This window comes from Malania oleifera, chromosome 5 (genome assembly GCF_029873635.1).
Source record: "Malania oleifera isolate guangnan ecotype guangnan chromosome 5, ASM2987363v1, whole genome shotgun sequence".
In the NCBI taxonomy this organism is placed as follows: Eukaryota; Viridiplantae; Streptophyta; class Magnoliopsida; order Santalales; family Ximeniaceae; genus Malania; species Malania oleifera.
Genome location: NC_080421.1, coordinates 85,879,440 through 85,947,230, shown reverse-complemented (window position 1 = coordinate 85,947,230; position 67,791 = coordinate 85,879,440). Strand labels below are relative to the sequence as shown.

The window sequence follows — 67,791 nt, the reverse complement described above, 5'->3', positions numbered from 1 at the left end:
AGAAGACCAAGAGAAGATCATCTATACGTTCACTAGAGGCAAGGACAACTTTAATAAGTTGTTAGGATCACAAAAGATGACCTTAGATAGAGAAGGTATAGGTTATAATGGGACTGAAAATAAGAAAAGAAAGAACCTATACATGGGGTACTTTGTAAGAGCATCAAAATACTATGCTAGTACCTCCTCCAACCCTTATACCCACACCTTTTGTGCATTGTGTAAAAAGAAGGGGCTCATAAAATTGATTGCCCGTTTAAAAGGAAAGGTGTAAAATGCAAACAAGTATGGAGAGTCAAAGTACCACCTAGTCCTAACCCATCAAGAATCAAAGACAGAAAAATGGTATGGGTTGTTAAGAAAACAAACCCCTTGAAATTTAAGGAAGAATTTACTAAAACAGGAATTACATAATCACATAATTCTTCCTTAGCATTTAGGATTAGGTATAGGGGGTAGTGTCGTCTAAAGGCTTAGGAAGTGGTTTGGGCTGAAACCGTAAAAACTTAGTATTTAAATTTCACATACTAAGGATCTTGAAAAATTAAGCCAATACAGAAATTCAAGCAAAATAACCAATTTGAATATATTCATTGGTTGAAATATGAAATTATTGGCCGATTGAATAAAAATCCATTTCCAAATGGACATGACATGTTTGCCTTGTATTTAAATTTCAAATTGCTTAAATCATACTTAAATATGAATATCTAAAGCTAAGCATACCTTTTGTCCATTGCACTAGCTTGTGGTTTAGGAAATCCATCTCACTATATATCACTTAATCCTAAACCCATCATTGAACTTAAAAGCCTAAATCAAAATCAAGTCATCACTCTAGGACATATTAACTAGCACGAATACTTTTTGAACAATGTCTGAATACTTTTCTAAACTTAAATAAAAATTTTAATCTTTAAGAATATTCATTCTGTACTTCTCACACAAAGCTCTCAAACTTTAAGTCAAACCCATTATAACTTTATATACTTGGAGATGAGTTGAATGGCTAATAAAATTGCCTAGGTCTTAATCTAGATGAATGTATAAAATTCAAGTAGACCTATGCACATGCGATTTAAATCGAAAGTCATTCCAACTTAAGGCCTCTTGCATATTGAAATTCATAAGAGAAGAGGCATTGTAGGCTTATGACTTTGAAAGAAATATTCATTGTGACCTTTTGGTCCTCTAAGCCTAATCATGTAAAGCCGAGTCTGAATCATTGAAAATCTTAAAACATTTGGCTAAAGAACTCCTGGCCTTCGCATCTTTGGTGGTTTTGGGGAAAAATCGTTCAAAGAATACTTCCTTAAAATGCTCCCACATAAGGATGGTTGGATTCGGTCCTTCCTCTAGGAGTAACTTTTTCGAGTTCCACCAGCGTTTGGCCTCACCATTCATTTTATAGGCAGCATATAGCACCTTCTATTCGTCCGTACAATGAAGGACTCGTAGTATTTCTTCCATTGCTTGCATCCAATCTTCTGCAGCAATTGGATAAACTTTTCCCTCAAAAGTCGGAGGGCGCATTCGATTGAACTGTTCAACCGTACAACCTTCATGGGTTGGTGGATCATTCCGATCCTTGGAGTTTTGTAGAAAATTCCTTCATGACTTGTGTCACATCACGCAATACTGTAGTAGCATTGATGTCTTGTCTATTGCAAGTACTTGTATTATTCTCGTTTCCTTCAACACTCACGTTGTTGTTCTTTGAGTCCATTTTGAGGGAAAGGACAAGAGTTATTTTAAAATCATAACCTTATCTTTAAAATTTAATCAAAGTTATAGGCAAAAAAAAACATCCTAATTTACCCGTTCTTACCCACATCATGGTTATGCCTATGCTCTAGTAAAATTATTTCTTAAATTCTACAGAACTTATAATCTATTGCTCTGATACCAAATGTAATACTCTAACCCCAAAGGGTCTGAGATATTTACTTTTTACTATTGATTTACAGTGGAAGTAAATAAACTCAATTATTATTAAACTAGAGCGCTAATTATCCATATTACAATCATTTATTTTCAAAAGTAGAAAAATTACACAAGCATAAATATCTGGCATCATACTAATATTTCTAATCAATCTTTATTTTTCTATCCCCACCCGCATGCTTTCTAAGCCTGATTTCCGACATGCCTTTCAGAGTTATCTGAAATAAATATATGATTGGAGTGAGACGACGTTTAGTAAGTAAATAAGATTATTATTAGTGTGTGACCAAAATGAACTTTTTAAAAATTTCGTAAAACAATATTCAATACTATAACTTCAAAACTACTTTTAAAATAAATATAAATTTAAAAATTTCTACATCAAACTTTTGTTGTCAATTACAATAGTAAAATTTTATAATCATATACTATAACTATTAAATTAAACTTTTAACTTTAAAATTTTAAAAATATTTAATGATAAACATATATATACTTTTCCTTATACGTTTTGTTTAGATCGTCATTCAAGCACAAGAATGATCCTTTTCATGTAAACTTACATTTTTCTTTCAAATTATCAATAATTTTGTACACGTAATTAAATATATTTAAATATATATTGTAAAAATCACCCTTAGGCCTGTTTGCCGTAAGTCATGTTTACCCCCATAACTGGGTTGTGCGGTCCGAAAACTGGACTTAGTTGGCTGTCCGACCAAACTAAATCAACGTACGTAAACATTAAATGAGATTTTCCTTATTAAGTCCTGGTCCGGAACTAGGTGTGCACTCAGGAGAAATCCACTAATATAAATAAACACTCTGTAAGCAGTGTGAGTGCACTCTGATCTGTTTAAACTTTAAGCTGCGGTACCGAGCATCTGTAACTTTGAACTTTCGTTGCCATAAGGGGTTTTAATATCATCTTATTATAATTTATGCGATTTAAAATAATATCGTGAAAATCTCATCTTTACTCATATTTTCATGAAAAATGTAACGTAAAAATAAACTCGTGCCATACAATTTTTGTGTTAAAAATATATATAATTTTTTTTAATAGAAAGAAATGTTAAAAATTTACCCGAGAAGATTAGAACATTTCTTAACCCAAAAATAGATGCAAGTATATTAAAGATAGAACTGGTATAATTAAATATGAGTAAAAATAAACTCATGAAAATTTTGTGGAACTAACTAACATAATTGAAATTTACTTATAAAATAAAATCGGGTATGAATTTTAAATAAAAAAAACGAACATAATCAAATTTACTTACAAATAAACCTGGGTATAAATTTTAATGAAAAAAACTAACATAATCAAATTTACTTACAAATAAACTTAGGTATAAATTTTAATAAAAAAAACTAACATAATCAAATTTACTTACAAATAAATTTGGGTATAAATTTTAATAAAAAAAATTAACATAATCAAATTTACTTACAAATAAATTCGGGTATGAATTTTAAATAAAAATAAACTAACATAATTAAATTTACTTACCTCTTTTTTTATCTTGTGCTACGAACACAGTAACTATCTTTAAGAAATATGATCGAAAAGAGTTGGTGAGTGAGAACTTACTCAAAAATTCTCTCTCCATCATAAATTTTTTCATTCACTAATCATTCTGTTCCTTTGAAAATTTTTGTAAAAAATGAAGGTTGAGAGCTTCCTATTTATAGGAAAATTTTGGGGAAGAAGTGAAATTTGTAAAAGTGTGAGGAGAGGGATGAAATTATAATTTTTTTAAAATTAAAGAATGGGCAAGGGATGGGCAAGGTATGAGTTGAGTATGGGATGAGGATGGAAGTCATGTGGGAGTGCTTGCCACCATTCCCATTAAATAAATTTTTAATTAATTACTTACCTAATTAATTAATTAATTAGTCAATTAATTATTTAATTATTATTTTTAATCATTATTATCATTGTTATTACTTTTAAACTATTTTTAATATTTATTTATTTTTAAAAAAGAATTAAATTTAAATTTTGAAAACTCAGGTGGGCCCCACACAACTTCGAGACCCAAATGGCTACGTAACTCCAATAATCCTTATATGATTTTATAAGCACTACACAGTTTTGAGACTCGTGTAAACTTCCACACGGCTTCGGGACTCATGTGGGTCCCACACAGTCTTGTGGGCCTCCCATATGATACCTATATTATTATTTTATCATATATTTTTACAAATTATGTTAGTTAAAATATTATTTTATGTACTTATTTAAGTATATAAACAGTGTCTACCCTATTTTATCTTATGAAATTCCATTTTGATCACGCCAACCTTTAGGGAGCGACTGAGCCGCAATGGTCTCTGAGCACTCGCTTAGACAAGGTCTTTCTTAGACATCAAACATGAAATCAAGGATCCTAACAGAGAAACACTTTCATTTTGATACTAACTAAATGACCATTATTATTATTATTATTATTATTATTATTATTATTATTATTATTATTATTATTATTATTATTTTTGGTTATTACACTTATGATATGATTTTAATTGCAATGATTTGAGGATATATCAGGTTTAACTATGTTTTTCATGTCATTTAAATTTTTTAATAACCAATTATATTGTTTATGTGCTTAATTGCAATATTTCATGTTTTGTCATTCATTGTGCATTGTTTGTTTATATTATCTTTTTGGATGCTGAAAGTAATAATTATTGATCATATTGGACTGTTTGAGTTGATTGTTATAGGTAATTACAAATTTTTACTTAAACAGGTCACTTAGGTACAAATTTATCTTGGGAAATGATCTATTTTCAAATTGCATGCTACGAAATTTTTCAGAAATCTTCCCAATCTATCTTTTGTATCTAAATGATTGTTGCCTTTATGCTATATTTCTTAACCCTTTTTGCTGTTGCCAAAATGGGGAGAAGAGGTGAAATTGGGTACATTAATAAATATTATTGAGCTTTAATTCTCCTTGAAAGTGGAATAGTGTTCCCAAGAGAGGGGGGGGGGGGAGGTAAATTGGGTTATTTAAAATTTTAAGTTCTTTTTAAATCCTTTACTTATTTGTTTAGTTCTTTATAACCAAACCTTAAGTAACTCAATTAATTAACAATCAAAAACCAAAACACACCACAATTTGCTTGAAAATTTAAACAATCAAACCAACCACACAATGATCAATGCTAATAACCAAAATAACCAAGAAGTTTTTTGAATTGTTTTCAGCTTTTTGGTAACAACCCTATAATATGAATGCAAGCCCTATTTTGATTTGGTTTGTATTGCATTCTCTTAATCAAGATTTCCGCAAATTAACCAACATACTCCTTTGTGGGTTTTCGCAAACGGTTAATTGAAACGTACTTTCTAAAATTAAGAGTTTTCTTTGAATTTCAATGTTTAAGCCTTGCAACCTGCACTTAGCATCCACAAATATAAATATAGTGCAGAAATTAAAGAGTAGGGTAGAGAAGAACACCAAGTTTTTACGAGGTTCGTCTTATCCCCAGCCTACAAGCTCGCCTTTGGCAAACACCAAAGGATTCCACTATATCAGTTCCTTTTCGGGCGGAACAACACTGTTACAACCACTCCTTCAATTAGGCTAGAGTGTGCCTCTCCAAACAATATCCTCTCATTCGGTCCAATGATTCAAGCACCTGAACCGTCAATCAATCTACAAGACAAAATAATATAGATGTCTGCTCCAAAAACAAAATAAAGAAGAGAAAGTTGATGAAAATAGAATGGCCAAGCTAGGGACACAACACACCACATTCCTGCAAGTATCAAACTTCTTCGGGTGTTCCAATGCATATGAATGGATTTACGCGTGGTTTATGAATTATCGATCTAAGATGGTCTTGGTAGGACGTGGCAATTAGGTGAGAAGGCGTTAGGGTGAAGGAACCAACACCTTGATATTAGGCTGGATTCCATTCTCCTAAGACTAGTTCACTCCATTTTCTTCGTCGATTTTTTGATGTATGTGAGATGTTTGATCATGCAAGTTTTTCCTCACATATGGGAGTGGCCCCATTTTCATAAGTGTTTTTTAGAGTATACCGACAAGGCTGAGTCAAGACAATCGTTCTGTAGGTGTATGAGGATTATCCAAGTGAAATGATTCATTCACCTTACATGTGCCTTGTGATCATGCTTGTTTATACTAATATTTATATGATGATATTAACTCTGAATATGAATTGCTGATTGATTCTCTGAGGGTTATGATATCTTAATGGTTATATCTTGTTGAAGCATGTATGGGTGATTTCCTTTCAAGTTGTCTTTATAATGGAGTTATTTGTAGAGAGACATGTTTGTAATGATGTTATATGTCTGTATGTGAAGTAATATGGTTGTGTTACTTGTTTGAGCTTAATTGATGTTCACCAGGATAGGTGTTTATGGGTATCGCCCTAGAAACCCTCACAAGACTATAACTCGTTCACTAGGGCCACCTAGGGGTTTAAAGTCTTATTGCATACGATAAATGCAATTGTATTTCCCACGAAAGAGGAGGTAGTTAGGCATTTGTTTCTTTTTGGTAGGATTTGTTAGTTTTCTTTGCTCGAGGGCTAGCAAACTGTAAGTTGGGGGTTGTGATGTGTTCCTAAAACATGCTTATTTAGGCCTCCATTTACCTATTGGATGTCTTTATTTACTCCATAATTATCACTTCTTATCATTGTTCAGAGTTAAACGTGGTATGTTTGATGTTTCAGGAAATTAGAGCTTAAATCAAGAAGTTAAGCAGTGTAAAGAGTCAATGCAACAACTTGGAAGCACAAGACTCGACCAAGTGCTTGACTAGGTCTCCAAGGCCTTGATTCAACTACAACAGCATGACCTTGATCAACCATGTGGTGTGACTAAGCAGTCATAAGGGGCGACCAAGTCTAGCTAGAAGACTCCAGAGTGCTAGCCAATTGAAGATTTTCCAGAATGCCTCGACCAGGGTGCGACCAGGAGACCTTGGACGTGTAACCTGGTCGACGATGCCATCAACTGAACACAAAACTAATTGAAGATATTCTAGAATGTTTCGACCAAGGTGTAACGAAGAGATCTTGGCAGTGCGACCAGGTTGACTTCAATCGAGTTCAGAAATTTGCTGTGCGAGATTTTTGGCGATTGTTTCCTGATTTGAATTTCTGTGCGTGTAAACCCTAGGGGGTATAAAATCAAACTTCAAATAGATGATTAGGGGTTCCCTTTTTGTTCCTGGAGGTTCTGTTTGGTTTCCTCTTGTTCCTTTGGGTTCCATTTAGAATATTTTTAGCCATGGGATTTACATTGCTTTGTTTAATTTCGAATTACAATTTCATTTGTATTTTCATTCTTGCTTTGTTTCAATTCTGAATTTCAATAAAAGTTATGCTTTCAATTGCGTTTTTCATTACCTTGTCTTTGTGTTTGATTTCATGCACAATGAGTAGCTAATCCATTCGATTCTCTGGTTGTGAAGAAACCCTAGGCTAGAACAGCATAGTTAGGATTCAATCAATTGTGCATAATAGGGTACGGTTGTTAGAAAGGAATTCGTGTTCGCTAGATAGAGTATGCCCCGTTCTCCCAATCGTGCTCTAGACGATTGGTGCGAACCCGGCTACGCTATGCTACTCGAGCGGATTACCTGACTGTTGAAACCCTAGTATGGATAATCGACCGAACCTAGTTATTGCGAACTAACAGCTTAATGTGGATTCATAACCGGGGAATTGCTTTTCCATAAGTAGTTCAATTCAATTTTTATTGCTTTCGTAGTTTACATAGAAAACCCAAATTCAATCTTTTCTTATTGTCCAGTGTAGTAAATTAGATTAATTCGATAAACCGCTGCACTGAGTCCCCGAGATCGACACCCGACTTACTCATTGTTCTACTGAACTTGGGAATAGTTAGGTTTATAAATTTTATCTTTGGTAGTTAAGGACCCAAACGTTGACTAACCTACCATTTATTTCTATATATATTAGACCACCTACCTTACAATTGCATTTATTGTATTTTAAATTAAATATTTTTCGTAAAAAGCTCCTCTAAAGAGAGTATTGGGCTTGGTTTTGGTCTTGCCAACTTGGGCCAGCATAAAAGTACAAGAGTTTGGCCGTATTGGGCTTCAGTTTGGTCTTGATCCTTAAGCTAGCAGTGAAGTATATCACTATGTCTATATGTCTATAACTTCAAATATTTTTCATTTAACAACCCTATAATAGGGCTCATTGCCAAGCTTATTACTAAACTACTCATAAGCCAAAATAAACTGAGCTCATTTGTATTCAAGCTCGACTCTTTTACAAACCGAGCCTAGGAATTGAGCTTGAGAATCACTCATTTAAATAATGAACAAACCTGAATAAGTTCTTATCGTGTCGAGCTTCCGAGTTAATTATGAACAGATTGATTCATTTGCAACGCTACCCAGCAGGATCAGGAAAACTTGAGAAGACAATGTTGTTCTACACATTGTTGGCCAAGATCCATGGGGGAGTCGTAGAATGGAGAAGTACTTGTAGCATAGCCCCCGCTTGGGGGCATATAAAAAAAATAATTTATATTACTTATCACTTAAAATAAGAGGTACTATCCGATTTAAATACGCTAGATGAGCACAAGGGTTCCTCTAAAAAAAACAAAGAAATTAGGAATTCTTATTTATAAATCACCTTTCAAAGTCATCTATAATAATTGATTGATGTCTTTAATTTAGCTAACTCCCTCCGCTAAATTTTCTTCTTGACACCAGTGTGCATCCTCAGTCTGATCTCCCAATGATTGGGGATAACTAACTTCAACTTGATCTCACTAATATCTAGTAGATCTTGAGCACATTCATCTCCTGCAAAATTCCCTAATGACATCTGTTTAATTCATGTGTTTGGAAGCAATCCCCTTTAGAAAGATGCTTCTCTCTTTTAGCCTACTGTATTAGAGTACTAATAATCTAAAACAACCACATCCTTACCTCTCTCTTGGCCTACAACTCTCCTCTCATCTTCATAAAAAATTAGGACTCCTATAGTAGTCTTTGATACATGTAAAGCCTCATAATAACTCTATAATCCATCTAAAATAAGGCTTTCATTGCTAAAAAACGCTATAACCATCCTACGTGTCACGAGCTAAGCTTGTTTAGGGCATTATGCTTGCCTGTGACCACTTATCTCGTGTGCTTGGGATGGGTTTTTATCATGTAAATACTAGTGTAGGGTTATTTTCTGCTAGTAGAGTCTTTGTATGTCAAATAAGGCAATATGACTCCTCGGTCACTTTGATGTTTCCTAGTGCCAGGATGATAATTACATAAAAACCTCTTTAGGGGAGGGTGAGTGTTCATCAGTCATTGTAAAACTTATTAGCTATTGTCAACGTGTTTAGCCTACTTGCCTCCCTCGCTAAGCACAGAATGTCAACGGAGGTGTTGTTAATGAATTACGTTTGCTTCAATGTTTACTGCTTGCTTGCCATGACTTTCATGAATGCTTACTGTTTCCGCTGCCATTTGATTGAATGCTAATGAAAGTGTTTCGTGGATGAATGTTGGTAAACGATAGGCTGGCTAGTTAAACAAGAGTGCTTCATCTAGCGCCGCACGACCCTTCACAAGGGTGTGAAAATAGTCGAACTGTGACACTACGCAATGTATTCATCTCCCCAAGTCATGGCCCTCCATTCCTCAATAAATCCATCAAGCCATCAACTCATTGAATATATAGAGTAGCATACTATATAATATAACAACAATAACAAAATGAATAAAGTAATAGTGAAACCTTATTCAGAACTTGAGTTACTGTTGCCAACAGGGGCACGGGATCCGACAACAATTTTTGCTTAATGTGTGGTACAATAGACTTGTAGATTTGACAATAACTCAACAATGCCATTAGTAATGCCCTTACGGTAAACACTCGACTTCTAAGTCCTTGCTATAATTCAGAAGTTCGGGACAAAGAAGAGTCATCTAAAGACCTTATCCAACTCAAACCCTGTGGTTTTGTTGCAAATCGGTCAAGCTCCTTACAAAAAAACCCTAATGTAGCATCCCTGCAACATTCATCAATTCTATAGTGGCAGAAAATAATCTAGAAATCTAACTAAATAAAGTAAGAATCAAAGATTTGCTCCAAGAACGGACAAATTGGTAAATAAATGTTTGCCCTCGTGTCTTTCAAATTCATAGTCAAACTTAATTTCTCGCTAAACTTGAACACCCCCTGGTGTGAAAGAGAGAGAGAGCAACAGCGGGTGAAACAAAAAAAGAAAGAAAATAAAAATGTTTGCACATGAGGAAACATTTCCTTCCCAAAGCTAACCGAATATAGGATAAATTTCACCGAGTAAAGTAACAAATGACAGCAAAAAAAAAATTTAATGCAAGAAACACGAATTTCTTCGTAATCAGGAGTTGAAGAGAGAGAAGAGAAGAGAATAGATGGACCTTTCGCTCAGTTAGACAAAGGAGAGATTGGAAGCGAACTTGAAGGGGCATTCACTGGAACACCGATAGATTTTTGGCGGTCTCTCTTTTCGATGATAAGATCGTCCATGTATCCTCAAGTGAAATTTGTATTCACCTGAAAGCACATCATCATAAATTATTTGAAGTGTATAAGCATGAAAATATTTGTTTAGAAGATTGCAAATGAGTTGAGCTACTAATGAGCTACTTAGTGCTCAGGTCAATAATTGCTTGTTTGAACTAGTTTATTAATTAAAGGAGTCATGCTTGAGCTTAAATTTCGAGTTTGTTAACTAAACGAGTTGAGTTCGAGCTGAGTTATACTCGACTTGTTAGACTCGCGATTTGGTTTGTTTAGCAGCTCATTGAGCCAACTTACGAATTCACTCAATGTATCCCATTGGATCAGCTCGTTTACTAGTTTGGTAGTAAATTATGAACTAGCTTAATATTAGATTCGTAAACTAATTCTATATTAACCTTATTGAATATTTGATTTTAACTTTAAAATATATTTTCTCTAATTATTTTTATTAATTGTCTATTAATTTAATTGATTTAGTTGTTTGGTTCGTTTATTAGTCTAAAAGAAACTTTAGTTGAGTCGAGCTTGATCTTGAGTTTCAGCTTTGAAGCTACACTTGAGTTTGACTCATTTATTAATATGAAACGAGTTTTAGTTGAGTTGAACTCGAATTATATATATGTTAAATGATTTGACCTTGCATAAAAAGATTTAAACTCAAGTCAGGCTCGTTCGTAGCCCTATTTGGAAGGTGATGCGGCAACTAATGAGTAATTTGAGAGAGGAGATTGTTGATCAAAATTTTCTTCAATGTAGTCATGTGTAATCTCTATTCAACTTTAATATAGTTCATACAAACGTTGTAGTGAAATGAACTTTCAAGAGTTGGGCAATGCATGCATGATTTCAAAAACTATACTTTGTACTAGACATGCTTATGAATGTATAAGAAAAAGAAATATAATGAAAGAGAAAATACAATAACTTCTTTTAAAAAAGTGAATACTAATTTTATACAAATAGACAACCAAACACAACTTATTTTATAAGTACTTATTGTTTATATTTATTTTTAGTACAATACTTACGACTTTCAACAACACTTATTAAATTTAGCTCTTTATCAAAAATATACTTTTGCATGTTCCAAACACACTTTTATATAACTTATTCCCAAATAATTTAAAGGGCAAGTACTTATAATTATTATATAAGAGATCAAAACTAAGTGCGAATTATTTCATTGTATGAACTAGTTATAATAATGTATTATTAATTTGATTGAAAATATGTGAATTATCATGAAAATTTTTAATATATATATATATATATATATATATTAAATTTTTTGTTTTATTTAAAAATGAACTATGTAAGACATATATTTTGAGCATTATAGAAAAAAAAAATCTCATATGAAACAATATAGTTATGTTGTGGATGAAAATATATTAATTTTTTAAAAATAAAACAAATATTTTTTTAAAAAATATGAAGATTAATCAAAATTAGATAAAATTATATCTTGAGCATTTATTTTAGATGCCAAAAAAGCTTTCATTTACTTCTTATATCATTTGAATAGAATTTGTTTCTAATGGCAACATTAAATAATTTTCACAATTTAAATATTTTAATTTATTGTTAATTTTATAATTTGAACAAATATCTAACTGCTATAGCCTATATTTAGACTCATGAATTGGTTTATTACTATTTTATAAATTTAATTGATATTAGAATTAAATTAACAATTATACAATGATAAAAACAATTATTGGATTTATGACACATGATTTTCTTAATTATTATTAGCTCCCAAATATACTATGCCTGAGAGCATATAAATTTCTTGGATAAAGTTTTATTTTTTGGTCAACTTGAGATTCATGTTGGGCATGAGCTATATGATGAAAAGTAACAAATTTCTCATTCTATATTCCTATTCTTCCTTTGAACTATAGCTTACAAAGGCGCATTCTAATGCTATTTGAGTGAGTGAAAGAAGTATTTTTAATCAAATATAAACTCAAACCAATGTTTTTAATATGGATCATTGACACGATTTGGAGTGAAAATGAAAACATTGCAATTCAAGCGTTCAGTCAAAAACTTCATCTTCACTTGACAAGTTGATGTCATTTTGCTTATTATACGAAAACAACGATAATAAAAATAACAAGAAGGCTTAAGTTCCACTGCATGGAGCCGACTATATGAATCCCTTTTTGCAATTCACGTGATCTAGGATATCTTCAATTAAGTAAAGAGTTTTAAATTCTTCCTCACTATCTCATTGCAAGTTATTTAGGTCTACTATTTCCTCTTCTAATATCATTTACAATGACTTAGCTCACTCTTGATTGGTGTACTAATTAGCCTACATTTCAAATGCTCAAACAATCTAAATCTCCCTTTCCTTATCTTCTATGTAACCATGCCAAACTTATTTCAAATATGATTATTCTTTAATTTTATCCTTTAATTTCTATATTGATGTCATGTATTTATTAATTTTACCACTATATATATAACATGCATTAATTTCAATCAAGAAAATATGAGATACATGGAGGGATGTAAATGACACAAGGGCATGCATGCTTTTGCTTTTGTTTCCATTTTATTTTTTATTTTTTTGACATTGCAAAACCAAGCAAAAGAATGTACTATTCACTTGCAGCCCAATAAATAGTTGCTTTTGATTGGCAATGGTAAGATTTTTTAAAAGTGAGTTTTCTTTTCCTAGCACACATAGATGGGTGGCTTAGGGCTTCATTCCAAGGAACATTTGGAATGAGTTATTAAAATTGACATTTGATTCATGATTCAATTATTTTAAAATTTTCAATGCAAAAAAAAAAAATATAATAATAATTCCATTACTTTAAAATCGCATAAACCACTTTTCCCAAGTCATCTCAATTACTCCCCAATTTCTATCCACAGTTAGTCATCTCCCCAAAGGAAAACTCCCTACCCCAACATTTTGATACAGCAGTATTACCAATATCAAATATTTGATATGCTATTTGCCATCCTCAATATATGCAAGTAATTTTCTACCATAATTGACACAAATAAATAAAAATAAATAACAACTACCCTGAAGAAACTGAAAAATTGATTCAAAGTGTTCTCAAAGTTTGAACCCTTTTCAGGAAGAGTCACATATTTGGACCAACAAACTTCATAAAATGCCCATTGAGGTGTGAAAATGTAGACCAATGGGTCATGGCTAAGGATAAAATACCAAAAACTAAAAAACAACCACAATAATCACAATGAGCAGCAGCACGGTGACCACCACCAATGAAAACGATTGAAGAGAAGGCCTATGGCACCATGAATCTAGTCAAACTTAGGCAATTTAAGATAAAGATGCACAATTCACAAATGTCTCAAGTCAACGCATGGATCGAAATTCCCAAAATTCCAATACTAGAACAATTCATACATACTGAAACAAGAGGTTAAAAGCTCACAATCTATCACTCAGAAAAATAAAAATGTGTACAGATTGACGCTTTCAATATCATTATATTTTTGTGAGTCTGGGGATCAGGGACTCTCTGAATCCCCCAATTCTGGACCTAAAACACTACACTGGAGTAGCGTAGTATAAACAAATTTGACAATCTCTGCTATTTCTCAACTAATTTCGCAACTAACACTTGCCACAGCCATACAATCAGACAATGGTCTGTGGGAGATAATCAGTTATGTGATGAAAAAGATCATTAATATTAGCAATTTTTACCTTCCATGACTTGAAGAAATTGAGTTCTGCTCCTGGGTCTTTGATAACTTTGCTTGCATAAGTTTCTCCAATATAGGGGCCTCCAGAGGAATTGGGTCAAGACAACGTTCGGCAGCAGCAACAATCACCTGCTCAACCAAAAAAAAAAAAAAACTTACCTTGTCATAAAAGCCATGCAAACACAGTTCCAAGGCCGACAACCAACACCCCCCATAGGAACCATCTCACTATCTAGGCTTGCAAGCAATCAGTCAGAGATTGAAGAAATAATGAATAAAATGGCTTATCACAAATAATATAGAACTCTTAACTAAAAAGCCCAGAAATTCAGACAATCCAAGTAATCTTTGCTCCTATTACCTCATCAAGCAGGAAGTCAACAGCAGCTTCATCTTCGACAGTTTCCTTTAAAGCAGTCCTCAGGAAGTGAACATCCAACTGAATCTGCTGGAATCCACTCCTGTTAAATGTCTGAAGTCGGACAAATTCTTGTAAGCTCTTGAGGCAAAGTTTAACTACAGTAGTTGTAACTGATTCCTGTGTTTAACAAGAAAACTCAGTCCACTTTTCACAGCAATACCAAATCACCAACACCTAAAATAGTTATTTTTCCACCACTATACAAATAACCATTACCTGTGTGGCTTCAATTTTTGTAAAAATTTCCATTTTTTGTTTAAACAATTTTGCTAAATGGGTTTCCAGAAGCTGGCTTCTGGCCCTTTGGCTATTTAACCGGGCACTTTTATCATCGCGCAATGGGTTGCTGCGTGAAGAGGTTGTGCTTCCATTGCTATCAGACCGACGATGTTTACGGTGTATTCCTTGAGGTAAAATCTGCTTAACTTCAGTTCCAATGATCTCCAACTAGAAAAATTACAAAGATGAAAAATAAAATCAGTCTCTTCTTATCTATATGCAAGCAAGCATAACAGGACTTATTGACATCCAAATATTATTCTTGCAATACGAAAAAATAAAGCCTCAGATAAATGGAAAAAATGTATTTACCTCTTGGAAAAATAAATCAACAAACATATGAACTTCTCTTGGCTCTTTGTGCTGTTAAAATATTCAGCAGAACAATCAGAAAAGCAAGATAAAAACTTTTTTATGCTAGGTATTTCCTTTCATGTATAATGCAACACCATCATACTCTGCACTGACCTTGACCCAATTTGGTGCCGTAAACCTCTTTCTTAGAAGAATTGATATTTTTTGAGTTTTCATCTTTATATACTGGAAAATAGACAAAAATTAAAATCAAGCTTGCAGAAAACAATGAGAAAAAAGACAATACTGCACCAGAATTAAGTCACAGAAGTCAAATAAAGACATAAGATCATTCACAGTGATAACCAACTTGCTAGTCCCTAGAGCAGAGCTCATCCATGTTTCGCACTATGAATGCGATAAACTTACAAATGTCAGACTTCAATAATTAACATAATCTATTCAATGGGAACATTAATCTTTTCAACACTAGGAAACTTTTCTAGCCATATGCAATCATGGCCTATTTAACAATTTATCATAATTTCCATCATTGCCAGTCCACCACAACCATTTGGGGGAGACAAGAATTGAACACATAACCACATACATCAGAAACATAAAACTTAAATTGTTAAAAATAAAATGAAAGAATATTATAAAATCCAGGACATGGCCTTTTTGGAAGTGCTCAGCTACAAAGCCAAAAGGCATTGACTAGTATGACAACTAATACTAAAAACTAATAAATCTAGAACCATAAATAGCATATAGCGGAAACCATAAGACTGAGAAACATCTGTTATGACTTATAATCTGCCTATGGTCTAGTAGAGAGAATAATAAAAAGCAAATTCAGTTGTTTGTATGGATGCACATGGTTGAGGATGGGTCTGACATAGAGGGACCAAGAGAAAATAGTCTCGTAGCAACAGATGGTTTTGGCCTTGAACTAATACCATGTAAGTTGCTTAGCCACCCTAACCCATATTTCCAATTTGAAAACCATATCAATTGAGAGTTAAGAGAAGCCTTTGACCATACTAGGTGCAGAAATTTTTCACCGGCTGACCGAAATATTCGACAGATTTCCCCAGGAACAAAGGCAGGCCCATATTCATAGCCTCGAACACCACCCCCAGAAAAAGAAGCGGCCACTTCCTGAGAAATAGAAGATAAAAGCTCAAGGCCCCTGACAACATGGAGAGAACTGTAATTATGCAGACAAAAAAACAATGTAAATAATTATCTAATTGCTCCTTGCCTCTGTAATTCTTGGAATGGCGCTTTGTTCAATGAAAACAGAAAGTTGAGCCAAAACAAGAACAATCCCTGCAGCAACTTTGTCTCCTTGTGTTAGGTCTGTCGGGAGATGATCTTGATTGTTTGAATTATTTTTCCCCGATAGCAAGAGGAAATGATCATAAAGGGATCTGAAGAAGTCTTGAAATCCTTCTTGAACCCAATCAATAATTAAGTCCCTCATTTTCACAAGTAGCTCTAAATTGTCATCAAGAAGCTGTCGAAAGTCCTGGGATGAACAAACAGAATAAAAGATGATATAGGAAAAGCAAGAAGCAAACATGTAACTTAACTAAAAAATTTAAAATGTCAGTTGTCGTCAACACTGATGAATGCCAAAAATGATAATCATGCCTCTAGCAGAAGAAAACAATAAAATATTTGCTGAAAAATAAAAGAATATATAACACAGCAGCCAAGTTAGGGATAATTCTAGTTTAGAACTTGAGGAAAAGTATGGATAATTTAATGTTTCAAACTGTAAGGATAATCACTATCATATCAAATATAGCTCCAGTAAATTGAAGTAAGAAGAGAGGATATGTGAAAATCAAGGGTCAAGTATAACAAAAAGAGATCATTTTTGCTATCACAAATTGATAAACACAATCTGATAATTTATAAGGAACCATAGAGTAGTGAAAATATTCTCTGAAACTAAAGTAGCATGGATGGGGCAGAGAGCTACTTTTGGAGTGATCAAACACCAGTTAAGTTAGGGATTGCTTTGTAAGACAACTATATTTTACAGTTCAGAGTGCTAAGAAGTTGAGAAAAAAGAGGTTTAAAATTTTATTGAAATGGGGGAGGCATACTAATAAGAAGTTGAGTAATAGTTGCAAATACATGCTTCAAATACTGATTTATTGAGGACATCTGTAATTAAAGGGGAGCAGTACCCGTGGATTGAGTGGGTCTAGCAAAACTACTACCTAAGAAAGCATCAATGTGTATGAGGAAAGTCATGTTCTAATGTCTTCCTGTAGATAAGAGAGTGCGGAAACTGAGAGTTGATATGGTCTCATGTTGCAACTGTTGCATGGATAAAAAAGAGGAATCTCTCAATCATGTTCTGAGTACGGGATCCATCGCAAGTATGGTTTGGAAGAGAGCAGCGTCTGTATTGGGAATTCTAAATTTTGATGATGAACCTTGGAGGGTAAAAATTAGTAGATGGTTCAAATGTGCCAAAAAAATCAACTCAAAAAGGTACGATCATCGGTTTTTTACCTACTATAATTTCTTGGAGACTATGGCTCAGATGTTGTAAAACCCGCATGAAAGATAAGTATGAGTCAAAGACTGCAGTTTGGTTATCGGTGAGGTTTTGGCTCGTAAAAATTGCGGAAGGCGTGAAGGGTTCTCTGCCTTCTATTGATAAGAATTTATTGGAAGAGTTCCAAGTGAAAACGATAACACAGAAGGTTAGAACTCCTCGAAAAGTAGTCTGGGAAAAGCCTCCTGTAGGTTGGTTGAAGCTAAATATAGATGGCTCTTGTAGAGGAACTCCGGGCTCTTGTGGTGGTGGTGGTATCATCCGCGACTCATCAGGTAATATTAAAGCCACTTTCTTTGAAAAATTTGAGTAAGGTACTAATAATGGAACGAAGTTGTAGGCTCTTACTAGTGGTGCTCGGCTCTGTAAAGAGTCGGGATATCAAATTGTATTGAAAGCGTCTCAGAATTGGTGGTGGGATGGATCACATCTGAAATTTGCTCTTCCTGGTACTTATGGGACTTTTGGGAATTGTTAGAGGAGGAGCTACTGGGCCTTCAGTTCTCTACAAAGCACCAATTTAGAGAAGGTAATTAGGTAGCGGATTACTTGGCTCGTTAAGGTGAGGGAGGCAATACGAGGAAACATTTTGTAGGTGATGTGATGCCGAGTAAAATGAGAGGCCTAATTCGTATGGATAAGATGAGTATTCCAAGCCTTCGTCTTTAATTGTCATCATTTGGTTCTCCTATGTTTTCCTCGGGTTTTTGTTTTGCAGATAATTGACATCAGTTTGCAGGTTTTTTGTTTTTGTTTGTGTTTGTTTGTTTTGATTACATATGGGCATGTTTAGTTTGGTTAGTTGGTTAATGGTACGGATTTTGATAGGCTTGTTTTGGTTTTGCTACCTGGGCTAGTTTTGATAGTTTATTTGTAATCCCTTGTGGCATGTTTGTAACCTAGGTATTCCTCTGCCGTAAGTGAAGGCTATCAATAAATTTGGGGTTTTTACAAATAAATAAATAAATAAAATAAAAAATAGAAGAAAAGATGAGGAACGCCCTGTTTGAACAACTACAAGACATGGAAGACCAAGGCCATGAATAAATTTAACAGTGTTAGCCCAACTCTGATGGCATATTGTCTGCCGCCCCTTAAAAGGTGCCTCACAAGGTTAAAACCTACCCCATAATTAAATGAGTCTCCCTAGTACACAGTGGGATTGTGATAGGCTCCTTGTTTGATCTCTGACACCCTTGTAAGATTGGCTTATGCATCTTTGCAAGACCCACCCACATGGCAGTAGCCCTAGGGTGGCTCTGAGACCAAATATATTGGTATTGGGTCAACACTAGGACAAATTGTCTGCTTTGGCCCATTGAGCCTCACAGTTTTGCCCCATAAAAGGTCCTCACAAGGTTGAAACCTACTCCATCCTTGTATGGCCAACATCTCCCTAGTACATGCCTAATGTTTGATTGTGACATAAAGGCATGACATCTTATGATTCAATATAGCCCTTATATGACAAAAATGAATAAAAATAATTAAAAAAAAAAAAAAGATTTTTACCCTACCCAATTTGATTTTAGGGCTATCTTGAGTTGAATTAAGTTAGATCAACACAACAATGATAAGTGATATAATTCCAACAGAGGCTCAGTATCCAATATTTTACCAATAACACATCCATGCTGCCTTGAATAACAGCTTTTTTACTAGCTTCCAAGGCAACTTGCAACTCCTCTTTTATGCTATCCTTCTGTCTAGTTTGGACTTTATTAATTGAACCTGCAAAGTTCATGAAATTTAAGTCAGAACTTTAAACCTGTCCAAGGATATAATGCATTGCATGGATACATGCTTTTATCATTACGATTTTATGTGCAATGAAAGCTGACTGTTAAAATTTAAGATTATAAATACAATCTAAAAAATGTCTCAAACTCTCACAAACCGTATAACATAATTTAATCAAAAAATACTAACTAGCGCTTACTACAACTCCTGCCATCTCTCCTAATGCATGCAAGCATTGACAAAAATATTTGAAACTTTTCTCTCTTTATGAAACTACATAATAAGAACCTGAGATGTGAAGCAGAAGATGAGAGAACGTGCTAGCTACATATTGTTTGACAGCAACACGGGCAACCTGAAACATGATTAGTTAATATACAGAACGTCATTTCAGAATAAACTTATTACAGACTCTAATTCAATCAAACTGAGAGGAGGGATGGAGGGAGATAGTTGCATCAGTTATGAATTCAGTAGTACTGAAGTCCACCTCTAAAGTAAAATCAAGGAGCGCAGCCTCAGGTAATACTTCATCAATGTGAATCAAATCTGTCCAAATATTTCCTGCACAAATACATGGCATTTGATCAAGACCCTGGGATATTATTTTGGACAAGTGCAAATATGGTACAACACAATAAAATCCAAGATTCCAAACATCCTAAAGCAAAGCTAGAACAAAAAATTAATTTGAAGATGAAACACGTTGTGACAAGAGAATATTGGATATGTTTTATAATATTAAAATCCATATGAGACCAAGCTGGACAGTCAGATTAGATGCAATTCAACCGGGAAATGGATAAGTTTAATTATAAAAACTTATGGAGAAAATATTATTGTCAATTTTCTTTTATATTTATGAAGGATATTGTTAAAGCTTGATATACATTGTTAGCCCACAATCAAACAACTTAAGCTTTTAGGTAAAGTGGTAATCTAACATAGTATCAGAGACAGTTACTAGGAGGTCTTGGGTTGTATCTTGTTGCCCAAGTTTATTGTGTGGTGGTTAAAAATTATTGTGTTCCCTGTAATGGGTGTTTGTCATTTGTTTATCTCTCCACGTGCTATTGGGCTGCTGTGGGGGAGTGTTAAAGCTTGATATACATTGTTGGCCCACAACCTAACAGCTTAAGCTTTTAGATAAAGTGGTAATCTAGCAGAGATGGCAGTATTCGGTAGTTGTTTTAGTCACTGCATGCCTGCATGTGTGTGTGCTGGTTTGACCACCGGGTTCACCCTTTCGTTCTACCAGTCCAACCAACCTTTTGGCTTTCCCAGATTGGTCAATAGTCAAGGTTTTAAAATCATGGATGAGAACAACATGGATAAATCTATTGAGACTAACATGGACGAGTTTAATCGACTTCACAGGGCTTTTCTCAGGTCAGAAGCTGGAGAATGTCCAGAAGAAAAATACTTCAGCATCAAAATCCTATTATATGCATTGCATCATTGCAAGAGGAAAGGTGTGGGCCCAAATGCTTCTCCATACAAGGATAAACTATTGTTACACCGTGTGAATCGGAAAATATTTTCATGATTCTGACCAAGCGAGTCCTCAGTTGGTCATTATCATGGTTGCTTTGACTATAAACACAAGGCATAAAATTCTAGCAGCTCATGATTGTGGCCAAGCAAGGCCTCAGTTCAAATGTGAAAGAATCACAAAACTTGGTGAGTGGAAAATCTAATTTCCATTACCCATGCCTAGCAAGGATTTCTAAACATGTTAGAACATTTTTCTAATGCAAATTTCAATGTGTAACATCTAGTAATGATTTTCTCCAAGGTAATATGGTGAACTCCTTAGCAAAAGGTAATGCTCCCATCCCCAAGCTGGAAGGCTTCATTCCGGTGGTTCTCTCTTTGCAGCCATCTCCCAGGCATCATTGACCCCAAATGCTACCAGAGATATAGCAACAATCATTCAAAACCATCTAGGCTTTCAAGTGGCCACCTCGGCAATGTAGCAATACATGGCACAACATGTATCCAGATCATCACCTAAATTTTGAAAAAAAAACTCAAAATGTTTATTTGCACAACAAAAACATTAAAAAAAAAGAGAGAGAGAAAACCATGTGGCCATAATATGCCAATGTAAATCATTTAGGGTGGGTTTGGTTAGGGATAAGGGGAGAGAAGAGAAGAGAAGAGAAGAGAAACAGTTTCTCACCATTTATTCTATTTAGTTCACATAAATAGAGGAGAAAAGAAATGTGGAGAGAAAACGGGAGAAACAGAGACCCACTTTTTCCCCTTTCTAAATTGGAGAGATATGGAGAGAAAAGAAGAGAACCAAACTCATAACATTATAAAAAATAAAAAAAATTACGCCCCTAACAAAATAAAAAATTCCCAAAATTACAAATTTTATCTAAGCTATTTAATTTTTTATATGGTTTGATTATTTCTAAAAAAATATGGTCAACGAATATATTGTGATCATGGAATTTAATGTACATATATAGGTTTCTCCTATATTTAATAGAATCTTGTGCAATTGGATTAAACAAAAATATTTTTTATATTTTGTTTAATGTAAAAAAAAAAAAAAAGGCAGTCCAATGCACAAAGTGTAGTAACCCGACCCAAGGAAATAAGAAATAAAAAAAAATAAAAGTGAAAGGGAAAAAAAAGAGGGAAATTGGTTTGGCACAGGACCAAACCGTCGACAGTTTCAGGGAGTCTCAGAAAAACCATTGACGATTTTCCTGCAAGGCAAACTACCGAGAGCATTACACAGGCAAACAGGTTTGGTAAGTGGCCAAAACGTCGACAGTTTCAGGAAAACCATCGACAGTTTTCCTGCGGGCTGAGTTACTTAAGGGCTAAGCAATATTTTTTTTTTCATAACTCTCATTTGCTCTCTCTCTCTAACTTAGGGTTTCGGAAGCTCTCTCATTCTCTCATCACTCTCTCCCTCCTAAGCCTCCCGAATCACCTTCGGGTACTCCTCGATCCTCTATCCCTCCTCCCGGTACGTAGGCCGTCGATCTTCCGCGGATTCGAGTGGCTAGGTTTCGTGGTTTTGACGGTTTTAGGCAGTTTCTTCAGGAACATTTAAGGGGATTAGATTATGTCAGTTATTTTTAAAATATGAACCGATTAAATTGCAGTATATGTTTACAAAAACAGTATATGATTTTTTAAACGAATCAAGCATATGAAAATGGTTGTTTTAACTTTTATACATTTTTTGGGAAAACTAAAGTAAATGGTTTGAACATATCCTATTTTCAGTAAAATATATAGTTTGAGTTAAGTTAAACCCTGGAGATGCTCATACCCCTGTTTTCAGCAACTAGAATGTTTTCCAGACAGTTTAATATATTTATGATTTATTAGATAAAAATTGTGTGGCATGAGAATGGTTTAAAATGGCATAAACAAACAGAACGTTTATACAGTTATGAGACAATATCATATAACGGCTATATGCCGAGATGTGATATGACAGCTGTAATCCGATATGTTATATGACGGCTAGATGTCGAGTTTTGATAAACCAGTTTTATATCGAGACAGTATATGATAGATATTTTACAAAATTATGAACAACTTATGTTTTATACAGTTTTATGAAAGTGAATTCATGATTACAGTTTTTATTACGTAAATTGCCATATATGATTTAAGAACCCTGAGGATCAGATGTGATATTATGAGCATGGTACCGTAGCTATGTTTTGGCCATTGAGTGCAATCACACGGGGATGGAAGTGTGATGCAGGATAGTTAATTTGTGGCCTAGGTACAGTACTACTCCCGATGTAGTTCCGGGGGACCCCTCCCAATGTAGTTCCGGATGACCCTCCCGATGCAGTTTCGGGTATAGGGTAGGCACAATCGTACTTACTACCTTTTTTCTGACTTAACTTTGGTCGACCGGCCATATGCTTTATCCAGCCTTTAGGCCACACAACCCGTCATAGGGAGAAGCATGTCGATGGGAAAGCATGACAATGCTACTTCAGTAGTACATGGTGTTTTTTTTTATGCATATATGGGCAAATTTACGATAAAGGGGCTATATTGAGCCAATAGTACATTATTCAGAAATTATATATTTTCAGTATTATAGATCAGTATAGTTTTAAAATGTCATTTGAGATACAGTTAAATAATGGAAGTTTTATATTCACAGGAAAACTCATGTTAGCCACACACTGATGATAGTCTAATCTGTCTTATTGAGAAGTGTCTCACCCCATTATCCATCTCATCTTTTAGGTCCTACACGAAACCGTGCCTAGCTTACCCTGGGGCTGGGATTAGACATTTGATAGTAGTAGTCAGAGCTGGTGAGACACCAGTTATCATATTTTGTTATTTTGGGTTGTATTATGTTGACAAAAAGTTAATATGTGTTTTGGGGACAGATAGAACTCTGGTAATGTAATTGAAGTATTTTCTTCTGTTGTATGGTTTTAATTTCAGTTATGACAAGACCACCCGATTTTCCCTTGTTAGGGCGGGTGGAGGTATTATGGTATCAGAGAATTTATTCTAGTACTTTTATTTCAACTAGCACTCCGGGCCCCACTCTCGGGTTCAGGGTGCTACAAGTGGTATCAGAGCTTAGGTTGGTAGCTTCTGTAAACTATGTCAAATAATATTACCTGAGTATAGGTTTAAATTAGGACGAGGATAGGAATGGGTAGAATAGAAATTTTGAGTATTACTTTGTAAGCCTAGAGGCAGAAATCCTTTGATGAACTTTGGTGTTCTTCTGAATCAGTCAACGGGTTCAAAAAACCACAGCAATCCATCGATAGTTTTGTTTCCGAGCGAAGTAGTAGGAGCTTGAAAACTAGAATGGGAATATGAAATTGGCAGAGTATGTCGTGATTTAGGGGACATGATTTAGGCCGGTACTTGAAATTTACTAAAGTGAGTCTTTTAGTATTATGAGTCTTTTAGTATTATAATAGCACCAGACATGTAGGATATTAAAATTCTAAAATCATCTTAGTTATCTCTTCAGGATGGATCCCAAGGATAATAACACGAACGCTGGAGGAAGCAGTAACGAGGGGATGTCGAATGAGGACAGTAATGGCTCTAGATTGGCGATTCGGGATTTCGCCCGGCAGCTCATGACCGAGGTCATGCGGAGTTCCAAAGGGCAGGACCGTCCCGCCTAACTATTCAGCAGTATGCTGCTCGGTTTGTGGAGCTGTCACGTTTTGCTCCCTATATGGTACCTGATGAGTCCAAAAAGGTTTGGAGGTTCAAGAGAGGTCTGAGGCAGGAGATCTTGAAGCAAGTGGCTGTGTTGCAGGTGCAAGATTTCTCTACACTGGTGGATAAGGCCACTGTGGCAAAGACGAGCCTACAAGGAGATACAGGGGTTCAGAACCTGAAGAAAAGGCCTATGTCTTCTAGTTCTCACACGGGTGCGAGGCAAGGCCTTTTGAGGAGGTATGGTAACAGCGGAGGCCAGCGACGGGAGATGGGCAGTGAAGCATTCCAGGGTAACTCATCCTACCCTGCTTGCCCTACATGTGGCAAGAGGTATCTGGGGGAGTGTAGGAGAGGATCAGTTGGCTGCTTCCGGTGTGGTAGGCCTGGACATATGGCGCGAGATTGTCGCGCAACATTGCACAACGCACCCCCACAGCAGCAATATCGGGGAGGTAACTAGGCACCGCGCGGGAACTACTAGAGGGGCACAGCCCAAGCGCGGGTGTATTCCTTGACTCTTGGAGACGCCGAGAATGCAGGAGATGTGGCAACATATAACATTTATGTGCTTTCAAATAGAACTATTGTATTGTTTGACTCAGGAGCGACGCACCCTTTCGTATCTCGAGGGTTCATTAAATTATGCGAGGTAGAGACACAGTTGTTAGATGCCGAGTTAGATATGGTCAGGATCAGTGCTAGTGTGTAGCAAAGTGATTAGAGACTACCCAGTGGAGATTCAAGGGAGAATGTTGCCTGCTAGCATAATTGTTTTTGACATGCATGGTTTTGATGTCATTGTGGGGATGGAATAGTTAGCGTCCAGTTACGCAAGTATTGATTGCCACAGGAAGGAGGTAGTGTTCAAACCTCCTAGGGAGCAGGAGTTTAAATTAGTCGGCTCGTGTGTGCGCTCTGCACCACGAATTCTTTCAGCCCTTCAAGCAAGGAGGCTACTTTTGGAGGGATGCTAGGGGTACCTAGCGGTCGTGAAAGAAGTATCGAGGGAAGAACTTAAGCTAGAGGATATCCCCGTGGTAAGGGAGTTCTCAGATGTCTTTCCTGAGGACTTACCGGGATTGCCTCCTGATCGCGAGATGGAGTTTGTCATTTATTTGCTTCCAGGGACAGCGCCCATTTCTAAAGCTTCATACTGAATGGCTCCAGTTGAACTAAAGGAGTTAAAAGCGCAATACAGGAATTACTTGACAAGGGGTTTATCAGATCGAGCGTATCACCCTGGGAAGCACCGATGTTGTTCGTAAAGAAGAAAAATGGGTCGATGAGATTGTGCATCGACTACAGGGAAATCAACAAAGTGACAATAAAGAATAAGTACCCATTACCCCGTATTGACAATCTGTTCGACCAATTATAGGGCACACAGGTCTTCTCCAAGATCAATTGGCGATCTGAGTATCATCAGGTGAGGGTTAAATCAGAGGATGTACCAAAGATGGCTTTCTGCACTAGGTATGGTCATTACGAATTTCTGGTTATTCCTTTCGGGTTGACCAATTCTCCAACGACATTCATGGACTTGATGAACAAGGTGTTCCACGAGTACTTAGATCAGTTCGTGGTTGTTTTCATCGATGATATCCTGATTTATTCGAGGAGCCATGAGGAGCATGCGGCTCATTTAAGATCGGTACTTCAGGTACTTAGAGGAAAGAAGTTGTCTGCAAAATTCAAGAAATGTGAATTCTAGTTGGAACAAGTTGCATTTCTAGGACATGTAGTGTCTAGGGAAAGTGTTTCAGTAGACTCGAGCAAAATAGAGGCAGTAGTTGATTGGGCAAGACCGAGGAATGTGCATGAAGTTAAAAGTTTCTTGTGTCTGGCAAGATATTACCACAGGTTTGTATAGAAATTTTCTAGACTATCAAGTCCTCTGACATGGCTTATGAGGAAAAACATGAAGTTTGAGTGGATTGATGAGTGCGAGCAAAGTTTTCAAGAATTGAAGCAGCGACTAGTCACTGCCCCAATGTTGACCATTCCATCAGGAGATGGTGGATTCGTGATCTACAGTGACGCATCTCATAATGTAGTAGGGAAAAGTCATCGCATATGCTTCTCGCCAACTCAAGGAGTACGAGAAGATCTGGAGGCACTACCTATACGGTGAAAGGTGCGAGATCTTTACTGATCATAAGAATCTTAAGTATTTTTTCACCCAAAAGGAGTTAAACATGAGACAGCGGAGATGGCTTGAGTTGATAAAGGACTACAACTGTACCATTAGTTACCACCTAAGAAAGGCTAATGTGGTAGCTGATGTGTTGAGTCGAAAATCAGTGGGTGCATCAGTTTCAGCAGTTGTAGCTCAGCATCAGATCAAGATGGACCTGGAAAGGTTGGGTGTGGAGTTAGTGGAAAGAAATCACCAGGCGTTCATTGCTAGCTTGGTAGTTCAACCGACCTAACGAGAAAGGATCAGGGTAGCTTAGACAAAAGATGCAGAGCTGGTAGAGATTGTGAATTGCGTACATAGTGGTTTGAGGTCAGATTTTAATGTCTCAGACAATGGGGTGTTGAGGTTGCACGCCAGGATATGTGTACTGAATGACTCGGAAATTAAACGAACCATTATGGAAGAGGCACATCGCTCTCTTTATACTGTGCATCCGAGAAGCACTAAAATGTACAAGGATCTACGAGAATCATTCTGGTGGAATAACATGAAAAGAGAGATCATCTGTTTTGTACAGCAATGTCTAACATGTCAGCAGGTAAAGACCGAGCATCAAAGGCCAGTAGGACCGTTGCAACCACTTCTCATTCCCGAGTGAAAATGGGAGCACATTTCCATGGACTTTATCACGAGTCTTCCATCGGCACTTCATGGATAGAATGCTATCTGGGTAGTGGTTGACCAAATGACGAAGACTACCCATTTCGTTCCGATTAAAGTCAGTTACTCCATGAATAGGCTGGCAAAACTCTATGTTCAGGAGATAGTCAAGTGCATGTGGTGCCGGTGTCCATCATTTCAGATAGAGATCTGCGTTTCACTTCCAGGTTTTGGAAAAGTCTATAAGAAGCATTGGGATCTCAACTCACTTTCAATACTGCAATTCACCCACAGACCGATGGACAATCTGAGAGGACCATTTAGATTCTAGAAGATATGCTACGGGCGTGTGTACTAGATTTTGGGGGTAGTTGGATTCAATATCTACCGTTAGTTGAGTTCGCATACAATAACAGTCACCAGCCCAGTATTAGAATGGCGCCGTATGAGGCATTGTATGGTCGAAGGTGCTGATCTCCGTTGTATTGGGATGAGATTAGCGAGTGGCAGATTTTGAGGCCAGAACTTGTTCAGCAGACCTCTGAGAAGGTCAAGCTCATCAGGGAAAGGATTAAAGTAGCACAGAGTCAACAGAAGAGCTATGTGGATACACGCCAACAAGCACTGGAGTTTTGAGATAAGAGATGTGATATTTCTAATGATTGCTCCGATGAAAGGAGTGATGAGATTTGGAAAGAGGGGAAAGCTAAGCCCTAAATACATTGGCCCATTCGAGATTCCAGAGAGAGTTGGTCTGATGGCGTACAGGATAGCATTACTCCCAGCACTGTCTAGGATCCACGACGTGTTCCACGTGTCCATGCTGAGGAAGTACGTCTCAGATCCTTTGCATGTGATCAGTTATGAGTCCTTGGAGATCCGGGACACCTTGGCATATAATGAAATACCAATTCAGGTTCTAGACCATAAGGAACAGGAGTTACGCACTAAGAGAATTCCGCTTGTGAAGGTACTTTGGCGTAATCATGTAGTCAAGAAAGCTTCATGGGAATTAGAGACAAAAATACGTCAAAAGTATCCACAACTTTTCTGAGAGGCTCAGCGCTAGACAGGTCAGTATGGTAGCACATGTAAGTGTTTGGTTTTGTATATAGGTTGTTTATAGTAGGTTTGTTTAGTTTTATCGGTTTGTTTGCTGTTTTAGTATATGGGTGGTCTTTGGGAGAATTTTGTATGGGTACTGTAATCTCCCGAGACATTATGTGTAACCACAGTATTCCTCCGCCATAAGTGAGGGTAATTAATAAACTTGGGACGGGGATACTATATGGGTGGCCACCGGGCACTTCCTAGAATCGGATCAGCAAATCAATGATAATCCAGTGGATGTGATGAAAATCAGTCAACAAATTTCGAGGACGAAATTTTTGTAAGGAGAGGAGAATGTAGTAACCCGAACCAAGAAAATAAGAAATAAATAAAATAAAAGGGAAAGGGGAAGAAAAGAGGGAAATTGGTTTGGCACAGGACCAAACCGTCGACGGTTTTAGGGAGTCTCAGAAAAACCGTCGATGGTTTTCCTATAGGGCAAACTACCGAGAGCATTACACGGGCAAACGGGTTTGTAAGTGGCCAAACTGTCGACGATTTTAGGAAAACCGTTGATGACAGTTTTCCCGCGGGCTGAGTTACTTAAGGGCTAAGTAATATATTTTTTTTCATAACCCTCATTTGCTCTCTCTCTCTAACTTAGGGTTTCGGAAGCTCTCTCTTTCTCTCATCACTCTCTCCCTCCTAAGCCTCCCGGATCACCTTCGGGTACTCCTTGATCCTCTCTCCCTCCTCCCAATACGTAGGCCGTCAATCTTCAACGGATTCGAGCGGCTAGGTTTCGTGGTTTTGAAGGTTTTAGGCAATTTCTTCAAGAACAAGTAAGGGGATTAGATTATGTCAGTTATTTTTAAAATATGAACCGATTAAATTGCAGTATATGTTTACAAAAACGGTATATGATTTTTTAAACGAATCAAGCATATGAAAATGGTTGTTTTAACTTTTATACATTTTTGGGGAAAACTAAAGTAAATGGTTTGAACATCTCCTATTTTCAGTAAAATATATAGTTTGAGTTAAGTTAAACCCTGGAGATGCTCATACCCCTGTTTTCAGCAACTAGAATGTTTTCCAGACAGTTTAATATATTTATGATTTATTAGATAAAAATTGTGTGGCATGAGAATGGTTTAAAATGGCATAAACAAACAGAACGTTTATACAGTTATGAGACAATATGATATGACGGCTATATGCCGAGATGTGATATGACAGCTGTAATCCGATATGTTATATGACGACTGTAAACCGATATGTGATATGACGAATGTAAGCCGATATGTGATATGACGACTAGATGCCGAGTTTTAATATGCTGATTTTAAACCAAGACAATATATGACAGATATTTTACAAAATTATGAACAGCTTATGTTTTATACAGTTTTATGAAAGTGAATTCATAACTACAATTTTTATTACGTAAATTGTCATATATGATTTAAGAACCCTGAGGATCAAATGTGATATTACGAGCATGGTACCGTAGCTATGTTTTGGCCTGTGAGTGCAATCACATGGGGATGGAAGTATGATGCGGGATAGTCGATTTGTGGCCTGGGTACAGTACTACTCCTGATGTAGTTCCAAGGGACCCCTCCTGATGTAGTTCCGGGTGACCCTCCCGATGCAGTTCCAGGTATGGGGTAGACACAATTGTACTTACTACCTTTTTCTGACTTAGCTATGGTCGATCGGCCGTATGCTTCATCCAGCCTTTAGACCGCACAATCCGTCATAGGGGGAAGCATGTAAATGGGAAAGCATGACGATGCTACTTCAGCAATATAGGGTGTTTTCTTTTATGCATATATGGGCAAATTTACTATAAAGGAGCTATATTGAGCCAATAGTACATTATTCAGAAATTAAATATTTTCAGTATTACAGATTAGTACAGTTTTAAAATGTCATTTCAGATACAATTAAATAATGGAAGTTTTATATTCACAAGAAAACCCATGTTAGCCACACACTGATGATAGTCTAATCTGTCTTACTGAGAAGTGTGTCACCCCATTATCCATCTCATTTTTCAGGCCCAACAGGGAACCGTGCCTAACTTACTCCAGGGCTAGGATTAGATGGTTGATAGTAGTAGTCAGAGCTAGTGAGACACCAGTTATCATATTTTGTTACTTTGGGTTGTATTATGTTGACAGAAAGTTAATGTGTTTTGGGGACAGATAGAACTCTGGTAATGTAATTGAGGTGTTTTCTTCTGCTGTATGGTTTTAATTTCAGTTATGACAGGACCACCCGGTTTTCCCTTGTTAAGGCGGGTGGAAGTATTATGGTATCAGAGAGTTTATTTTAGTACTTTTATTTTAACTAGCACTCCGGGCCCCACTCTCAAGTTCGGGGCGCTACACAAAGCTCCTGTTTACGCGGGGTTTGGCAAAGGGGTGGACAACGATGAGTCTATTGTATGCAACCTTAACTTGCATTTTTGCAAGAGGCTATTTCCACGCCTTAAACCCATGACCTCTAGGTCAACACAGCGACAACTTTATCATTGTGCCTAAGCTCTCCTTCATATTTTGATTCATGTAAAAAAAAAAAAAAATTAATTTTATACACAGTCATTGTATAATTATCCTGCACTTCTCTTATAAGGATAGTATTATAAAATGATTCCATGTAGTTTCTTTTCTTTTCTCTCACATTGATTGAACCAAATGGGAAAAATTTGGGGCCCATTTAGTGCAAAAACAGTTTTTGTTTTCCATTTTAGTTTTCCAACGAATTACAAAAAAGTTTGCTAATTTTTCAATTGTACAATATTTGTATAAAATAAATGAACAATAAAGAATTTTGACACTATTTGCTTGTGGAACACAAAAATGCTACCTTTTTTATTATTTTATACATTTTTTACTTCTTAGTTGCGTATGGGAGAATGGGATTCGGATATTGAACTTTGATTACATAGATAATGTATTTTCGCTTCTTCTAAATCCACATAAATCCAAATTCAAGGCCTAGAATCCATGATCCTCAATATTACCTTATATAATATTTTGGAAAACTGGAAAACATAGGGACCAGGATCCAACGCCTCGACGGGGATGACTATCCAAAAATTATGATGTTGACCTTTATCTTTCACTTTAGATTCATAAAGTCGCCACTAACCCTTTTTTTTTTCTTTTACCTAGGTATGGTTAAGTTTACCTAATCACTATCAATTAATTGGTCTCAAGCTAATCCTAGGGTCCAAGGAACCGATAGTTTGTAATCCACGTACCAAAGTGTGTTCAATATTTAGTTATGTGAGGGGAAGGTACTAGCACCCCATACACACCCCTTCTTTCAAATGATACCATGATAAATTTGGGACGCTCAAACATTAATCAAGAACAGTCTTTTGATTCTTTAGCGAATTAGGTTACCTTTCATTTAAATATTGTTCTACCTTACAACCATCACGTAACCTATTAAAGTTGTAAGGCTTCCCTTAGCTCAAGAATCTCACAAAGAACAATATCATGTTGCTTTGGGGTTCCATCATCGGATTCATTAATTATAATTTGTGTTTGCACTTAGTTTGTTTTGCTCAAACCTTAGGCCTTGAAGTTCATCATGCCACAATTAGTTTCCATGATTGTCCAACATATATTCATCACCGCGTCATAGTATCGAAACACACCATGCATTTTCATCATTCATGCAATGATATATCTCATAAAAGCCAAATAACACAAATTGACCATACAAGCATATACCTATATCAAAACACATTGAACCATTCATCTCACCATCATCTATGCATGAAAATAGGGAGTGTAAGTGAGTCAAGCTAACTCGTGAGCTAGTCGGACTCAACTTGTCCCCTAACTTGACTCGACTCGATTCTATTCAAGTTCAAGTTGAGTTTGAGCTACTCGAGTATTTTAATGAGTTGAGTTCGAGCTCTGTAATAGTACTTGAGTCAAGTTTCAAGCCTAATTGAACTTTTTAATTTTATTATTTTTACGTTATATATGACATATAATATATATATTTTATAAATATATTTAATATTATATGTACATTATATCTATATACGTATTTAATATTAATTTATAATCGAGTAGAGCTTGAGTTTTATGACCTTGTAGTCGAGTCAAGTTCAAGTTTAACAATTATGAAATTGATCAAGTTCGAGTTGAGTTTCAATCTTAACATTTTCAAGTCCAGTTGAGTTTGAGTATTTTATTAGGTCGACTCGACTCAAAACAAGCAAGGTAATATTCCTCGAAACAAGAAAGGTAATATTCTATGTACAAAACACGATCTAAAGAAGAAGAAGAAGAAGAATACTTCATGCACAATTAAAAAAACTTCATCTTTTCTATGAAATCAAGAATAAAAATCCAAGCTTTTGAAAATGCTTACCATCACACGAACTTCAACATCAGAATCCAACCATCCAAACATTCATAGATGCTCTAATATCAATGATTCATGCATGATAACATCATGGCATCTAAAAAATTAAGTAACAGATGCCTATATCTTTCTTCTTCGGAGTTTTGAAAATCGAGTTCCAAAAGGCTCGAGCACCAATCTTCCACTATAGTTGCATGTATGCTTTTCTTTGGGTTGAACGTACATCTATTCCTTGTACCTCAATTTCTATGTCTAGGTAAGAGCATAGCTTCCTTTTTATATAGAGAAAAAGGAGACTAGCATGCCCTAACTTCAAGATTCCAAAATTGCCCTTATCAAACAAGAAAACTCCTTCCTTGTCAAGTTTCTCCTTAAAATTGGGATATGCTCTTTATTAGATTAAGGATAAACCCTTAATCTAATCAATAAAGACCCTTACTTTCGAAATTGGAGCTCTAAAATACCTCAAATTGACAAATTCCAAAGCAAGATGTCCAAAGAGAGTGGACAAACTCTAGTTATACCCCAGATCCTTTATTTGTTCACTAGTTGCCCAATTAAATGAGGATTAACCCAAATATTTGGCTAAATTGACCCTGGACAAAATATGGTGTCAACAACTGCCCCCTCTTTATATGTTTTCTATCATGAGCAATTAGAAAGTTTCCTTCCTAGCACTCATGAAGTAGGATAAATAAAAAGATAAAGACTATTATTTGGTCGCACGGGCAATTTAGCCAATCACATATATGAGTGTTGGGTGAAATCGTGTGCTGAAGGAGGGACAATGACGGTGTTCACTGATTGAACCAACTTAGAAAAGGGAAAAAGGATGATAGGCATGATAGTGTGGTGGAAAATGACCAATTATCAACTTAGTTGATGGAAAGATGAGTAATTGGATGAATACCCACTCTCTCTTCATTCGAAAAGATGTAGGAGTTAGATGAAAACTAATCACGTCTGCAAAAGGATATGGGGGTATCTTGAGATGGAAAGTTGAAGGAGTCACTTGGTAAGAACCTAGCCAATTACACAAAGATCACCTACGGTTGTAAAGATAATGGGGTCAACTGGTAAGTACTTAGTCAATTACATAGGGGCATTCCAAGACGGGAAACTAAAGGAGTCACTTGGTAAGAACCTAGTTAGTTACCCATGGATCACCTATGCTTGAAAAGATAATGGGGCCACCTAGTAAGAACCTAGCTAGTTACACAGGAATCATCTACACTTGAAAAGATAATGGTGGCATTTGGTAAGAATTGAGCCAGTTATACAGGAGTATCCTAAGATGGAAAACAAAATAAGCCACCTAATAAGAACCTAGCCAGTTACACAAGGGTCACCTACGCTTGAAACGATAATGGGGCCGCTTGGTAAATTGACCCCAAACAAAATAAGGTGTCTATAGTAATTATTTTGGAATCTACAAAGAAAAAAAAATTCATAACTAAACGAATTCTTTATTTTCTACTTTTTAGTAAGAATGTTGAAAAACTAAAAAATAAGTTTAAATTTTTATAATTCTTAAAAACTACAAAATAAAAATGTTTTCCACAACTAAATAGGCCCTAGATTTCTTCATGTTTCTCTTTTGTTGAACCAAACGTATAGGAGAGAAACAAGTTTTTCTTCTCTTCTCTTCAATTAGTTTCGCTCGTCTCTACTTCTCCCACCAAATGCATTATTTAGGGGGCATTTCGTGAACCAAATGGAATCATCATGGTGGAGTTAGATCACTAAAAAATTTTATCCCACAGTGATTACATCTTATGTAAAATCCACAGTTTAAATATTACTGGTACATAATGTCATTATGTAAAGGTATGAGTGCTGTTTCTTAAACAATCTGCACGGCTTCCTTCTCTCCTTCAAGAGCTATTATTTTTTCCATCATTATCGCACCATAAATGGTTATCAACACAAAGCCTCCAGCATTGATTAAGATAAGAAGGGTTTGATCAACAAAAACAACTCGAACCAACACTCAAAGGAGGGCTACAACATCTGAAACAAGGACTGGGAATTCAAAGCATGCATTAACAAACATAACAATGAAGTTGGAAAGATATCCTAAAAAGAGTTAATTCTGCATTAAGACATGATGAAACATTGTCTTCAAATCAAGCTTGATAACTAGATATACGTGCATCAAGCAATTTCGAAATGGTTGTTCTCCAAGCCCCAAAAAATCATGATGAAAAAGTAAATTAAATTAAGATTACACACATCTTACCCTCCCCAGACCCTCAATGGTGTGGCAGCCTGGTGCATTGAGTGTTGCATTTTTATTTTTATTTTTAAGCCCCGACATCCATAAGTATGCACATCTAGTTGAACCCCACTATAAGTAATTGTGCAGGCATCATGAAATAGTTCAATCGATTTAGGAGATGACCTTGGGCCAGGTTCTGCTGGAACCTGAGTCTTGACAAATAAACGTGAAGACCTAAACTATGGGTTCTTTCTCACCATTTGATGCCTTCTCATTGCTTGCTGGCTCTAAGGACTAGTTTATTTAATCATTCTCGCTCTTATGCTCCTGTTTATTAGGCATTTAGAAGTTTCTTCTTAGGACACTACTGGTAGCCAGTAGGAATGACCTTTCAAGTAACATTCATAACACCCCAACCTGTGCTCATCAGTCTTCTTCAACTTAATTAGCTTAGTCAAAACTGGAGCAGTTTCTCGTTCAGGCTTAAGATTCTCAGCCCATGTCTTCTGTATTTTGGTAGTCCTTCATATTGATGACCTTTTCCATATCCTTAACATAAAAATTGGCTTGATTGATTAAGTCAAAGATAGTTGTCTACTTCTATCCGGATTGGAACCCATTGATGTACCTAAATCCAAAAAAGTTGCACTGTTAGCATTCCCAGAATTGACATCTTGTGATGAGTTTATGAAGCTCGCATGTTGGTATGTGTTGTCTCTACATCCTTCCTTCTTGTGCTAGGTAAGGGAGCATAGCCTAGAGTAAATGTCTCACTCACAGTTAACAGGCACAAATTTGTGAATCATCACCTCTGTGCTATTTCCTATGCCGGGACTCAATATTGTTCCACCATGTGGTAGTTTAAGCAGTCCTTGACAGAAATAACAGCTAGTTTTACCCTGCCTTCATTCCTCAGGCCTCTAAAAGTAAAAATGTTCTCAAATTGATTGAACCACTTATGTAACTTATTAGGATCCGCTTCCCTGTTAAATTCAGGCAAATTGATCTTGATACCATAATCCCTGGTGTACAGTCAGCTCTAACTCTGGGAGAATGGGAAGAGGAATGCATCATGATTCTTTTTTTCTTTCACCAATGTATCTTATAGGTCATGCAGGCATTCAATTTGTAGCTAAGATCTGCAACATCCGTAGACCTAAGGTCAGCAATGTCTTTATGATCTTGTTGGGCTATAGTTGTCTTTGCACAAGGACATGCATGTGATTCCCATAGTTCTTTGAACCTGTAATGCCTTTGGACTAGCTCAAATTGGTTATAACCATGATCTTTTTTTTTTTCTTACCCCTCAGACATTTGTGGCTGGACTGTGGAAAGTACTTGGGCCTACTGGATGGAGGCTGCTAGGTTTAAAATAGATTTTGGCTTCAGTTACAAAATTGGACTGAACCACAGGCCTAATCTGATGTGGGCCAAGTTTAGAAGTAAAAGGGTTCGGGTCAAGTATCTAGGTTGAATTATCCACCCTGCTCTCTCTCTCTTGTCTAATGACAGTAAGAGTTTCAGCAAAGGGTTGGTGATTGACAATGGCATACTGAATTCAAACACCAGTACTTGCCAGTCAAAGGCAAGAGTTAAAAATGTGTTGCTATGACACTTCATTGTTTGCTGGGGCAAGACTTTGTCATCATCGCAAGGTCCATTCAATGGTTCAGCTTCGATTGAACTTGGTGGTCTTTGATACAAAATCTCAAGGACACTTCAACGTTGGTTCTTTTGTCGAATTGGTAGTAGGGTTTCAGTGAGGCTGGTGGTGCAAGAGCTGCAATGTTGATGACAGCAGCGGAATGTTGGTGGCTGGACCCAGCTGGGCCCTATACCAATTGGTGCAAAATGCATTCAAACACAAGGTTAAGAACCCTAAATTTAATTCTCAAATTTCTTTACTATTCCAAAACACTTCCAATGCAATTGCAAAGGCATATAAATAGTATAACACAAAAATCTACATTTCACAATTAAAGTAAACATGCTTTCACAAAAAAAATTATCGAAAATAAAAATAATTAAATTAAGATTTCCTAAATCTCTTGAACAATGCCTATGGATTCCCATCTGGATCTTCTCCCCACGAAGAGCTACTATTACTGCTAGACCCCTAAAAAAGGGCAGCCCAGTACACAAAGCTCCTGCGTATGCGGGGTCTGGAGAAGGTCGGACCACAATGGGTCTATAGTACGCAGCCTTACCTTACATTTTTGCAAGAGACTATTTCCACGCCTCGAACCCATGACCTCCGAGTTAGACGGCGACAACCTTATCGTTGTGCCTAGACCCCTTAAAATCTTCACAAATTTTTCCATGCTTGTTTTCGTAATCATTTACAATGGCCTAAATAATGTTTCCACATTGCCCTTAAAATAACATATGCATCTACTTCACTTTTGTGCCTAGGAAGGATCAGTCCACTAGGTTACAGTTTTTCGGCCTATTAGCTTGGTGACAAGTGTGCATGAAATGCGACTAAAGTCCCCTCCATCAAGTTGGCTGGAAGTTGGAGAACACTATTTCTCAAAACCAGGGTGCATTTATGGGTGAATGTCAAATTTTTAGAAGCAGCTTTGGTGGCAAATGAGGTTGTGGGTGTGCCATTGGACAAGGGAGGAGGGGCATTGTCTTGAAATTAGGTTTTGAAAAGGTGTATGAACGAGTTGGTCAGACTTTTCAGACAGGGTTTTAGAGAAGAAGCACTCTGGAATGAGATGGAGGAAGTAGATTTTTAAAGGATGTCTCTCTCATGTGTTTTTTTGTTTGGTTATTATGAATTTAGAGTCTAAGTCTTGGTTTAAAGAGTCTAGACTGTTAGATAAAGGGATTCACTTTCTTCATTTTCGTGCATGATTGTAGTTGATATTTTGAGTGGGATGATTGAGAGAGGAGTAGATAGATGCCTCAAAGAGAGGATTTGGATGGGTTATGAGAATTTATCTATCTCGCATTTGTAGCTTGCAGATGACACATTCTTCTCTTGTCCAATGATATGGAAAGCATTTTTAATGCATTAACCATTCTATAGATTTTTAAAATACTTCAGGGTTGAGAATTAACTTCATTAAGAGTGCCATAGTGGGAATTAGGGTGGAGTCAAATATTCTCTCTCATTCATCAAGGATAGCACAATGTGGTTTCTCAGGTTGGGCTAATATTTAGCTGTTCCTTTAGGTGGTAATCTCACCACATCCCTTTTTTTTGGGGGGGTCTGGTTTGGGAGAGAGTGCCTAGGAGTTTAGATGGGAGGAATAGGACCTTTTTTGTATTATAGCCTTATAGGATGTATTACTCTTATTCAGGCTTGTCTCTCCTCTATCCCTCCTAATACTCATCATTATTTAGGATTCTTTTTGAGTTGGCTCACATGTTAGAGATGTTGATGAGGGAGTTTTTATGGTCAGATGGTGGGGATTGGAGAAGAGATAATCTTGTAAGATGGGAGGCATTTGGTAGATTTCCAAGGACTTGCACAATTCATAGATACACTATCTTTTTTTTCCCTCATATCTGTTATAAGGTTCGTACTGGGGAGAGAATCCACTTTGGGAGGATCATTGGGTTGTGGATGCTCCTTTGATTCAAGCTTTCCCTATGTCTTCCACTTATCTAGCCCGATCCTTTGGTCTTTGATTTCTTCTTAATTCAGGGGAGTGTCAGCTTCTTGTTTGATGTGCTTTATTCTTTTCATAGGTTTTTGGGGAGGGACATAAAAAAGTTGGGTTTTGGATCCTCCTTTTCACATTGGACTCATGATCATTTTGCTAGTCTTTTCACATTATATACCATTATTTAGAATTTTGGAAAACTAATGGCTTCATTTTGCATTTTCAAATTTTCAAATAATTACAAAAATGCTACCTTGTTTTCCAGTTTCCCAACATTTGTATAGAAAATTTGGAAAACTGCCTTTTTATTGTTTTCCAGCTTATAAAGGTCGAAGAATCGGAAAACAAAGTGGTATTTGTATTATATGGAAAACAAAAATGAAAAATGAAAATTGTTCTCCACAACTGAACATGCCCTAAGGTTCCCTAAATAACAAAAGCTTTCACTGCAGTCCTGAATAAAATCAATACCAATTGAGAGTGCAGTTTCTGCAAATATTTGGTACAATTGGTTCAATAGGAATACTAGAATTTTCAAGGCTATTGCCGCTTTAACATTGGTTTGGAGTATGGCAGTGTTTCTTCCATTGTTTTGGTGTTTGCCAAATGGCTTTTTGAGAGACATGTATTTAACAGATACGTAGTGAAACCAGAATGCTTTGCTTCGTATTCCTAATTTGTGTGCGTCAGCTAGCAACCACAGATTCAAACAGATAAAGAAACATCAGAAATCGTAACACAATATCATATACAAAAAAAATGTCTTTGAAACATCATAAATCCATGCACTACATAAAAATGTAAGAATGACATATGAAGAAGTAAGGGAACCAAAGACAGGCAGAAAACGATTTTTCATCAATATCCAACAAAGCACTTGGAATGCAAAAATCAAGAAGATAAAAAAAACAAAAAAGGTTATATTTTAACAGCAGATGCATAATACTTACGAAGCATTCCCACTAAATCTGCAGCACATATTCGTTTCTTTATGTGTTGATGAACATAATCAAAGTGCCTAAAGAAACAAACCCATTTATATTCCTTAGCTTTTTCCATATATTACTTAGCCTGGAAATGAGATATTACAAGAAGATGAACGAACTGAGAGTGAAAGGACAGAAAAGTTCATATATACCTGCTAACCAGGTCTCGTGAAAGTTTGATTAGTTGCTTTTCGGAGTCAGGGAATATTACTCGATAAGCACGGACAGCCTCTAGAAACTCATGAATGGAAGCCTAGAATGAGAAAGTTGCACGAGTGAGTCTAACAGCATACTATATAGTTACTTAAAAGAGAAAAAAATTTGTATATTGCAGTCAATGAATTACTCAAGACGACAAAAAAATTTCAAGCATTTTTATCAGAAACAGAATATTAACTACAAGAAAAGTGCAATGTAATCATTATTATCAGTGGCAGTTCCATCTGGTTAAGTATCCACCAAAGTAATATAGTTCCCTCCAAAAAATATACATACGATCACAAAGCACAAATTTTGTCTTGCTAAATTTGGTTGGATAAGCAGGAATGACCAAAATTTCTTTCAAGCCATCACCTTTTTCAACACACTGGATATTGTATTCAAATCAACAGATATTCAATTCCTTACTAAGCATTATTCCATAAAACTACAAACTCAGTGCTGGTAACTACCCATACCATTCCCCGGTACACTCAAGCTACCAAAATTTGCTGAACTTCACAAGAATTAGCAGTGGATGCTGATGATAACCAAATTCATTGCAGGCTATCAGATTGCTGAAATGCTGATGCAATAGGGGCTTCTTTCTACTTAATTTTATGGCATATTTGTTCTTTATTCACATAATGCCACAATACAAGGTGTAAACAAGCACATGATGAAAAATTAAAGAACAAATACTTTTGAAGGATAAACTTCTTATGCCAACTATCATTTCAATGCGAATGATGCACAATCAAATACAGAAAGTTGCAAGGTTATGCCTCATCATTGAGCAACCCTTTTATGATGTGATGCTTCAGATTCTTCTTTTTACCTCATGAGTAATAGTAGAATCAGAATTGGGAACATTTTTTTGTTTAGAAGCTTCATCAGAATCCACTGAAGCATTGTTTATTTCCTTAGCTTCAAGCTGAAGGTCTACAATGAATTGTTCTAAATTTTCAAGTAGTTTCTCTTTCAAGCTGTCCACCTGTCAAAACATGGACAAACTACCATGAGGTGCACACCAATATAGATATGTAACAATACATTATTAAAAAGAAAACAGCAATAGAAATGCATTTGCATGCAAACCAAACATAGACTTATTAGCATATTGTGCAATAAAAGGTCATGAGAAAAATTATCATTTTTCTATTCTTTAACCATAAAATTTTCAAAGGAGTGTTGTACACATATTGCTTATGCAGATAGACTTTAGCAATTCTCCAGGTTGGGTAAATTTTTCTACAGCATATACAGTGCGCAAAGTGTCAAAGCAAGCACCAAAAAACAAAAATTAAACCAACAAGAAGAAAGAGCTGCACTTACTGGGAAATTTAACTGCTTAAGAAGCATTGCAGCATCAGCCCTGACTTGAGTGGATTCAGAATCTGAAAATAGCTTTTCCTGAAATAAAAAACTAGTCAAATCATGAGACATTATATTTATTGGATCAGTAGAGAGAATCAGACAAAAGGTTATTCAATGTTCAGTGACAACTGTTATGTTCATCGCCTTGCATGACTATTATTGGCCTTCCACAAAATGGCACATATTCTTATTTTCAATTTATTTCATAAATGTAAAGAATAAAACCTTAGTATTAACTCAAAGAGATTTTTTTATTCCCAGAAACTCCGCAATATCAATTAGAATGCATAACAATTCTTGTTTTTTCTTTAAATTAAAAAAATTCTTGACTTTTCTATATGATGATGGAGATATGTTGCTAGTTGCTACAGATTTTATGCACATACACAAGCACACATACATGCAAACACATGTGCCTTGACAAGCTTAAGAGATAAGCAATACTAACACCATACGGCCATATGCGTTAGCAAAAGATCTTTAAGATAAAAGAAAGAAGATTTATTGAAACAGGAGAAGAATACAAAAAGCAGAGGACAAGGTATCCTGCTACTAAAAAAAGTAGGAAAATTAAAACAAACTGCTTCTGGAAAAATTCTCTCCAATCTCTATGCACAACAGCTAGCTGAATTCTCTGAACAAGACAAAAGCAAAGCCAAAAAAAAAGCCAAAACAGAACCCTACTCCAAACCAGGTCTGAGGACTCCGAAGATTCTAGAGTTCAGCTCCAAGTAAATCATCACACCACAGAAAAAATAGTACATCATATGAAAAGAAGATAAAAGTTCTCCAAAGACAAGGGAGACACCAAACATTCCCCAAAGCAACAAGAAGCCTACTCCAATACGCAAAGAGAAGAAAAGCATAAAAAAAAAAAAATTTGCATTCAATTCTCTGTTTTAGAAACAAGCATGCACACATATGGAGATAGAGATTTGTAAGGTCTTCTCACTTGAAGCACATCACTGGTAGTAATCCTACAAAGAACGGCAGGTGAGATAAATGCCCTGATTCTAGAAGAAGTCCTTAGCTTTCTAAACAAGAGGATTCAAAGGAAATTTGGCATCATTAGACTCATGGGTAAGAGGATCAAGAGAATATTTGTAGAAAAAATAAAATAAAACCCAGAGGCATCCAAAGTCCAGACCCTAGAATCTGGCCTGGAAGAAAACATTCGCAGAAGATCAAAACTTAAAAGAGGGGCCTAGTTATATAAAAATAAAATGCAAAATGAAACTACCAAATCAAATTCACTAATCAAGCATCTAATGAATTAGTTTAAGATCATACTGCCAAACCAAAACAAATTGAATATAACACCTATAATTAACAGAAACCATATTCTGCAACTATGTTATTAAGGCAGAAAGAAGAGTTAAAAAATGGAGGACAAAGTAACATCTTACAAAAGGAGCAAGCTCAAACAGAAAACTAAAAGAGCACAACCATCAAATCTCTTTCCATACCAGCCAACTGCAACCCTCCCAACATATCAAAGCAGAACACGATATAGAAGCCAAAAGGAAAACCCTAGTACAAACCAGCTCAAAGTTGCATCCCACGCTCATTAAAAATTATTGACTTCTGTCAGACAAAAAACACTAAACAATGGCAAAAGCAACACATCTCTGACGACTCTTCTCCTCTTTGATGTAGCCAAAGCCCTTGAAACTTCTGAAGAAAAAAGGCTACAGAGAAAAAGGGAGATTCAAATCTCCCCCAAAACCCAAAAACTCTGCCCCAAACACTCACGCCATGTTTGCTTTGGGTTTGGAGTTGCATTGGATTTGTATAAGATGTAGTATAAAATTGTATTAAAATTTGTCCAAATTCATCCAAATCCAAATCCAAGGTCCAAAATCCATGCTCCCTACCTAAAAGAAAAGGGGCAACGTAAAGACAAATAAGCATTCAAATCACCACTTTGGAGGCAGAGAACAGAAACAAATGAAGACAAAGACTCTAAGGTCTGTATCCCTATTCAGGAATCAGTATAATAAACTGTGTAAAGATCCAGACTCTGGAAGGTGCCTTGGCTTTCCAATGCAAAGGGAGTCGAGCATCATTGGGATCACAAGTAAAAAAAAGCCAAAAAAAGATTTAGAGGAAAACAGTCCCAAAGCATCCAAGTTAAAACCATATTATCTTGTGTTACAATAATCAAGAAATGTGAGCATTGTAACGACTAGAAAGCTAATAGAGAAAAGCACACACAGTCCCTAATTCAGTGCTCCTCCCCAAAAGGAAATCTCCCCTCGTGCCAATCCAAAACCTTACCAAAGGAAGAAAGCCATGGAAAATCTGAAAAATAAAATTACAGGTACCCGGGTGAGTGGCATTAACAGCTGCTCCTCCTGCCTTAGCATCCCAAACATTTTGTTGAATCCCATATTCACTGCAAGTAACCTTATGCCAAAGACACTTAGGCTCCAAAGGAAAGCATTAAGACAAACTCCTTACCCACTAAGGGCCTGTTCAGTGGTAGAAAATAGTTTTCATTTTCAATTTCCATTTTTCCAAAGAATTAAAAAATGCCACTTTGTTTTCCAATTTTCCAATACTTATATAGAGAATTCGCAAAACAATAAAAAGATGTTTTCAAGTTTCCTATACAAACGTTGGGAAATTGGAAAACAAGGCGGCATTTTTACAATTCTTTAGAAGAATAAAAACGGAAAATTAAAATATTTTTCAACAGCTAAAAAGGTCCTCAGATCCCAACCACCCTCATACTAAGGCCTACTAGTCTCATCCCTGTTCAATTGATACCTGGGCCTTATCCCTACTAACTAAATGATCCTTATTGCCCTGTGTTTGGTTCCAACATTTTTTATTAAAATAAATTTAATAAGATCCTCATAATCATGAAATGAGTACACTGCAGAATAATTCACTTACGGGCACAGAAAATGTATTTATGGAAAATGATGGGTGATATGACTGGCCATTTAGATCACTTAATCAGTTAATCCAAGTAAGCATCTTAAACCATATGGGTGTTGCATCGAACTAGATCTGCTTCCCAGGATCTTGTCATATTGCTTGGGAAATTAGTCTAAAATAGCACGCAGCGGTTATTTGAGTAAAGTAATGCGGTTACGGAAGAGCCAAATCATATATTTTCACAACACCCACTACACGTAAGTGCGTAACATATGTAAATTTTGTGACCCCAAGGTGATGAGTTGTCCCAAACTGTAAGTATTTAGTAACTAAAAGAAAAATTGAAAAGTGGAGACCTTGCAACCTGAACCAACACAGGGACCACAAGTATATTTATCCCCAAAAAACATGATCATTTATTTATACCTCACAGGCTCACACTGATCTTTGTCATTTTCTTGTTGCCTCTGTGACTCAAGTTCCTGGCTCTGTGATTGTACATATTTAAAATTATTACATCAATAAAACTTAATTAAAGAAAAACAGGACGTACCTGCAAGTTTTTAATAATTACTTCCACAGCTTCTTCAGATGCTTTCTTACAATCCTGGAAAGATGAGTCCCCGTATGCCTGGTGAAGAAACAAGGAGCATGCTTCCCATGAAATATTGATTGTGATATAAAAACAATCAAGCCATGCAAATGAAACAAAATAAGAAAAAGGAAACCGTTGAAGCCCGACATCAAATAACCAGCTCAAAAAGAATGAAAAAAAAAATCTGATAAGTAGCAAGAAATTTACCTTAAAAATTGGCATGGCACCAGTATAAAACTGGACTGCATCAGCATAAGCTTCTGATTTGATACACTTTGCAAGTCTAGCAGGTAGATCATATATGAACTGCTCTTTTCCACAGAAGATGAAATCTGTGTAACTCATACAGGGCCAAACACTAAACTTACATAGAGCATAAAACATCAAACAACATTAAGTCCATCCAACTAAAAATTATAAAAAGCCTTAAAATTAAAAATAACAACTTATATAAAGTTATTATATTTGTGTAAAAATTTGCATAGATGGGAAGCAAACTTTGTTCAATTTGTCCCCACTCATTCATCACAGGTCACACTGCAACTCTTAAGAATAAGAGGTAGGTTGAACATCTTTTTTATTCCACTGGATTGTGATTCAAATTTTTTCCTCTATTTTTTCTTTGCATAAGTCCATTCTTAGTTTAGTTGGAAAGGAAGTATAATACTCCCCAATGGTTGACACTTTAAAATTCTTTTCCCAAATGTCAAGATCCAGAATTTGAAAAGTAGAGGCACAGACACATCTATACTTGATTAGTTCATTCAAATACCTGAACTTTACGAAGAAGATTACGTGTGCGATGCAATTTCTCTATATGTTCTCTCTTTTCAAAAAGAGAAGTATTGACCCCATCACTTCTAGATTGAACAGACATTATCTGCAAAGTAGGCAAAGTGAATGTGATCCTGCACTTTGCTTTTAAATCACGTTAAATTGAAAAAAGAAATAAAAAGTATTTCCTCATACCTTCTCGAGGAGTTGTTCCATATTTACTTCCATGCCTACAATATTACTTTTCATTCTGTGAAAAAGAAATATCAAACCCGATTACTGATTAACATTATACATTCTATACAATTTAATAAAACAAAAAAGGCATCCTATAGAAGTAGTCAATCAAATATGCCATGATAGCCCATTATACTTTTTCATGGTTAGTATAATGTTGGGCATGGAGACTGAAAACCCTGTAGAAATGCAATGATGTTCCATCATGACCAAGGAATATGCATCCATAAAAGTGTTCACAAATTGCAAACCGTATAAAGAAAAAATTGCCCAACCACATGGAAAAAGAAAAACTTGCCTTTTAATTGTGTCTGTAGCACTGATAAATTTGTTATAATTTTCGTATACCAACATTTGCAAGTCAGTGTCAAGATTTTTTATTTCAGCTGCCATTGCAACATGTCCCTGAAGAAGTTCCTCCAAATTTGACTTCTGCACCTGCAAGTTTGATTTAGAAAAGCAATTGCACAGGCTAATTAGAAGACTAAGGACGTGTACAAAGGATGCAAAATCTGGCAGATAACAATCAACAATGCAACAAATCAGCAGGACATACAAAGGAGTTTTTACTTTTCATCTTATATGACAAATCCAAGGCATCACCAGGTTGCCATTTCATAAGCATTTTCACAAATTTGAAGAGCTTTATTTTCACCTTTTATTTTTTCACTTTGGGTGGTGGATCATTTGACTAGGCTGCTTCTTCGTGCACAGAATTTAGGGGTGATTGAGGTCTTTCAGTTCATATGGAGGAGGTGAAATTGTCTGATCTTCAGTTCGGTGATGATATTATTTTTTACCTTGAGAACAATATTGAGAAGTTTCGCAAGGTCCTCACCATGTTGAAATTTATTTTGTCTATCTCAAGGTCAGGCCTGAAGATTAATTTTTCAAAAATGGCTCAGCAGGCATCAATTTGAGCAATAGGGAGCATGAAACTTTAGGTCTAGTTGCGATTCCTTAGCTCAGCCTATGTCATACCTTGGTCTTCCTTTAGGGGCAATCTGCTGTCGGATTCCTTTTGGGGTCTCCCGAGATTGAGAGAGTTGGGAGGAGATTCGAAGGGAGAAAGAGAGCTTATCTTTCGTTAAGGGGTAGGACTCTCACTAGTGCTTCCCTCTCCAATATTCCCTTTTTTTTTTTTATCCCTTTTTACAATCCCTACTAGGGCGTCCAGGGCCTTAGAAAGAATTACGAGAGACTTCTTGTGGTCTGGTTTTGGGGAGAAAAAGAGATATCATCTTATTAGTTGAGAGGCGGTCAGGAGACCTAAATCTGAGGGGTATTGAGGCTTGGCAATGTAGTTTTCAAGAGCATCTCTTGAATTGGAAAATGGTCATGGAGGTTCCCTTTAGAGAATAGCTCCTTATGGCATCAGGTTATTAAGAGCAAGTATGAAACACATCAGAATGGGTGGGATACCAAGGGGATTGGCAATGTTACCCATGAGAGTCCTTGAAAATTTGTTTCCTGGGTAGCTTGTCTTATCTTTCTTCTCACTTGCTTTAAAGTGGGCAATGGGGACAGAATATGGTTCTAGGAGGATATATTTGGGTGGGTGAGACTTTGTTGGAGCTCTTGATGCCATGTTTGTTTAAACTTTCTTATGTTCACAATGCACCAATTTCAGCTATCTATCTTTCTGAAGGGGGCCTTTTTCTTGTGATTTCCATTTCTTTTGGAGTCTCAATGAAAGAAAGGTAGATGACCCAACCCCTTTATTGGATATGCTGGAGGGGAGGATGTTTTGTGGTTTGGAGATTCTTCGAGGTCTTTCTCTTCAAAGTCCTTTCTTAATGATCCTTAAAATCATCAAATCCCAGCTCTTTTTGTCTGAACAAATCTTCAAAAGTTCCTTTGATCCAGGCTTTCATCTGGACTCTTGTTCCTAATTGGGGTAATACAAATGACATGCTACAAGAAAGAAGACCTGATAAAGGTCTTAGTGCAGACATTAGTGTGCTGTACCATGATGCAAATCAGACTAATGCTCATCTTTTTCCTTACAGTGGGATGTACCTGTGGAACTTTTTCCTGTTATGGCGAGGTCTGGGTAACTCAGCAGAACATATATGAATTTCTGTTGGTGAACTTTTGAGATTTTGGGGAGAGTAAAAGAGGGATGAATTTTTAGAATTGAGCGGTATTTGCTATTCTCTGAGTACTTTGGCTCAAAAGGAATGCAAGGATCTTCAGAGATCAGAAGACTTAATAAAAAACTCTTGCTGGAAGGTTGTTAGAGATGTTTTTGTAAAAACACTAGCCCCACGCAGTTCACAATGAGAATATTTCAATCTCTTCACCTTTGCTGTGGGAGAAAGTCACATTTTTCTTTTGGGGCTTTGTCACTGTCTAACATTCAAAGGGATTGGAAGGCAGCGCTGCCGTAATTTGGTTTTTGCTGTCATGGAGTATTTAATATGATCCTCTTCTCGTAATTATTTCTTTTCTTAATGAATTTGTTTTTATTATCTAAAAAATCTTACATGATAAATATGGGGCATTGGCTTGCCAGCATTCTTCTAAGAGTTGAAACTGCAGTGATTTTTGCAATTAAAAACAAGAGAATAAATACTTCTAAACACTGAACAAAGAGTAACCGAACCTTTGTTGCCTCTGTTTTAAACAGATCTTGTGTGCTTCTGTGCTTCTTTCCTTCCTTTTTTTTTTTTATTTTTGACCAACAAAGAATTATATTAAAGGAAGAAAGAAGGATTACAACCAAGAAAACAGTGAAGGAAAGAAGAAAAAACAGGGAGGACGAGATCCTCCCTTCACAATAAGAAAGCAACTAAACAAGAAGCACAGAAGGTAGAAACACAGCTATTGAAGACAGTACAGCCAGCCAATCCGGCTGCATATCTTCCAAAGAACATTGCCCTAAGAATCCATTAGCTGAACACCAAAGAGAGGCCAAGAAAACCATTCTGCTCCAAAGCATTTTACTGGAAGTGGTAGCCCCTTCAAAAATTCTGGCATTTCTTCCATCCAGATGCTCCAAATAATAGCCACAACATTACACCTCCATAGAACTTTCCTCTCCTCTCTCTTACCAAAGCCTCCAAACAAGCCAGGCAAACCCAACTTTCTCCAGATATTCCAAATAAATTATTCCAAAGTCCCTAAGAGATGGATCTAGTATGAGAGATGGATAAAGAGTTCGATTTTGGGAGGAAGTGTGGCTAGATTATAGGCCTTTTGTGATGCTTTTCTTCATTTATACTCTTGAAGAATTTGGTGAATTTAAAGACCTAATCACAGTGATAGGTCTCTCCCTCTATTTAATAATATATGTCAACTACATTCCAATAACCATAATACCCTTACTAACTCGCGCTAACATAACACTCAACACACTAATAATGCTAAAAGATCAAAATAACGAATAACACTCCCCCTCAAGCTAGAGCATAGATATCATATGCTCCTAGCTTATTACAAATGAATTCAACATGAGCAACCCCAAAGCCTAAGCAAACAAATCAGCAAACGACACATTAGACTTCACATAAGTGGTTGTAATAAACTTCTACAAAAATTTCTCCCAAACAAAGTGGCAATCAACTTCAACGTGTTTTGTCCACTCATGGAAGACTGAGTTGGATGCAATATGAATAGCAGCTTGATTATCACACATCAGCTCCATAGCATGAGAATGTGGAAAACCCAATTCTTCTAACATGTTTCTCAACCAAACAAAGTTCACACGTAATGTGAACCATGGCCCTATACTTTGACTCGACACTTGACTTGGCCACTGCACTTTGCGTCTTACTCTTCCAAGAATCCAAATTACCACCAAAAAAGACACAGTACCAGGTTGTGGATCATTTGTCGGAAGGTGACACAACCCAATCTGCATCTATATACCCCTAAATATAAGTGTGATCTTGATCTCTATAAAAGAGACCACTTCCAAGTCCTAGGTGCACCTTTGAAAATATCTCAAGATGTGAATTATTGCATCCCAATGATTGCTTTAAGAGAATTTAGAAACTAACTCACAGAACTTGTTGCAAAAGATACATCCGATTGAGTGACTATGATATAGGTCAACTTTCCAACAAGTCTCTGACATCCTAGGTCAAGCAACAAATCACCCATATTTGGCACTAACTTGCCACTAGGATCCATGGGTATATCAATAGGTTTGGATCCCAACAGCCTAGTCTCATCCAAAAGCTCATGAACATACTTCCTCTATGACAAAACAGTTCCCTTACAAGATCTAGATACTTCTATGGATCTATACCTAAGAAGTGCTTTAACATCCCCCAACTTTGGTCTGAAACTTAGTCCACAGAACGTGTTTTAGGCCATGAATACCTTAATCATCATCACCAATGTCATCCACATACACAATAAGTAGAATCCTACTGGATGGAGTGTGATAATAAAACACAAAGTGATCTATTGTATACCGTCGAAGGCCAAACTCAAGTACTACAACATTGAATTGACCAAACCCTGCCATGGGAGACTACTTTAAACCATATAATGCCTTCTTGAGCTGACACACTAAGCTTGACCCCTCCTAAGCAACAAACCCAGGCGACTGCTCCATATAGACCTCCTTCTAAAGATCACCATGCAAGAAGGCATTCTTCACATCTAATTAATGCAAAGGCCAATGACAAGAGGTGGCCAAGGAGATGAACGGACGTACTAAGGGAAGTTTGGCAACCAGGGAAAATGAGTTGGAATAATCCAAACCATACACTTGAGTATATCCCTTAACAACAAGATATGCCCTCAAACGAGGCATAGAACCATCTAGGTTAACTTTCACAGTATATACTATAAACCCAAGGACAACCAATCACAGATTTATTAGGAAGAAGATAAACCAATTCCCAAGTATCATTTTCATGTTATGCACTCATCTTTCCAACCATTGCATTCCTCCACCCAGTATGGGCTAAGGCTTCAAAAACACATTTAGGAAAAGCAACAGAGGATGGGGTAGTAACAAAACAATAGGAGGATGACAAGAAATCATAGCAAACAAAGTTGGAGATGGGATATTGCGTACATGTGCATTTACCTTTCTGGACTACAATGGGGAGGATCGTGAGAAATATGATCACCATGGAAAATAAGATCATCAAGCAGGAAACCAAAGACATAGTAGTAGAAGCTAGAGGGAACTCTCTTCCATAGACCCGCTTTGAGGAAAAACCTGCAAATTAGAATGATCGAGATAATGAGAAGGACTCAAACCACATGGAGATATGGGTGGATAACTTGGTAAAGACAATTAGAATCTAGAAGATTAGGCAGAGGAAGAGACTCATTGAGGTTAGAAGCTATCAAGGACTAAGAATAGCATGGTGTGGACTCAAAGAACGAAACATTGGTAGAGACCAAAAACTGAAGCAAAGTAAGGCTATAACAATGATATCCCTTTTGACCCAAAAGGCCAAATTTTCTAGAACAAGGTGTAACTTGTCTACCTCGAGGGTTAGCTAATTAAAAAAGGACACACACCTGAATATAGGGGTGAGCACAATTCAGTGAAAACTGAATTACTCGAATTAACTTAACCAATTCAGTCGGTTCGATTTGGTTTGGCTAAAATGTAATTCAGTTTGGTTTTAATTTTAGTAAAAAATTGATTTTCGGTTTTCAGTTCACTTTTTAGAATTATTTAATTTCAGTTAACCGAATTAACTAAATTATATATTAATAATAATTATATAAATTATCTCTAACCAGTGTTCATCTAGATTTTAGGCTTCCATTCCAATTTCTAGCTTCCAAGTTCCACAGTCGGCAGTCCACACTCCACACTTCCACATTCGACTTCCAAACTTCAAGTCGCCTCGCCCTTGCTGTCGCCCTAGCCCTCGCCTGGGTCGCCTCGTCCCGACCATCACCCTAGCCTTTTCCTGAGTCACCTTGCCCTTGCCCCTTGTCGTCGCCCTCGCCATCGCCTGAGTCGCCTCGGCCTTGCCATCGCCTGAGTCGCCTCTCCCTCACCGTGGTCATCACCTCTCAATGCTTAGCCTTCAATCAATCAATCCACAATTCCCCACTCATCGAGCATCAGCCATCGACCATCAGCTGCCTTCCCCTTCCCCGATGGCTAGCTTCCCCTTCCCTCACTCTTGTGAATCATGATCACTGATCTCATCTCTCAGACTCAAAATCAAAACTCTCAAAGCTTGGAGCCTTGGATTAATGGTATCACTTCTTTCATGTCCTGCCATTAGTGCTAGTTGAAGAAGCAAAAGGATACCTTGGCCCCTACTCGATAGGAAAGTGAACAAAAAGTTTGGTGGACTTCTAGGCTTGTCTTTGGGAAAGGAGAGGAATGCAATTTTGGCGAATATGGTCGTTATTTATGTTCAATTTTTCCATTTAAGCTGAATTTGGATACATGATCTGAGAATTGTTTTATCACAAAGTTGTCGTCCTCATCTAGATACTATTCTAGCTAAAAGTCAAATTTGAATATGCAAGCCTACAAGGATGGACAGCCCTTAAAAGAGTCATCACATTTATGTCGCATTTGGTGGAATGTGATGGGAATGGAATGGAATAAAAATTGGTTCAAGTCACAAACTTGATTCCATTCCTTTCTTACGTACCAAATGTATGGTTAATAGATGTGAAAGTGTTGAATCAAGATTATCTAAGTCCAGTCTGATTTTTAAGAGAACATTCTATAAGATACACAATGATTGTGCTTGGCCATCTTTCGAATTGGATTTGTTTTAATCCTTTTCAAATTTTGTTTTTTGATAAGCAAAGCAACATTTCACCTCAAGGAAAGCTTCAAAATAGCATATAAAGAATCAAAAACTACCAACAAACAAGCCATCCATGAAATTTATGGAAGAATCATGACCGGCACAAAGAATCTCATCTACTAAAAAAAACAATGCATAAAACCATTTTTTTTTTTTTTGTATTTTCGAATAAGTTTTAACCCTCAAAGCCAAAAAAGTCAATACAATTCCATCTCTCGTGACAATACACTTAGCTGCCATAATGGAGCATATACTCCTCAAGCAATTTCCTTATAGTTATATGCAGCCAACTTTGCACTATTATATTATATGTAAAGGCAAAGGAATTTTGTTTGCAGCATGGCAGTTTGTCAAAGATAATATTATATAGCATCCATAGTGATTGTACTTTGCCCTCTTCTTTGTCATTACACTCAGTACAGCTGAGTCAATTTGAATTTGAATTTGTTTTAACCCATTTGAAGGGTCAATTAGATTTCATCTTTAATGGAAAATGCATTTAGCTACCACATTGAGTATACACAACAGCAAATCCCTTACTTATTCATGTAGAACCAGCTTTGTACTATCTTTTGCAAAATTAAATGAAATTTGCTTTATTTAACCTACTATAAACAAGCTCCTTGCTCTCAGTTCTTAATGTGCATATGAACTAGCCTGGTTTCGTGCGTCTTATGAGCTAGTCTCACATGTTATGTTTGATTTGCTATATAAATACTCACCCTGTTTGCCTTCACTTTCCATCTGGTTTTGTACGTCTTAATGAAATACTAGATTGATTATTATTTAGGAAGAAAATGCTATGAGAATGAAGAAAGAGGGGACTGGTGGAGTGAGGATTTCTTGAGAGTTCTTATTTATGATTGTACTTTACTGTTTTTTTTTTTTTTTTTTTTTCAAATGTTAAATAAAGGAAAAACGAGTAATGACTTGCCCTTCGACATGGAGGTGTTGGAGGATGCAAACACTACGCAAGGGGTTTCCCAACCTCAACCTTCAAATGCAAGCATGACAATAATCATCCCACTGAATTTAATCAAAAAACGAAAAAGAGAATGAGACCAAGATTTGAAGTGCGGGATCACTTTGCTAACTTTGTGATTGAGTCCGGTGAAACTAAGGGTAAGTGTCATTATTGTCATACAGATTACTGTGTTGATCCTAAAAAGAATGGTACGGGCACACTTAGATATAATATGATTAGATGTCCTCAAAATCCATATTTTGAAGAAACAAAACAAACACAACTAACGAACTGTTTCGTATTGTTGTTGTTTTTTGATTTCTGTTTCTATTTCTCCACAGGGAAGAAACAGATTATGAAAACACGTTTGTTTATGTTGTCATTTTTTTGTTTCTATTATTGGTTTTTAGTTGTTTGCAAAAAAAACTAAAAACCAGATTTTATGGTCCATGATCGTATAAATTGGCGGAAAAGGATTCATATAGCCGACACCACTTAGTGGGACTAAGGCTTGGTTTTGTTGTTGTTGTTGTTAATTTTTTAATGTGTATTATTTGTAATTTTATTATTTTAATCATATTTTTATAATATTTATAAAAAAATGAGAATTTTTTAATTAAGTTTTTAATTTGTATTAGTTTAATAAATGTTAACCAAACAGGTTGCTGGTTTCTAGTTTTTTGTTTCTATTTCTGGTTTTTGGTTTTTGTTTCTCTAATTTTTTATAGTGATACCAAATGGTCCCTAAATTATCAACTAGCCTAAAAAAATGTAAAGGGCTCAGAGGCAACTCTTACAAATTGGAAGTTTGACCAAGAACCAATTCGAAAGACATTATCTTACATGATTATTGTTGATGAATTGCCATTTAAATTTGTAGAGAATATGGGGTTCAAACATCTTACGAAAGTTGCATGCCCTCGTTTTCGAATTCAATCAAGATGGACAATTTCTAGGGATTGTTATGACCTTTACATAGAAGAAAGGTTAAAGTTGAAAAAGTTTTTGAAAACCTCCCCTCAAAGGGTTAGTTTCACAACTGACACGTGGACTTCCTTGCAAAAGGTGAATTATATGTGTTTGACTACAAACTTCATAGATGATGACTGAAAATTAAACAAAAGGATCCTTAACTTTTTGTCCAATTTCTAGTCATAGAGGTGAGGAGATAGGTATGAATATTGAGAGGTGTTTGCTTGAGTGGGGAGTTGACAATGTGTTTACTCTGACAATACATAATGCAAGTTCAAATGGCGGTACAGCTGACTACATAAAAATAAAACTTTCAAATTGGAGAAAGGGCAATCTAGGGGGTTAATTCATTCACATGAGATCCATTGCACATATAATTAACCTAGTTGTGCAAGATAATTTGAAAGAAATGGGGGATTCAGTTGCTCGTGTTAGGGACACAGTGAAATATGTTAAGCATTCACCAACTAGGTTGCAAAATTTCAAGCATTGTGCAAAGATAGAAAAAGTAGAATGCAAAAAGATGTTGTGCCTAGATGTTAGCACTCGATGGAATTCTACTTATATGATGCTAGATACAGCTCAAAGATATGAAATAGTTTTTGATAGGTTTAGGGATGAAGATCCTTTTTCTAGAACTGAGCTTGAGGCTAGGAATGGCACACCAATTAGATTTTATTGGGAAAAAGTTAGAAAGTTTGTGATGTTTTTGGAACACTTCTAGGCCTCACTTTACAAGTTTTGGGTTCTTTGTATGCTACAAGTAATACATTTTTTTATGAAATTAGTGGGTGATTGTCTTCTAAAAGAGTGGGAGAGTAGTGATGACTTGGAATTGAGTTTAATGAGTGTGAAAATGAAGGAAAAATACAACAAGTATTGGGGAAACATTGAGAAATTGAATATGTTGATTTTTGTTGCATCCGATCTTGACCATCGACATAAGCTAGAATTTGTGCAATATGCTCTTTCTACGATGTATGAAGGTGACAAAGGTTTATTGACAGGGAAAAAGGTGAAGGATGCCACATTTGAATTGTTTGCTGAGTATAAGAATTTGTTACAATCTAAAAACGTAGAATCAAGCAAAAGTGAAACTTCAAGCTCCACTGATCAAGGGGAAGTACAACACAAGTTCAAAATTTTGTATCAAAATTTCAAGACTCAAATTGGAGGTGGAGATAACAAATCAGACTTGGATAGGTATTTGGGCGAATATTGTGAAGAGGACATGGAAGGCTTTGATATTTTGGAGTGGTGGAAGTTAATTAGTCCAAGGTTTCTCATCCTCTCACATATGGCTCGTGATATCTTAGTAGTACCCATCTCCATAGTTGCTTCAGAGTCTACTTTTAGCAGCGGAGGACGTGTTCTTGATGCCTTTAGGAGTTCTTTGACTCCTAAAATTGTGCAAGCTCTTATATGTACGCAAGATTGGATCTGGGGTTCATCTAGTCCAATTAAGGTTGAAGAAGACTTAGATGATCTTGAAAATCCAGAAAAAGGTAACATTATATATATACTGATAAGTAATAAGTTTATTGATATCAAAAATGAACACCAAGTACACAAGGAGTGTACATGGGGTAAACAAATCAAAAACAGAAATTACAAGAATCTAGTAAATCAAAAACAGAAGAAAATGATTGGTTTCACAAAGCAGCCAACCAATAAATCAAAGTTGTAAAGAAAAATAGCTTTAGGTCCGAAATGGATCTTTCCTTATCTTCAAAACACCTACTATTTCTCTCCCTCCAAAGACACCACAATAAACAATGAGGAACTATCAACCAAGTAAACCCATCTCGATAACAACCAAATCTGCCTTGCCAACATGCTAGAAGTCCCACTACAGATTGCGGCATAACCCAGCTCACTCCAAACAAACCCAACACCATAACCCATAAGTCCATTGCAACTGGACAATGAATAAAAAATGATCAACCGTCTCATTATTACACTTGCACATGTAGCACCAATCCTATATCCAAACCTTTCTTTTTCGTAAATTGTCAATTGTTAAGCATTTCCCTAAAGCAGCAGTCCAAACGAAAAAAGCTACTCTAGATGGAATTTTCTGTTTCCAAATACTTTTCCAAGGAAAGCCACAATCTTCGGAGCCCATTAAAATACCATAATAGCCTTTAACCAAGAAGCCCTTCTCTCTATCAGATTTCCAGCACATCTTATCCTCACCGAACCCCTTCACCGATGCACCATATATGGTATCCATAAAACCAGTCAAGGCCTCTAATTCCCGAAGATGCATACGCCTAAAGAAACTTACATCCCAAAACAAGACTCCATTATCAAACTTCATAAGCTCAGACATGCTAGCTTCTTTATCTCAGCAAAATTTATACAAATCAGGATAGCTGACTGCAAGAGACATCTCACCACACCAATGGTCTTGCCAAAATTTCACCTTAGACCCATTTCCAATATCATATAGAACGTGGCAAGAAAAAGAAGGCCATCCCCCCGACTTATATTTTTCCACAAGCCAACACCATGCGGACCATTAACAGGCCTAGTACACCAACCACCCCATTCACAGCCGTATTTCACCTCTATCACTTGCCTCCAAAGAGCAGCCTTCTCCATCCCAAATCTCCATAACCACTTCCCAAGCAAAGCTTCATTAAACTGTCTTACCTTCCTTATCCCCAAACCACCCGAAGAAATGGGAGAGCAAACAGTATTCCATTTAACCAAACGGAATTTTGGTTCATCAACAATGCCACCCCATAAAAAATTCCTTTGAAGTTTCACAATACGGTTAGCCACAGCAGCTGGAATAGGAAATAAAGATAGAAAGTAAGTGAGTAAATTAGATAAAGTGCTTTTAATTAACGTGACTCTACCTCCCTTAGATAAGTACAAACGTTTCCACCCTGCTAACCTTCGTTCTATCTTCTCCAAAATTGGATTCCATATTGTCTTATTCTTGAATTTGGCTCCCAAAGGAAGACCCAAATATTTCATAGGAAGATTACCTTGTTTACAGCCAAGGACGTGCAAGAATAAGTCAAAATTAAACACCGTACCAACAAGAACCAACTCTGACTTGCCCAAATTTATCTTTAAACCAGAGACCGCCTCAAACCACATAAGTATCACACGGAGAAACAAAATCTGATCCAGATCAGCGTCACAAAAAATTAGAGTATCGTCCGCAAAGAGAAGATGAGACACCACCAAAGCTCTTCCCTCTATACGCCCCACACCAAAGCCTAACATGTGACCATCATGGACAGCTTTATCCAACATTCTCCCCAGGGCTTCCATAACCAAGACAAACAACAAAGGAGACAATAGGTCACCTTGGCTCAACCCCCTAGAGCTCTCAAAAAACCCACAAGGTATATATATATATATATAAATTGTCAAAAATTTTCATTTGTTCATTGAATGATTAGTTATTACAACTTACGAGTCTTTCTATACAACTTTTTAGAGTTGTCAAAGGTTGCATTGGAGTCGACAAGTACCACCACACTTGGTGTATACGCATTAACAAAGAAAGACAAAGGTAAATGAAATTAAGATAATGCTTAAATAAGAGTTTTGTCATATAGATTACACGCTATCAATTATCATTATTGACAAATGCATAATTTATTATTTTGGCTTATTGTTGAAAACTTGGAATTTTAATGGCTTGTCATTTTCAAATATTTACAGCACAGGAGCTAAGGGGTGGGAGTTTGTGATATAAGAAGCCATGAAGTGGTAGCGGTTGTATGAAACCATGTCAATTTTTCTTCCAATTTTTTATTTAATTTTGCACAAACAATTTAGATTTCATGCTGTTTTGTTTTAATTTTGCACAAACAATTTAAATTTCATGTTTGGTGTGTAATATAACAATATGGACTCTGGAAGACTAGATCCTCGAGCCTAGACTATCTAGTAGCTAACTTACATTTCATTTATTGTGATAATGCTTGAATTAGGAAATAGGAATATGCATTTATTATATAATTTATATTTATATGCTCAAAGTCAAGCAGGTGGCAAACTAGCAACTCAACAAATTTTGTTCAAAGTGATTTTGAGCATTTGACAATTTTTTTGCTAAGGAGAATTTGAATTTGAATGATTTGGATTGATTTTGTTAAGGACTTACAGTGTTTACCATGCATCAATAATTGATTTTGCAATAGAAATGATTTTTGAAAATCAATAAGTTGAATTTTGAAAGCAAAGCATGTTTTTTTTCCCCATAGTGTTAATTGAAATCTAATTCACTTAAATTGGTTAACCAAATTAACCGAAAATTTGATTCGATCGGGTAATATTCGGTTAATAAGACTAATTTGGCTGGTTCAATTTTGGGAAATTCCTAACCGAATTTTTTTTTATTAATTCGGTTAATTAACCGAATTATACAAACCGACCGAATGCTCACCCCAACACGAATACATGAGGCAAAAAGAATGAAGGAACATTAAGGAAGAGAACGGAGTAGGGAATTTTAGCACCATGAACAAAGGATGGCATCTTGTTAATAAGAGAGCATGCCGTAAGTACATCATCACTCCAAAACACTTTAGGAACATGCATTTGACAAAGTAAGGTACAAGTAACTTCAAGCATATGTCTATTTTTCCACTCTACAACCCCATTTTGTTGAGGAGTGTAGGCACACAATGAATGATGAACAATGCCAAACTGAGTCGTATAAGTAGTGAATTGGATACTAAAGTACTCTTTAGAATTATCACTTCAAAGTATCGAAACACACAAACCAAACTGAGTCTTAATTTTAGAAAAAAGCACAAAAGATATGAAATAACATAGAATGTTCTTTTATTAAATAAAGCCAAGCCATCATTAAAAAATCATCAGCAAAGATTACAAAGTATCAAAAACCCAACTTGACCATAACCCGACTAGGACCCCAAACATCAAAGTAGACTAACATGAAAGGGCTTACTGCCCATTTATTGGCTCAAGAAGCAAACTCATACTCAAGACTAGACAAAACATAAAGAAGGAACTAGTAGTTTTAATTTTTCCAAAGAAGGATGACCAGACCACAATGGATTTGGAGTGGTGTGGTATTTGCAGTGTAGACGGTAAAAGGAGATAGCGGCTCAAAGTGGTAAAGTCGCCTAGCTTCACGCCCTCAGCCAATCATCTTCCTCGTCTTCAAATCCTCAATCACCATAAAATTAGGGAAGAATGTTACGGAACAATCTATATCTTACTAACTGATATGAGATTGAAAGGGAACTTGGGAATATACAAAACCGAAGGAAGAGAAATAAAGGAAGTGGGAATTACAGTCCCTATTCCCTTTTCAGCAGTGGTGGACCCATTAGCAAGAATAACACGAGGTAAATTTTTAGGATGTTAGAGACTAGGGAGTAAAGAAGAAATTAGGTATACCTATGATATGATCATTGGCAATTGAGTTCATAACCCAAGGACTAGGACGAGAAGTATTGGATGACAAGCATGTTGTGGGGTTACATGTCTAAGCAAGAGATGCAATGGGCAAGAAGCTTGCTAGGGTGCTTGATTCAACTGAAATTTGGAATACTCTTCCTCTAACATAGATACAGTACATTGCTGCTCAATTGCGCTGAAAAGTGTGAAATCTGTGGTGGTTGCATTGGCAGCACAAGGAGGTTTAACCGTGAAGATCCCAACACTACTCAATAATATGAAATCCTCATCCACAAGAGTGCACTTGTGAGGAGGGCCTCTACCTCATCCATATCTTCCACCGCGGCCGCTTTAACCACTTGGAGAACTTCAACAACTACCCGATTGAAAACCAAAATCAACCTATATAATGAAAGCAATCCTCTCAGAGCTCAGGGTTGAAACACTAGATGCAAGGGTAGGGAATGTGTGCAAGAAGAAGCACGAAGTACATGAGAATAAACATCAGCAAAGGATGACAACTCTGCACTATCAAGAATCTAGGACTGGATTGCCTCAAATTTGGGTTTCAAACCTTCTAGAACTCGAAAAACTGTCATTTGTTTTTGTAACTCGCAAACATTGCCGGTTATGGGTTACACGATGTGAAGCTCCTCATGGATACACTCATCTCAACAAAGTACTTTGTGCCACTCCTATCTTCCTTGTGTAACTAAAAGCAATCTAGGGATAGATTGTACATACGTGCAAGTTGCTTGAATATAGGAGCTTGACATAATCCCAAATCTCCTTGAATACATCCAGATGCATACACATCCGAGCAATCGAGGGTTCCATTTAGTTACATAATAAGGAGACTATCAATGCATCTTCTTGAATACACACTTCTTTCCTTTTGTCATTGCTAGGCCCAAATGAAACAAGTGCTCCAATTTACCTAGGCTATCTAATAGATCTTAACAGCCTTAGACCACTGTACATAACTCTTTCCATCTAGCTTCTCAATTGTTACCTGCGGCAATGACAAAGTAAACATACTCTTGGGATTCAAAGACTCCATCCCAACCAATGTTACCTAGAACCTAGAACGTTTTTGTTCATGGAACAGGAACAGGAACAGGATTGCGGTACAGCACATGCTCTAAAATGTGGAACGTTAGGGGCATATTTATTAGATAAATTGGTGAAAAAAGTGTAATGGAACTTGTATATTTTGGAGAGAATATTGAGCTGTTTCTAAATCTAGAAGTGATTTTCTGTTGTAGAATAGATTAATAATGATAGAAATAGAATTAAAATGTGATGATTCCCCACTTTTACCTAAGGAAAAGTTACATTATGCAAAAAAAATGTTGAATTGAAACTTTGGAGCATTTCAGAACGAAAATGTACCATGTTTTGGAACATTCATACCAATTCATGGTTCGATAGGGTGTTAGTGTTTTCTAGTAACTATGATCCCAAAACTCACAAACATAAACCAACAATAACAAATTTAAGCTAGAACAACCACAAACAACGTGACCACCACGAATGAGTCACGAATCAACTAGCATAAGACTGCCACAACACCAAGAAGCCAACACCCATCCCCAAGAAACCAACACACAGCCCTAACAATATCATACAAACTAACAAGGTGCTACGTGCAAACAATCGAAAAAAGTAGAATTTTTTATGAAAATACATGACGAATAGCTTCGTATTATCATGTATGGGAGTATTTAGGGCGTTTTGGAAGGAACCAAAGCAAAATATTGCTCAGAAAACTCTCACACGCCAGCACATGGAGTCGAAGATGCTAGCTTCCGACTGGCGCATTGCGTGGAGGGCCCTCTGGCAGTGAAATTTGGCAAAAAAGTAGATTGGCAACTTTTGTGAGAGCTATGTGGGTTTTTTTTGCAAAATATGAAGTGTTTCTTTGAATTCATATAAGGGCGGCAATGTCTAGTTTTTCCCAGGATCAGTGGTGTTTTTCCGACAACTCGTAGACTTCCTTCTAGTCTTTGGTGGTGCATATGATGTTCTACAGCAGTAGGTTTGAGGTTTAGGATTTGGTTTTGACGGTGGCTATGAGGCTTAGAATTTAGGTTAAATCTTGCTCTAATACCATATTGAAGTATTGGTGAATTGAAAGACCTAATCACAATGATAGGTTTCTCCCCCTATTTATAATATATGTCAAATACATAGCAATAACAATAATACCCTTACTAACTCACACTTATTAACATAACACTAATACACTAAAATAATGCTAAAAGATCAAAATAACCATTAACATATACAATCTTTCCAATATTCACAAATGCTCCTATTTTACATTTCTACAGTTAGGACCGCACTAAGCTTTCTTGGAATCTCTGTTTTTCAAAATTTGAATGATGAGGAAATGCATGAGTTATAGTTCCTTGAATTTAATTATTGATTCTTATGTATTTCATCTTTCTCAGTGTATGAGAACTAGGTGTTTTGGTAGTTCTAGTATCTTTGTTTTAAATACTTTTATTCCTACATCGTTAATTCCCCCAATTGATAGTCCATTTGTCTTGAATAAGTGTAAGGACAAATTCACTTTAAGGCAAAGAATTTTTTTGGTGCATGATCTAGTATAAAGTAAATACTAATGACTGTTGTTTGCAGGGGAGGAGGCCTAACAAGGCTATATCACCTGATATTTATCTGTTACACAAGCAGTGCGGCAAATGCCACCTTTTTCTTTGTTGTTCTTTTACTTAGAGATTATGGTATTATCTTTTAAATATTGTTGAGGAAGAATGTTGGGTTACTCTAAGCACTGTGGAAGAGCTGTTTCTTATTAGATTTCAAAGTTTTAGCAGAAGGAAAAATTGCATTGAGGCATATAGACAAACAATCATACGACAAACACCAAATATTGACACTCTCACTGGCCATATTCACTTTGAAATTATCAGAGCTTGCAATCATTATGCTAACCAAGCAAGTGAAAAGTATCTCAACATCGCTACATGAAGTGCTGTTCCCTCAAGAGAAGGGCATTAGCAACAATGCCAAATGCATCAATAAGATTATTGCCAATAGACCTGATCAATCTTTGCCTATGTTTTTAACCCTATTGCTAACCAAAGTGCTTTCATTCAAGGATATAAAAATTGTGACACCGTGCTCTTTGAGAAGTAGTCAACAACACCGCGAAAATGTTTGTCCACCTAGATGTGCTATCAAAATAGAACTCTTAAAGATTTTTTATTTGGTTAGTTCAAAATTTATACGTTGTCTTCAAAAAAATTTCTTGATTTGTATTTAAATGTTTTTTTTAATAACAAATGAATATGTATTAGATAAAGAGAAGAGAAAGTATATTAGATTTGGATTAATGCTCATTACCAATCCTAGATTCTCTCTAGCTATTAGCAGTTCTCTCATTGGTTATTTAACTGGAGAAAGTTTGGGTGAGACGTGTGTTATTTTAGTGGAGGTTCCATCCAAGACTCAAAGGTGCTCAACACAAAAGCACTACCTGATGTTTTTGCATGTCACAAGAAATCCCATGGCATATCCAACGTCATCTGCAACCCATTTCTATCAAACCTCCACTATTTCTCAGCCCTAGTTGCAAGGTAGACGCTTTCTAAAGATGGGTATCATAATTCATGACTATCCTATTGACAACTACCAAGGGACAAGTCCTATGTTCCTTTCGTTACACTATTTTGAGTTCTTTTGAACAAATTTCTAGATAACAAGCCTAAAGAAGCTTGGTGAAAAATTCCAACCTAGCCAACCAAAACCAAATCTACTATATATGTGGACAAGCCAGAGTTTGAGAGGGGTTGATGAATTTATGCTTCACTAATGATTTAAGGGTATTCACAAACGGATCTCTTTCATCTTCACAAGTACTTCAAGGTATTCTTCATGGGTTTTATTGAATTGAAACCTATGATAAATGAGACAATTTGATCCAAAGTCAAAGAACTAGACATTGCTCCTATTTTGCCATGTTGTTTGTGTCATTTTCATGCACCCCTAAGATATGGTAACAATTGTTTGGCTATGACATTCTCTTGGGCACGTGGCAAATAAGGCTAGTCACTTACTACAACGTCACTTCAAGAATTACAATGGGAGGTCACCTAGTCACCAAGTCAGGCGAATGAATTATAGCCAAGTCACCTTAGGGACAAAAACAGAAGGTTGCCCTCATTGCTCGATCATCTAAGGAAATCACAAGTGGCCACCCAGGTGACAGAAGTAGCCTAGTCATTAGGTCATAGAAAGTCGCCTAGTCATCCAGGAAATCGCCCAATCATTAGGCAAAAAGGCGAACAAGCATCAGGCAAGCATATTAATTATAATATACTTTTGTCAACTACAATAATTGGGCCTTTAACGTATAGAAATAGATCGAATTTGTAACTAGGATTAATGGCCTGAACTTATAATTTGCAATGGTACAATTTAAGGGTAGTAATGATTTGAGCGCGATTTGGATTTTATTTGTAATCCAAAATTTGACTTGGAATTGGTAGAAATAGGTGTGTGACCTATCTTGTAGACATATCCAATTCAATTCAACAAACATAATGCAGTAGCCTAGCGCCAAACAAGCCCCAGTGCCTTTTTATCCCTTTTATCTCTTTATCTCTTCCTCTCTCACCTTCTTCTCCCCTTAGTCTCTTCCCTCTCTATCTCTCTTTGCCTCTTCTAATCTAAGTCTTTTCACCTCTATTTTCTCTCTCCTATTTCGATTTCTATAATTTTTATTATTCCTAGGCTTGCACTTTTGATGAGAGTTGACATAACGAGTCTATTCACAACCAATCCACCATCTACCCATCTAAATCCACATTATACTTAAAAAGATGCTTGATTTGTCATCAAACACACACAGGGTTCTAATTGGGAAATTGCAGGTTAAGTATCTTGGCGTCCCATGCATGGGAAGCAAGCTTTCTGCCAAGAACTCCCAGCCTCTCATTGACGGTATTTCAGTAAGGTTGCAGAGGTAGGCAGTGAAGCACCTTTCTTCTGCTGGCAGGCTTATTAATCAAATCTGTTTTGTTTAGCACCATCAATTATTGGTCTAATATTTCACTAATTCCTCATAAGCCAAAAAACAATTAAGGCCTTAGCAGAAATGTTGCACTTACTTGTAGATCGGGAAGGATAGTAGCGGACAAGCTACTAAAGTTATCTAGAACAAGTATGTCTTCCTAAGTCAAAAGGCAGACTTTGTGTAAAGAACTTGTCTGGCACACAGTGTCTACTCTTTGTTCAATCATGCTCTCTTCGGGTTGCTAGGGTTCATCACAACTTGTAAGGGCATAGAAGTTTCTGGGCAGTCAGTGTCCCTGTCAATTGTGTCTTTGGATGGATGAGCTGTTGAGGTTAAGGGGATAGAAGTCCTTTCACTAGGCATGTTATGGGTCCTGGAAAAAGAAAAAAATATTTTCTCCAGCCTATAATTCAAATCCTAAAGGCCCATTGCAAAAAGAAGTATCCATGATCCTAGCCTTCAAGTTGCAAAAAAAAAAGTATAAATAAATAAATAAGCCGCTGCACTTATAAAGAATGGTGACTGGTGCCAGCTTTGGTCAGTTCTGATCACTTTGTGAGCATTCAAGGTGCTGCATGTGGCATCATTTGGCACTAAAAAGAACTCTTATGAGTTCATCTACTGCATCCTCTTCGGGTGATTTCAATGATTCAGTAAAATTTCTACTTCAGATAAGAAATTAGGACACATTTAACAATATTCAATGGCGCAAACTAGTTCGGTTTCAGCACCATCTTCCTAACCATGCTTTCACTTTTTGGCTTGCAATTCCCAACAAACTAAGCACTAGGGATAGCAAAGGGATATCAATGTCCGTATCCCAACTCATTGTTTTCCCAGCAAATATTGAGCTTGAGAGCAGAAAACTTGTCTTTTTTGACTGTCCCTACTCTAAAGATATTTGGGTTGAGTTTCTTGTTCACCTGAAATTGCTAGTGTTCCTAGTGAACGGTGATTGGTGTCAAGAGTTTTATTCTGCAATGTTTGAAGGGTAAGATTTTAGCTGCACTTGACTCAAATTAACCTGCACTTGTACTGTTCTATAATGTTCGAAAGGAAAGGAGTCATAGACACCATATGATAAATCTCGATGAAAAATAATCAGAATTTGCATCAAGAACCTACTTCAATTAAGATGAAACACGAAATTTATTATTCTGGATAGATGGGGAAAGGGACTATTTTAGATCAAGAGGTTTGAGCATACCAGGAGATTCATGTACTGGTCTGGATCGAAGGAAGGAGTGTTGATGGCGTCTAACGTCGGGGAGTTGGAAGAGGGCGCTATTGAAGAATCCGGAGAGTAGAAACTTGACAGTAGATCTCTCATTCTCTTCGCCTTGTCGTCCAATGGAATGTCGTCGACCCCCATTGTTATTCAATTTTGTTGTCTGTTTCGTTGTCTTTGTAGATTTGATTGAGTTTAGGTTTTCGTAGTTCCGATGCGGAGCGCAAACTCCAGGATCAAACTTTTGCAGTCGACCGGAAATGAACACGACAACGAACGGCGAAGAGCTTCCGGCACGAAGCAGCACCGGCCCTCCAAAGATGCAAAGCCAAAAAGTTTGTTTTGTATTTAAAAAAAAAAAGAATTAAATTTAAAAATTTTAATTTTAATTTTGTTTTTTTTTTAAAACACAAACAAACAAACACAACACAACAAAGGTAAATTTTATAAACCTCCCCTTGAACTTCTTATATTAGTAATTACCTCCCCGATGTTTTGATAAAATATGCTTCCTACAAGCCCTTTTTGTAGATGTTCATTTATATGTTTTGTGCACAAGTAGAAATGCAATTTAAAGGGCATACCCTATGGGGGTGTATACAGTTCGGTGCGGTTTGGTTATGGCCAAAATCAAAAATTGAACCGAATATTTTGATTTTTTAAATTTCTAAATCAAAAACGAAACCGAACCAAATGTGTTCTTTCAAGGAGAACCGAACATTTGGTGGTTCAATTACGATTTTTTTCAGTTTTTAACCAATTTTAAAAATATTTTATCTTTATTTTTTTGAAGACACAGGAGGAAGGCAGAGCCATAGGCTCTAGGGAGAGGTGGTGCTAGTGCAACTCAAAGGCTAAGAGTCCGAGAGAGACAGAGATCCTAAGAGAGGCGGAGTCGAAGTGAGAGAGACAACGATAAGCGAAGAGACGAAGAGAGATCTAGCTGAGCCTGAAATTAGATTTGGGAGTGAGAGAGTCTAATCTAAGGGAGAGGTAGATTCAGTGTGGCTACTAGGTACTAGCTAGCAGCCTAGCAGGGGGGAATCGTAGGTGAGAGAGTGATAGTGAGAGTGAGAGTGAGAGACGACGCACGCTGCACGGGTAAAGAGAAGTGAGAATTCAAAAGTCACAAGAGAAATGTGAATAGTGGAGTGAAACACTAAATCCTTAATCCCCTATATATATATATATATATATATATATTAACTAGTCATATTATTTTATATATTTATTTTTTTATATAAGCGGTTTTTTGGGTTTTTTTTTTGTTCGGTTATATATTGAAATCCGAAATCATAATTGTAAATCAAAAAACAAAACCACTTGTGTTTTCGATCAGGTTTCGATCCGATTTTTGATTTTTCAATAATTTTTGTACACCCCTAATGCCCAACATTGGTGTCACACCCCGAACCCTGAAATGGGACCCAGGGGGTGAAAATGTAACCTAACATGTCCCTGTATCATACAAATCATCCACAGATACAGTACAAAGGATGAGGGTTCGATGCCATGGGGTACCCAAGCACCCTAAACACATCCAACACAATCATATATGCAGCGGAAAAAGTCTTTCTATATATACATATGCAGTATCATACCAGAGTCTATACAAGAATTG

At 36.4% G+C, this 67,791-nt stretch overlaps 1 protein-coding gene across 1 annotated transcript; it reads right to left on the bottom strand.

Moving 5' to 3' along the window:
- Window positions 1–13,845: 13,845 nt before the first annotated feature.
- Window positions 13,846–66,509, bottom strand: LOC131156697 (vacuolar protein sorting-associated protein 51 homolog). Its single transcript, XM_058110565.1, has 20 exons — window positions 66,150–66,509; window positions 46,118–46,257; window positions 45,778–45,832; window positions 45,581–45,688; window positions 45,016–45,114; window positions 44,767–44,844; window positions 41,289–41,366; window positions 40,792–40,947; window positions 39,908–40,008; window positions 39,720–39,787; window positions 19,993–20,066; window positions 19,791–19,857; window positions 19,381–19,493; window positions 16,449–16,715; window positions 16,229–16,345; window positions 15,359–15,430; window positions 15,203–15,253; window positions 14,828–15,058; window positions 14,552–14,728; window positions 13,846–14,319 (listed from the first exon to the last, which is right to left on the bottom strand). Exons 1-20 carry the CDS (start codon window positions 66,312–66,314, stop codon window positions 14,188–14,190), a joined length of 2,349 nt encoding a protein of 782 aa, XP_057966548.1. The 5' UTR covers window positions 66,315–66,509; the 3' UTR covers window positions 13,846–14,187.
- Window positions 66,510–67,791: the final 1,282 nt, after the last annotated feature.

Excerpts from the sequence above, each read along its gene's own strand:
- LOC131156697 (XM_058110565.1), bottom strand. The coding sequence starts at position 66,314 with ATGGGGGTCGACGACATTCCATTGGACGACAAGGCGAAGAGAATGAGA. Across the intron at positions 41,367-44,766 it reads TAATTATTAAAAACTTGCAG|GAAAAGCTATTTTCAGATTC; the intron begins GTACGTCCTGTT and ends TTTTTATTTCAG. Across the intron at positions 39,788-39,907 it reads TCACGAGACCTGGTTAGCAG|GCACTTTGATTATGTTCATC; the intron begins GTATATATGAAC and ends TTGTTTCTTTAG.